Consider the following 72,089-nt stretch of genomic DNA (forward strand, 5'->3'; position numbering starts at 1 on the left):
TGCTCTCAGCCAGACATTCTATTTCCGTTGGTAAATTGTAAAAGATTTTTATAGTTGCATATTTCACCCGTTTCTCTGCCAGTTACGAAATTACGCTTCCCTCTCCCTCTACAGTGGCGACATGTTCGTTTGTAAGTGACAGCCAAAACTGTTGGACAAAACGGCGCCTCCGTACGGCTTCCTACTCATCTTTAAGGTGTCTTGCCTGAAAACCACAACTTCTTCGTCACGTTATCTCTGTAATATAAGTTCGTACTTTGAAGGGCAGTAATACTGGCTGCTAAATAGTTTTGACGTACCTCGTCTATAATACATGATTGTAGCCTTGAAGTGATTATCTACATTTACAACGCCGAAGTAGTCTTCATTCTGTAATTGGATCAGAATTGTAAGTAATATGTATTTTATCCCTAATAGTAGTGTTCCAGTATTTCAGAAAAATTGTCTGGTAATATGCGTTCGGTAAGGATCAGTCGCCAACGTTGCTCGCCCTAAAATTGAGCGTATCAAGCAGAATGAACAGATTCAATCAGTTCATTACACGTAAAAGTAAAACACCAAACTTGCCACGTGGTACTGATCACGGAAGGCATTACGCAAGTTCACACTACTCATATACACTGAAGAGCCAAAGAAAACGGTACACGTGCTTAATATTGTGTAGGGCCCCCGCGAGCACGCATAAATGCCGAAACACGACGAGGTATGGACTCGAATAATGCCTGAATTAGTGCTGGATGGAATTGACGTCATGAATGGCGCAGGGATGTCCATAAATCCGTAAGCGTAAGAAAGGGTGTAGATCTCTTCTGAACAGCACGTTGCAAGGCATCCCAGATACGCTTAATAATGTTCATGTCTGTGGAGTTTGGTGGCCAACGGAAGTGTTTAAGGCTCTAAGCACTATGAAACTTAACATCTGAGGTCATCAGTCCCTTAGACATAGAACTACTTAAACCTAACTAACGAAAGGACATCACACACATCCATGCCCGATGCAGGATTCGAACCTGCGACCGTAGCAGCAGCGCTGTTCCGGATTGAAGTGCCTAGAACCGCTCGGCCAAAGCGGCCGGCGTTTAAACTCAGAAGAGTGTTCCTGAAGCCACTCTATAGCAATTCTGCACATGTGGGGTGTTGCACTGCCCTGCTGGAATCGTCCAAGTCCGTCGGAGTGCACAATGGACATGAATTGATGCAGGTGATCAAACAAGATGCCTACTCACGTGTCACCCGTCAGAGACGAATGTAGACGTATCAGAGGACCAAAATAACTACAACTGCACACTCCCCACACCATTACAGAGCCTCCACCAGCTTGAACAGTCCCCTGCTGACAGGCAAGGTCCATGAATTCATGAGGTTATCTAATTCATGGACCTTCCCTGTCATCAGGGGACTGTCCATCCACTCGATACAATTTGAAACGAGGCAGGTCCGACCAGGCAACATGTTTCCAGTCATCAACAGTCCAATGTGTGTGTTGACGGGCCAAGGCGAGGCGTAACCGACCTAACAGCTGCGCCAGACACTTGTTGTCCTATGTAGGCGTTGCCGACCGCAGCGCCGTATTTTGCCTGTTTACGTATCTTTGTATTTGAATACGCATGCCTATACCAGTTTCTTTGGCGCTACAACGTATTTTCTACTGAAAATGATTTTCTCCCTGAAAAGAAAGGAAAATGAAATTAGACAAGTTGTAGGCTCTGGTACTAAGTAAAGCGAACAGCGCCAGCTATATCCCAGTACAAGATCCACAACACACGTCGGCGCGATCTTAATGAGCAATTCAAATGCGGCGACTTTGGCGATACGACTGTCCAGTGGCACTCCCGTAATGTAACTGAATGCCACCCTTTGCAATGGCGGATCTGTAGTTGCGCGATATGAGAGACGCCATAGGGGCGCATAACTTGAATACTAGGCGGAGGGGTCAAGTCGTGCGCAACTTTGGTGTCTCTAAGCAGCGCGATTAACGACGTGCCGTTGGACAGGGTGGCGTCCAGTTACGTTAAAGCAGTGACACTGAACATGCGGATGATTAGCACCTCGACTTTTTTCACCCAAATCGCCGCTATTGAATCGCACCTTTATGTAGTGGTCTTCTAATGTCGCGACCCGACCATTGTGAGGATATGTACAAATAGCTGCTGATAAACCTTTCGGGACCTTAGGTCGTGGTCCAAAAAACTCAGATGCGCTTCTCCGTTGAGTCATGCCGACTCAGTGTAAATGTTAAATGTACGACGTGTAGGGTGAGTACGTTGAGAATATCTTTCAGCGTGTAAGTTTCTAGCTCTCATTGAATTTCGCTGGCATTCTCCATAAATGAGAAGCATATCGACTTGTCCTTCGTTGGAATACATCACTGACATTCGCTTGATTCGATGATACCAGTCTTACCGTTTCTATTAGTGTTGTATTGCGGAACCGTCGAATGGTGTTTACATGTCAATGGCACGTTTGATGGATATGCCGTATTTGGCGAATATTTACTGTTTTCACCATATACGATAAGTGCCGATGCGATGAGGCATAACAGTCGATCCATGATAAGAAGATTGCGGCACTGCATTGATACCAATGGTAATCACTTCGAACACCTTCCAATGGACGTTCATGCCACCTTTGTGACCTCCGTTGACCTTCAAAGACATTACTGTTACACATCATTGGATTCGTCTCGATAGACGCTCTGAGAAGATGAGTGCCAAACTATAGCATACAATTTTTAAAAAAAATGTTGACCTTCATGTATCTGAGGCGACCCCACCTAGCAACAAAAAGCCAACGTCTCATATCATGGCCCCCGTTGTCCCATGCAACTTTTGTCCCACAAAATTTTCAGCTCCTATCATACTTTCAGAGTTATTCTAGGTGGCAATAGTTGGTGACTCACCCTGTATAAACATATAAACATGATGGCTTGCTCAGATTATTTAAGTTTGAAACTGGTATCTGAGTCTTTAAAGCCTCTGACGACGTCTTCCGCATTAGAAGACGAAATATTAGACACGGAAACATGTCATCGTGTGTGTACCTGGTAGACAGAAGCAGTCTGAAAAGTTTTTATGTGTGTTCCAGCGTAGGTTGTGCTGAGAAGCAAATGTTAAGAAAAAATTTAATACGCTATGTGAACAACTGACGCTAACCGTAACTGGCGGTCAACCTGAATTTGCGCACGCAACTACCTGATTGGCTAACTTAAATGCTAATTCCCTCGGGAAAAGCCAAATTTATCGAATTGTTTTTCTTAGCAATTATTTCTCAGCGCAATCTCCCGTGCAACACCCTTATAAGCTTCCCAGACTGTTTCTGACCACCCAATCGGCAGGAATGCACAATCCCTAAAATAATAAAAGAAACATCACTTTCGACGCAAAGCTACATTTATTTAAAGGGCACATGTGTGTCTTTTCCACCTAAATGAAAACTAGAATTGCTTTTAGCGAAGGCAGAATTGTTTTCACTGCTCTAAACCTTACACTTTCTGGAATACTTTCAATAATGGAAGTGCCACATTTTCTACCGAAATGCTGTAGTGCCGTAATGCTGGTAACCTATACTCACCTGAAGCCTGCTGCAATCAAACCCTGCTCTGCGCATTACGCAAGCGGCTGTGCCGCAGTTGTCATCCTTTAAAGTCTACGTATTTGAGAGGTTTGAGTTTTTGAACAGTGTAAACAAGTCTGGTCACTAATTGTACTTCTAGTTTTCATTTATGTGGAAGAAGCATACTTTTTTTTTTGGTCATCAGTATTCTGACTGGTTTGAAGCGGCCCGCCACGAATTCCTCTCCTGTGCTAACATCTTCATATCAGAGTAGCATTTGCAACCTATGACTATTATTTGTTGGGTGTATTTCAATCTCTGTCTTCCTCTACAGTTTTTGCCTTGTACAGCCCCGTCTAGTACAATGGAAGTCATTCCCCTATGTCTTAACAGATGTCCTATCATCCAATCCCTGCTGCTTATCAGTGTTTTCCACATATTTCTCTCCTCTCCGATTCTGCGCAGAACCTCCTCATTCCTTACCTTATCAGTCCACCTAATTTTTAACATTCGTCTGTAGCACCACATCTCAAATGCTCCGATTCTCTTCTGTTCCGGCTTTCCCACAGCCCATGTTTCACTACCATACAATGCTGTACTCCAAACGTACATTCTCAGAAATTTCTTCCTCAAATTAAGGCTGATATTTGATATTAAAAGACTTCTCTTGGGCAGGAATGCCCTTTTTGCCATTGCTAGTCTGCTTTTGATGTCCTCCTAGCCCCGTCCGTCACTCGTTATTTCACTGCCTAAGTAGCAGAATTCCTTAACTACCTTTACTTCGTGACCATCGATCGCTGTTCTCATTTCTAATACTTCTCATTACCTTCGTCTTCCTTCAATTTAGTCTCAGTCCATATTCTGTACTCATTAGACTGTTCATTCTATTCAGCAGATCATGTAATACTTCTTCATTTTCCCTAAAGCTAAACTCATCGTTATGTAGCGCATTCTCAATTTTCTATTCCATTCTTCTGCATATTATTCTTGTCAGCAACTTGGATGCATGAGCTGTTAAGCTGATTGTGTGATAAGTCTCGCACTTGTCAGCTCTTGCCGTCTTCGGAATTGTGTGGATGATGCTTTTCCGAAAGTCAGATGGTATGTCGCTTCCCTCATATATTCTACACACCAACGTGAATAGTCGTTTTGTTGCCACTCCCCTCAAAGGTTTTCGAAATTCGGATGGAATATTATCTATCCCTTTAGCCTTATTTGATCTTAAGTCCTCCAAAGTTCTTTTAAATTCTGACCAGGTCCCCTATCGCTTCTAAATCGTCTCCTGTTTCTTCTTCTATCACATCAGACAAATTTGATTTTCCTGTATACTGAGTCATTCCTATCGACAATCATTTCTTTTTCGACTTCTTCACATTTTTCATGCAGCCATTTCGTATTAACTTCTCTCCACTTCCTATTTCCTTTTTCCTCAGCGACTTGTATTTCTGTATTCCTGAGTCTCCAAGAACATTTTAGTACTTCCTCCTTTCATCGATCAATTAAAGCATTTCTTCTGTTACCCATGGTTTCTTCTCAGTTGTCTTCTTTCCACCTATGTTTTCCTTCCCAACTTCTGCTAGCACCCTTTTCAGAGATGTCCATTCCTCCTCAATTGTACTGCCTACTGAGATATTCCTTATTGCTGTATCTACAGCCTTAGAGAACTTTAACCGTATCTCGTCATTCCTTAGTACTTCCGTATCCCATTTCTTCGCGTATTGATTTTTCCTGAGTAAAGTCATAAACTTCGGCCTACTCTTCATCACTACTATGTTGTGATCTGAGTCCATATCTGCTCCTCGGTACTCCTTACCATGCAGTATCTGATTTCGGAAGCTCTGTCTGACCATGATGGAATGTAACTGAAATCTTCTTGCATCACCCGGCCTTTTCCAAGTATAGCTCCTTCTCTTGCGGTTACTGAACAGAGTATTCGCTATTTAACAGCTGAAGTTTATTACAGATCTCAATTAATCTTTCTCCTCTCTTATTCATTTATCAAGTCCATAGTCTCCTTCCACTACGACTGCATTCCACTCTCCAATGACTATTAGATTTTCATATCCCTTTACATACTGTATTACCCTTTCAATATCCACATACACTTTCTCTATCTCTTCACCTAAAGCTCTCGACGTCGGCATGTATACCTGGACTATCGTTGTCGGTGTTGGTTTGCTGTCGATTCTGATAAGAATAACCCTATTGCTGAAATGTTCACAGTAACACGCACGCTGCTCTACCTTCCTATTCATAACGAATCCTACTCCCGTTATACCATTTTCTGCTGCTGTTGATACTACCGTATACTCATCTGACCAGAAATCCTTGTCTTCTTTCCACTTCACTTCAGTGACCCCTACTATATCTGGACTGAGACTTTGTTTTTCTCTTTTCAGATTTTCTAGTTTCCCTACCACGTTCAAGCTTCTGAAATTCCATGCCCCGACTCGTAGAACGTTATCCTTCCGTTGATTATTCAATCTTTTTCTCATGGTAACCTCCCCGTTGGCAGTCCCTTCCCGGAAAACCGAATGGGGGACTATTCCGGAATCTTTTGCCAATGGAGAGATCATTATGATAATTCTTCAGTTAAAGGCCCCATGTCCTTTGGATACACGTTACGCTTCTTTAATGCAGTGGTTTCCACTGACTTCTGCATCATCATGCCGATGGTCTTTGTTGATTCTTCCACCTTCAGGGGCAGTTTCCCACCGCTAGGACAAGAGAGTGTCCTGAATCTGTCCACTTCTTCGCCCACTTTGACAAGGCCGTTAACAGAATGAGGATGACTTCTTATGCCGAAAGTTTTCGGCCGCCAATACTGATTATTAATCAAAATTTAAGCTGCGTCGGAATTCGAAGCTGGGGCCGAAGACGTTTTGATTACGCTACCACAAGACCAGGGTTGTATTACTAATATATACCTACCTTCTTAAAAAAAACGTAACTTTGTGTTGAAAGTGATGCTTATTTACACAAATGGATTGTGCATTTGTGCTCATTATGTGGGCCTCTCACATAGATGGCCAATTGCATTTTTCACGTTTTGTTTCGTTTTGTAAATACATGAGGTGCAGGGTTACGTGGGACAGGAAGTATATTTACAGGGTGGAGAAAAATTGTGTCACGAAATTTTAATCCTGTATGGTTGATGCTAATAGGAACCTAAATTCCTGATGTTGTGTAGGTCGACAACGGACCATTTTCAAGCTACGGAAACTTGTCGCTAAGCGCTCCAATTGGCCTGCCCTGTTGGCGTTCGTCAGTTGACGGGCAGCGCTATGGTTGTCGGTTTACACATACAAACGGCCCTCGTGGCGTCACTGCCCCAATGTGATACGCAAACGTATCGAACAGCTCTTGCTGTTTGTCTCTACCTCACGTCCGAGGTATTCACACGTAAGCTTCGCTTCGGAGCACACATGTCACCTGCAATTTAGTCATACACTAAGCATGGTGGCACAGTATTCGTTTGAAGAACAAAGAGATGCGGTTTTTGTTTGTGGACTAGCCGACGGTAATATGCACGAAGCTCGACGGTTGTATGATGAACGGTACCCAGCAAGACGCCACCCAGATCGGCAAACGTTTACAGCAATTCACCGGCGACTTGGCAAAACAGGCTCGTTAGCGGGATATCATGGTGAAGCTGGAAGACCTCGAACACGATGGGGTGCTGCATTTGAAGAGACTGTTCTCGAGCGCTTCGAGGCAGCACCTACAAGTACTCGAACGGATGGACACGACACGGTTGTCACTAATCGGTTAATCTGGGAGGTTTCGAGGGATGACGGCCAGCATCCATTTAGTTTCCACCCTGTCCAAGATCTAAATCCTTTGTTGGACTAAGAACACAGTCTAGGCTCTTGCCGGTGGTTTTTGCGACGTGTTGCACGAGATCCCTACTTACGCGCCATTGTGTTGTTTACCGACGAGTGCATATCCATCGGGATGTCCTTTACAACACTGGAAACATTCGTTACAGGACAAGGGGAAGTCCTCACGTCACGTACGTGCACGGACACCAGGAACGCTCAACATTTGGGCAGGCATTGTGAGTGATCAGCTGATTGGGCCGGTCCGTCTACCTCCTCTATTTACAGGATCAAATTATCTTCACTTTTTGCAAGAAACTCTACCTGGTCTGCTGGAAGATGTTCCCCTCGACAAACGGCCACGCATTTGGTTGCAATATGATGGTTCGCCCGTACATAGCTTCGTTCTCTTCGACGGCTGGTTAACTGGCAGAGGTCATGGCCTACTCGATCACCAGACCTCACGCCACGGGACTTAATTCTGTGGGGATTCTTCAAGGTTCTAGTTCACCCATCCAGACGCGAGCCACATAGACACGAAAAGGAATTAATGGATCGCATTCAACCTGCCGCCAATCACATCAGGGCAATGCCAGGAATCTTTGAAAGAGTTGGGCAAGACACCGTTCGACGTTGCTGTACGTAAACAGTGTCCTAGCTACCAAAAAGGCCCTTTTCATGACCGACACAATTTGTAAAAGACTTTGTATACGCGAACTAACAGCTGTCAACGAGTTTGTTCCCGGTACGTCTTATCCTGAAACTACAATCGATGTGTCGGGCCCTGGCGGATTCGCCCCAAGCCCCCCAGAGTGGAAGGCTGGCGAGCTACCTCCAAGTGTGCGGGCCAACTTGGATACGTCGCGATCTCCGGCAGGTAAAACATTCACGCTCATGCGTTGTCCAGAGTATCCGGCAACAGGGCAATCCCGCTGTCAATCGGAACGAGTGGCGCCAAGTTTCCGTAGTTCAAAAATTGTGCGTTGTCGACCTACACAATGTAAGTAATTTCGGTTCCTGCTGGCATCAGCTATCTAGGGTTAAAATTTCGTGACACAATTTTTCTCCACCCTGTATATGTGTATCACCAAAGATGCAAGTATGTGATCCAAAAGCCTGCATTATGTTGTCTATACATTATGACATCATGGGCTATGAAAAAAGTTTTCTTCAGACTTCAGATTGAAGTAATGAACTCTCATTTCTATTTATATTAAGTATTTTTTTTTTACAATCGTATTGACCTACTAGGATCACGAAAACAAATTCAGTTCCTCTTCTTCCTTTGTTGTTGTTTCCTATTTTTCCAGTATTCCCTCATTTTCGCCCCATGAAGTCTCTTCCTGTCTTCTGTCCATATTGTTCCCGATTTTTTATTTCTTCTGCTTTGAAAGCCTTCCAAATTTAGTATTTTGTTTTGAAAACGGTTTCTTTCTGCTTTTTATGATTGTTTGATGTTGTTTCTTTCAAGATCTTTTCTTACTTCTGTGATCCATGCTATTGTCGATTTCTTCTTCCAGAAATATAGGAGTATTCGTTTTGTTAGTCTATCGTTTCTCTGTCTATGCAATCAAATGCTTTCTTGAAATCTATAAATGACACTAGTATTGGTTTGCTGGTTTACATTCTATGGCGAATTATTGACTTTAAGTTAAACTATCTAGCAATTAATACTCTATTATGTAATATGATTTCTTTATTTCACAAAAGAAGTTAGAGAGAGGTATGTTTGAGTCAAGTGTGTGTGGGTATTGTGTGCTTTAGTAATGATTTATATCGATTACTATATCAGTTTCTAATATATCACTTCTCAGTTAGGAGTTGCCCACCAAAAGTGCCGCAGCGACGGTGACTTTGTCGATCACAAATGGTTCGCTGCGCACCGCTTACGTCGCCGTCTTCTGATGGGTGGCGCCAATAGAGGACGCCACCAGAGTAGCTGTCTTCACTTCGACTCCATGTGCGCAAATGTAAACATCCGGGTGCTTTTCAAGACGCCGCAGCCGAGCTCCGCTCAGATCTCGGAAGATTTTCAGTGAGAATAGAAGGACCTTGCGTGACAAATTGGTAACATCTCGCAAACGATGGAACACTGTAACTGCTAGCAAGTGAACCGTACCATTGAACTGCGAGTGTCGAACAGTTGCAACTAAGGATGTAGAAGTTTTATGTTAATACCTCTAGCTTGTGGGTAGTGCAAGAAATAAGCTCATGTTTTAACCATTTAGTAAGTGTCGAAGTGTCTGTGTGACCTCGTACCACTTCAGTCACAACCAAAGGTCTCAGAGGGTCTTATTAACCTGTAGTGTAATAGTAGGGGAAAACTTTGCAGGTCTTTGAAGCGAATATTGCTGTCAGTTGACAAAAAGTGCATTAAGGGGACACGCCCCTGAACGGGCTGCATTTTTAGCATTATCGTCACCCTCATAGAGCAAATGATCTATAAATGCGAGATAGCTCAAAATTCTTACACACTTTTAGGGTCATTAGTCAAAGCCTTTCCCAAAAAATCATCGAGATATTTATTATATTTTGGTACTGACAACAATATTTATAATAGTATAAGAAACGGAACACTGCGGTACCATTTTCTTTGGAACCACTGACTGCACAGCTTGCAAAAAGAGTCAGAGTACAGACAACATTGACATAAGTGTTTTATGACTCCAATTCTCTTCCCTGATGCTGATCTGTGAAAAAGACAAGTATTTTATTTTACTACAACAAAAATATTTAAAAAGGTAGCCCAAATATCACCGACCTCATCATCTAGTTATAAATTTTTCAGGAAATAGTAGGCAAGGGAGGTAGAGGAGATCATTCTAAATCCGTGTACCAATTTTTGTGAGTTTAACTTCAGTGATTTAGGAGAAAAGTGTACCTGAAAGATGAAAAAAGTTTTCGGTAAATAACAAAAGAAGATTTACAGATTTATGAATTTACCACTACTCTCGTTCAGAACATTCCAGCTGCATACTCCAGTTGTCCTCCTGTTTCCTTATCCTCCATGCGCTTTCTCTTTATTCTTTTCTTTATCTTTGACTCCTTGGTAGCAACTTCTGCAGCTGTCTCTGCTTCGGTTACCCAACGCTTATATAAGCAGTTAGAGCTGAAGCCATATTCCTCCCCGTCTGGATGTTCAATTTGTTCCTAACATTGATCCTTGAAACTGCACCATCTTTGAATGTTGTTATTGCATCCATTACACCAGTCTTCAGCACTGTCAGCGGAACAAATACAGTTAAGGTGCTCTCTCCCATACACAGCTGTTGAAGCTTTTATTTGCATTCTGAGAGAGACCATGCATACATTTCCTAAGTAGATTTTTGTTTGCCAGATCCCTATGTGTAGGCCTAATTGACCTCCATTACAGCAAGTGGTAAGGAATGCTTGTGCGTACATTGTATGCCTGTAGCATTTCTCAACCAGTATTTGCACCACGAATCTTCCTCTAGGACACAAACCATGCTGTGCGGTTTCATCAGTCGACACTCTGTGAAACCATGTTATCCAAACAGCTCGTTTCAAGTTCTCCAAATCTCCTACATTTCTCCTTATTGCTAGTCCATAATATTGAGTCAAAGAATCAATTTCACTTTTTGTAAGGCGACCTGGATCTCCTATGTGATTTCCGAATAACAGCTTTTTTCCACTGAAGTCTTTACATAATTTTCTCAACCGAGTTCCCATTCATTTTTCTATATGCCCAACAGCTTCAAGCTTTTCTATCAGAGTGTCCCCGTATGGTCTGTCATTAACAACAGTAGTGTGTCCTTTACCGTCACCATCCCCAAGGTAGCCTACATATCTCACACCACGACTGACTTCCTATCTTCTAAAAATGTTTAGAACTCCTTTCGTTCCCATGTTTCCACTTGGGCCATCAAAGTTCTTTACACGAACGTTGGTTCCAATAAAGTTACTTGAACAACCCCAGCAGTGCTTTGTTAGACATTCATAATCTAGTATCTTGCCAGTTTCAATAAGTGGGGCAGTTACAGCCCCATTCAGGTAAGTATGACCTCTGTTCTGCCAAGATCCATCAAATGCTGCTACAATGTCTGTATTCTCAGAAAAGGCTACTGCTTCTTCTGCTGCTCCTTTCATTGAATGTTCACTTACACCACATAAAGCATTATGTATTAATTTATTGTATCTGTCAAGCCTCAGTGGAGGTGGAGGCAAATCCATCAGTGCACAGAAAGTCTGGGCAGCTCTCCTCCCCCTTCCAATACACCGCATTGCATAAGCAAGCTGAACATTTACACTGTATGTCGACTGTCAGTTTCTGGCGATGTCATGGTATCACTGTGTATCTTACACGAGTTACAGGCGATCACTAACCTACTTGGAAGACCCTTCCTTGCTGAAATGTCCTCAGAAACGTCAATACTATCTTCACAATTGCAGTACTTACATTTCACGGCACTCTTCAAAAGTCTTGACTGCATATATAGGTCCATAATAACGTTTCTGTCGTTTTTGTTGCCCACAATACTACTAGGTTTGTTATTATTACATTAAGAAAGCGAAAGTTTAAGTCTAGAAACACTGCCTGTAGACACAGTTTCCGCAGGCGACTTTTGAAGCAAGTGATGTGTATTATTCGGATGTGTTTGGAACTTATTGCCGCGAAACTTTCTTTTGGGGCAAAAATTTCTTTACTCTCGGCATTTGTAGCACGGGAAACACACACACAGAAACAAAACTGTGGTGTCACCGCCAGACACCACACTTGCTAGGTGGTAGCTTTAAATCGGCCTCGGTCCATTAGTACATGTCGGACCCGCGTGTCGCCACTGTGTGATCGCAGACCGAGCGCCACCACAAGGCAGGTCTCGAGATACGGACTAGCACTCGCCCCAGTTGTACGGACGACGTAGCTAGCGATGCACACTGACGAAGCCTCGCTCATTTGCAGAGCAGATAGTTAGAATAGCCTTCAGCTAAGTCAATGGCTACGACCTAGCAAGGCGCCATTAGTAACATTGCATGTATCTAAAGAGTCTCACTTGTATCGCCACAAGCTCCAGATGTACCAAAAGGATGGATTAAAGTTAAGTATTCCAGAAGCTACGTACTTTTCTTTATAGCATTCATTACGTATCCTGTTTCAGACCTCACGCCCATCTGCGTGAGCGTAGCGCGTGCCTTTCGGCTTCCTCTCATTGTGTCTAGGCTGTCTTGTCTAGACACAACAAAAACAACACACAATAACTACAAAATCACAGGTGTATGAGATTCCGAAATCATATATTCTCAAATCTTTGTTTGTATTCGAACCATAGCCTTCTAGACATGCCTGTTCTTTGGTTCCGGGAGACAGTGCCATCCAGAAAACACCTGTGTTAACGATACGTAACTAACGACCGAGCATCACATATTCTGACTCCAACTGACAAATGGCCGTGGCCCCTGTGCATCATTACGTTCAACCTCAAATTTAGAACGAACGGAAAATGATAATGCCCATAAACTATACATTTTTTTTAAAATTAGCATGAAATGCTCCTTTCTACAGACCAAGAAAATGTTTTTCAAATTTTTGATCATTTTCATGAGCCTGTTCCCTTATGGAAACACATCTAGCATCTGCAGTGAAAAAAAATACGTCATTGAATATTTTTTTGCAGAATACGATTTACACAGAATATAGTCTTCATCAGTTTACCACATCTTACACTTCGAACGCTCCGTCCATCTGATAATAGTCGTAACGCTAGTCAAACGCATGATTTACGGAGGCTGGTACGATGTCGCCTATAATGCCAATATTTTGGGCCCTTACTTCTTGCCCCCCTACATGTCGTAAAGCCTGTAGCGCGTCTCCAGGCGGGGGTCAGCAAGGGCTCTTCCAAAAGACGTTCCAGAGGCGCGCCATCTGTCGTTAACGTAGAAAGCAGCGGGGGCTGCGAGGGCGCCTCGCGTGGAGATGAAATTGCATGAAAGATATATCACATCGCACGTGGTCTGGCAGATCCCTTTTATTGTTGTCGTACTGCAGTGCTGAAGGTGGCTTACTACAGTCATATATGGGTAACGGTCGTGTTTAAACGGGGAGTAGAGACCAGGGCAACGCTTCGTCGGGAGATAATGTGGCCAGTCTATTCTTTTTTAAAATAAGGCGACTGTTGTATCGTAAAGTGGTATGCTGCTCCATTTTATTTTTGTTCGCACGGTATATTTATAAAACAACTATCAACTGAGCGTCCACGGACGTACCCCACAGCATCTAGATTTGTGCTTAATGTTCATGTCATCATATATCTCGAACTACGTCTCGTATTGTGATATAATAGTCTAGGCGAATTCAGCGACATATGTGGATACTGTGTGCGAAATTTTCTGCGTGTAGAGGTATTAGGGAAGAAGTAATACATTTAAACGTCATGCACGATGTAGTTGTTTCCCATGAATCTAATTGTTTATCAAATCTTATCTCCTGAAATACGCGTTGTACAATGATACAATTCTGCAGTTACATTCAGTGGTACAGATGCACATTGCCTGTAAAATGTGTTGGGAATACAGTTAGTAGGAAAGAAGTAATAAATTATAACGTAGGGCCTCATGCGGTACTTTTACTGCATGAACAGGCGATAACCTTTTCTCCTTTCATCGTTTCGTAGAAGTTGTCAACGAGAAAAATAATTTCATAAAGTTTTAAAATTATTTGTAAAGTTTGTCGCAAGTTGCTAAGTTCTGTCAAGCTCAAATTCTGGATAAAAATATCTGAGAATTCAAGCGTGAAGGGCTGCGTTTCCTTTTCACTCCCATTCTCACCCATTTGATAGGTAGTATGTTCTCAGCCCCACAGCAATTGTTGACTGACGGTAGGGTATATGTGTACCAGGGTTGGTTGGAACCGGTCCAGTGGTTTAGGAGGAGATGTGGAACATACATACACACACACACACACACACACACACACACACACACATCTATTTTTATAACATGTATGGATTCAGAAGTTATCACAGCATGGAGAAGGAATGAAAGGTCTGTTTTGCCGATGACAAAGTACGTCTCTCAGAGACGGTAAAGGCCTTGGAAGAGCAGCTGAACACAATGCATGGTGTCTTGAAAAGAGGTTCTGAGATGAGCGTCAACAAAAGTAAACAAGTGTAATAAACTATACTTTAATTAAATTCGGTGATGTGGTGGAAATTAGATTTCGGAATGAGGCACTAAAAGTACTAGAGGAGTTTCGCTATTTCGACAGCGAAATAACATGATGTCCGAAGTAAGGAAGATGTAAACAGCAACGAAAACATTTGTGAGAAAGAGAAACTTTATAGCATCGAATATCAGCTTACGTGTTAGAAAGCCTTTTCTGAACGTATTTGGCTGGAGTGTAACCTCGTACACCAACGAACCATCGACGATAGGCAGTTCAGACAAGAAATGAATAAATTTAAAAAAAATGGAAATTTGTGGTAAGTACTATTGGACCAAACTGCTGAGGTCATGGGTCCCTAGGCTTACACACTACTTAATCTAACTTAAACTAACTTACGTTAAGGACAACACACACCATGTCCAAGGGAGGACTCGAAACTGCGATGGTGGGAGCCACGCGAACCTTGGCAAGGCCTCCTTAGACCGAACGGCTACCCTGCACGGCTAGATTTTCAAATATGGACTAAAATAGCTTTAATATTTTATATATCACTTACATGTGCAGAAAGCGAAATATTTGCGAATGCTGCGTAAGACACCTCATATCTAACAACGACAACAACAACAGTAGAAAATGGTGGAAACAGCTTATGGCGGTCTCTAGTCTGCGTTCCCTCGTATGGTTCTGGAATCTGTCACTACACTGAGGTACCGCCTAGAAAACATCGTGTGGTCCTAGATACTCTTATCGTTTAGGTACAACACTCTCCCCTCTCTAGTTTTCAATAACAGTTTTTAATCGGATTGGGTGTTTTCCAAAGTAAATCAGAATTTTAGTTTTAATCGTGGATACGGCTTGAAATTTACAGATCGAGCATTTGCCTGATAACCAACGAAAACCTCCCGAAATCAGAACTGAGCGACTGTAATTGTTCTCTTGCAATGTTATCCGTTGTCCCAATTAAAAAGCAGAAAGAAATTTTTTTTGCAGTGTTGCCTAATGCAACAGTCTCGATATCAGGAGACAGAAACTCGGAAAAGCAGGAGAGTAGTAGATAGAAGAGTAGCAGATAACTAGGCTGCCTATTCTCAAGCAACTTCCCCACTACTATACGTTGATGAATGTAATATATCACATCTACCGATTTCCGTCCCATTTGGATAATGTTTTCACTGCTGTACGATATATGTCCCCCCCCCCTCCCCCCACATGAACCATGGACCTTGCCGTTGGTGGCGATGCTTGAGTGCGTCAGAGACACAGATAACCTTACGGTAGGTGCAACCACAACGGAGGGGTATCTGTTGAGAGGCCAGAAAAACGTGTGGTTCCTGAAGAGGGGCAGCAGCCTTTTCAGTAGTTGCAGGGGCAACAGTCTGGATGATTGACTGATCTGGCCTTGTAACACTAACCAAAACGGCCTTGCTGTGCTGGTACTGCGAACGGCTGAAAGCAAGGGGGAAACTATAGCCGTAATTTTTCCCGAGGACATGCAGCTTCACTGTATGATTAAATGATGATGGCGTCCTCTTCGATAAAATATTCCATAGGTAAAACCATTCGGATCTCCGGGCGGGGACTACTCAAGAGGACGTCGTCATCAGGAGAAAGAAAACTGGAGTTCTAGGGATCGGAGCGCGGAATGTCAGATCCCTTAATCGGGCAGGTAGGTTAGAAAATTTAAAAAGGGAAATGGATAGGTTAAAGTTAGATATAGTGGAGATTAATGAAGTTCGGTGGCAGGGGGCACAAGACTTTTGGTCGGGTGAATACAGGGTTATTAATACAAAATCAAATAGGGGTAATGCACGAGTAGGTTTAATAATGAATAGGAAAATAGGAATGCGGGTAAGCTACTACGAACAGCATAGTGAACGCATTATTGTGGCCAAGAAAAATACGAAGCCCACGTCTACCACAGTAGTACAAGTTTATACGCCAACTAGCTCCGCAGATGACGAAGAGATTGATGAAATGTATGATGACATAAAAGAAATTATTCAGATAGTGAAGGGAGACGAAAATTTAATAGTCATGGGTGACTGGAAATCCACAGTAGGAAAAGGGAGAGAAGTAAACGTAGTAAATGAATATGGATTGGGGGTAAGGAATGAAAGAGGAAGCCGCCTGGTAGAATTTTGCACAGAGCATAACTTAATCATAGCTAACACTTGATTCAAGAATCATGAAAGAAGGTTGTATACATGGAAGAAACCTGGAGTACTAGAAGGTATCAGATAAATTATATAATGGTAAGACAGAGATTTAGCAACCAGGTTTTAAATTGTAAGACATTTACAGAGGCAGATGTGGACTCTGACCACAATCAATTGGTTATGAACTGTACATTAAAACTGAAGAAACTGCAAAAAGGTGCGAATTTAAGGAGATGGACCTGGATAAACTGAAAGAACCAGAGGTTGTACAGAGCTTCAGGGAGAGCATAATGGAAAGATTGACAGGAATGGGGGAAAGAAATACAGTAGAAGAAGAATGGGTAGCTTTGAGGGATGAAGTAGTGAAGGCAGCACTCCGGAATTCGATAATAGGAAAACGAAGAGAAGGAAACATAGTAGGTGAATATGAATTGGGGGTAAGAAATGAAAGAGGAAGCCGCCTGGTAGAATTCTGCACAGAGCATAACTTAATCATAGCTAACACTTGGTTCAAGAAACATGAAAGAAGGATGTATACATGGAAGAAGCCTGGAGATACATCGCCCTTGTATAGACCCTCTATATACTCCTTCCACCTTTCTGCTTTCCCTTCTTTGCTTAGAACTGGGTTTCCATCTGAGCTCTTGATATTCATACAAGTGGTTCTCTTTTCTCCAAAGGTCTCTTTACTTTTACTGTAGGCAGTATCTATCTTACCCGTAGTGAGATAAGCCTCTAAATCCTTACATCTTTCCCCCATTACTGTCATTCGTTCCCTTATGCTCTCCTTTGTCCAGGTCCCATCTCCTTAATTTTTCTTCAGTTTTAATTTACAGTTCATAACCAATAGATGATGGTCAGAGTCCACATCTGCCCCCGGAAATATCTTACAAAGTAGATAAAAACACGAGGGCTAGTAGAAATCCTTGGGTAACAGAAGAAATATTGAATTTAATTGATGAAAGGAGAAAATCTAAAAATGCAGTAAATGAAGCAGGCAAAAAGGAATACAAACGTCTCAAAAATGAGATCGACAAGGAGTGCAAAATGGCTAAGCAGGGATGGCTAGAGGACAATTATAGGGATGTAGAGGCTTATCTCACTAGGGGTAAGATAGGTACTGCCTGCAGGAAAATTAAAGAGACCTTTGGAGAAAAGAGAACCACTTGTATGAATATCAAGAGCTCAGATGGAAACCCAGTTCTAAGCAAAGAAGGGAGAGCAGAAAGGTGGAAGGAGTATATAGAGGGTCTATATAAGGGCGATGTACGTGAGGACAATATTATGGAAATGGAAGAGGATGTAGATGAAGATGAAATGAGAGATATGATAACTGCGTGAAGAATTTGACAGAGCACTGAAAGACATGAGTCGAAACAAGGCCCCGGGAGTAGACAACATTCCATTAGAGCTACTGACAGCCTTGGGAGAGCCAGTCCTGACAGAACTCTATCATCTGAGCAAGATGTATGAGACAGGCGAAATGACCTCAGACTTCAAGAAGAATATAGTAATTCCAATTCCAAAGAAAGCACGTGTTGACAGACGTGAAAATTCTCGAACTATCAGTTTAATGAGTCACAGCTGCAAAATACAACCGCGAATTCTTTACAGACGAATGGAAAAACTGGTAGAAGCTGACCTCGGGGAAGATCGGTTTGGATTCCGTAGAAATGTTGGAACACGTGAGGCAATATTAACCCTACGACTTATCTTAGAAAATAGATTAAGGAAAGGCAAACCTACGTTTCTAGCATTTGTAGACTTAGAGAAAGCGTTTGACAATGTTGACTGGAATACTCTCTTTCAAATCCTGAAGGTGGCAGGGGTAAAAGATAGGGAGCGGAAGGCTATTTACAATTTGTACAGAAGCCAGATGGCAGTTATAAGAGTCGAGAGGCATGAAAAGGAAGCAGTGGTTGGGAAGGGAGTGGGACAGGTTTATAGCCTATCCCAGATGTTATTCAATCTGTATATTGAGCAAGCAGTAAAGGAAACAAAAGAAATTTCGGAGTAGGAATGGAGAAGAAAAAAAAACTTTGAGGTTCACCAATGACATTGTAATTCTGTCAGAGACAACAAAGGACCTGGAAGAGCAGTTGAACGGAATGGAAAGTGTCTTGAAAGGAGGACATAAGATGAACATCAACAAAAACCAAACGAGGATAATGGAATGTAGTCGAATTAAATCGGGTGATGCTGAGGGAATTAGATTAGGAAACGAGACGCTTAAAGTGGTAAATGAGTTTTGCTGTTTGGGGAGCAAAATAACTGATGATGGTCGAAGTAGAGAGGATATAAAATGTAGACTGGCAATGGCAAGGAAAGCGGTTCTGAGGAAGAGAAATTTGTTAACATCAAATATAGATTTAAGTGTCAGGATGTCGTTTCTGAAAGTATTAGTATGGAGTGTGGCCATGTATGGAAGTGAAACGTGGACGATAAATAGTTTAGACAAGAAGAGAATAGAAGCTTTCGAAATGTGGTGCTACAGAAGGATGCTGAAGATTAGATGGGTAGATCACATAACTAATGAGGAGGTATTGAATAGAATTGTGGAGAAGAGAAATTTGTGGCATAACTTGACTAGAAGAAGGGATCGGTTGGTAGGACATGTTCTGAGGCATCAAGCGATCACCAATTTAGTATTGGAGGGCAGCGTGGAGGGTAAATATCGTAGAGGGAGACCAAGAGATGAATACACTAAGCAGATTAAGAAGGATGTAGGTTGCAGTAGGTACTGGGAGATGAAGAAGCTTGCACAGGATAGAGTAGCATGGAAATTTGCATGAAACCAGTTTCTAGACTGAAGACCACAACAACAAGCCAAGTGCAAAATGTTCGATATATTTTAAAACACTACTGCAATGCTGAGAAATCTTCAGTCACATATCACGGACAAATTCACTTAACTTTTCGCTGGAAGTCCGATATGGCATGCGTCGGGTACAGCAGGCAGCAATAAGGCAGCGGACGACCGTAGACAGCCGTGTCCGGAACTAGCAGCACGCAACCCAAGGAAGCAACAAGTCTCCTCACAGGCGACAGGAAAGGCTCTCCTCCAAGCTGCCTCATACACGTAGTCGGTTCCCTCTCCACCAAAAGCGCTCTCCGGCCTCAGGTAATATCGAATTCCCCCCGTGGTTCTTCGGGAGAGTCTCCCGTTAACTCCTCCGGCAAAGATAAGGCAGCCAAGACTCAGCACGCGTCACAAGCAAACATAAGAGCGCGAAGGCGAGGTACTTCCAAATAAGCTGGCGTGCCAGCAAAACGCCACGGCTGAGTCAGTACTGACGGGCCCAGGCGAGGCGTAAAGCTTTGTGTCGTGAAGTCATCAAGGTTACATGAGAGGGCCTTCTGCTCTGAAAACCGATATCGATGTTGTTTCGTTGAATGGTTCGCATGCTGACACTTGTTGATGGCCGAGCACTGAAATCTGCAGCATTTTGCTGTCACGTTGAACGATTCTCTTCAGTCGACGTTGGTCCCAATCATGCAGGGTCCTTTTCCGGCCGCAGCGATGTCAGGGATTTTATGTTTTACAGGATTCCTGATATTCACGGTGCACTCATGAAATGGTCATACCGAAAAATTGCCACTTCATCTCTACCACGGAAATGCTGCGTTCCATCGCTCGTGTGCTAACTATAACACGACGTTCAAACTCACTTAAATCTTGATAACTGCCATTGTAGCAGCAGTAACCGACCTAACAATTGCTAAAAAAATGGCTCTGAGCACTATGAGACTTAACGTCTGAGGTCATCAGTCTCCTAGACTTAGAGCTACTTAAACCTATCTAACCTAAGGACATCACACGCATCCATGCCCGAGGCAGGATTCGAACCTGCGACCGTAGCAGCAGCACGGTTCCTGATTGAAGCGCCTAGAACCGCTCGGTCACAGATGCCGGTCACCTGACAACTGCGCCAGACACTAGTTATCTTATATATAGGCGTTGCCTGCCACAGCGCCGTATTCTGCATTTTAAATGTCACTGTGTTTGAATACTCATGCCTATACCAGTTTCTTTGGCGCTTCAGCGTAGGTTCGATGGCTTCCATTGCAAAATATACACTTTTTAATTACACCGGGCGAAATACGGTGATGTGCGTAGAAGAATGCTGTGTGAAGAGGTATGGCACTGCACTTTGGTACACTTAAGACTGGGTAATATGTATTACGTTTGCTGGAGCATATCTGTTTTATACAGGATGTTACAAAAAGATACGGCCAAACTTTCAGGAAACATTCCTCACACACAAATAAAGAACAGATGTTATGTGGACATGTGTGCGGAAACGCTTAATTTCCATGTTAGAGCTCATTTTAGTTTCGTCAGTATGTACTGTACTTCCTCGATTCACCACCAGTTGGCCCAATTGAAGGAAGGTAATGTTGACTTCGGTGCTTGTGTTTACATGTGACTCATTGCTCTACAGTACTAGCATCAAGCACATCAGTACGTAGTATCAACAGGTTAGTGTTCATCACGAGCGTGGTTTTGCAGTCAGTGCAATGTTTACAAATGCGGAGTTGGCAGATGCCCATTTGATGTATGGGTTAGCACGGGGCAATAGCCGAGGTGCGGTACGTTTGTACCGAGACAGATTTCCAGAACGAAGGTGTCCCGACAGGAAGACGTTCGAAGCAATTGATCGGCGTCTTAGGGAGCACGGAACATTCCAGCCTATGACTCGCGACTGGGGAAGACCTAGAACGACGAGGACACCTGCAATGGACGAGGCAATTCTTCGTGCAATTGACGATAACCCTAATGTCAGCGTCAGAGAAGTTGCTACTGTACAAGGTAATGTTGACCACGTCACTGTATGGGGAGTGCTACGGGAGAACCAGTTGTTTCCGTACCATGTACAGCGTGTGCAGGCACTATCAGCAGCTGACTGGCCTCCACGGGTACACTTCTGCGAATGGTTCATCCAACAATTTGGTAATCCTCCTTTCAGTGCAAATGTTCTCTTTACGGATGAGGCTTCATTCCAACGTGATCAAATTGTAAATTTTCACAATCAACGTGTGTGGGCTGACGAGAATCCGCACGCAATTGTGCAATCACGTCATCAACACAGGTTTTCTGTGAACGTTTGGGCAGGCATTGTTGGTGATGTCTTGATTGGGCCCCATGTTCTTCCACCTACGCTCAATGGAACACGTTATCATGATTTCATACGGGATACTCTACCTGTGATACTAGAACATGTGCCTTTACAAGTACGACACAACATGTGGTCCATGCACGATGGAGCTCCTGCACATTTCAGTCGAAGTGTTCGTACGCTTCTCAACAACAGATTCGGTGACCGATGGATTGGTAGAGGCGGACCAATTCCATGGCCTCCACGCTCTCCTGACCTCAACCCTCTTGACTTTCATTTATGGGGGCATTTGAAAGCTCTTGTCTACGCAACCCCGGTACCAAATGTAGAGACTCTTCGTGCTCGTATTGTGGACGGCTGTGATACAATACGACATTCTCCAGGGCTGCATCAGCGCATCAGGGATTCCATGCGACGGGGGGTGGATGCATGTATGCTCGCTAACGGAGGACATTTTGAACATTCCCTGTAGCAAAGTGTTTGAAGTCACGCTGGTACGTTCTGTTGCTGTGTGTTTCCATTCCATGATTAATGTGATTTGAAGAGAAGTAATAAAATGATCTCTAACATGGAAAGTAAGCGTTTCCGGACACATGTCCACGTAACATATTTTCTTTCTTTGTGTGTGAGGAATGTTTCCTGAAGGTTTGGCCGTACCTTTTTGTAACACCCTGATTATCAGCCTCTTCAGAAAGACGTGCTCTACAAAATGTAAATTTCTGAATAATTGTCTTTTTTTAATTTTTGATGTCCTATCTTCAAATCTTGAGTGAGATGGGGGGAGAGGGACGAAGGGGGACTCCAATATCAAGTTCTTGCTCCAGTTTGGAAATGTCACAGAACCGGCTATGATGTTGTGGTAAATACCATGCGCCTTCTTTAGGCTTCCTGTGGACATCTTTGCGTGCTGACGAGCGCGTGAGAACGCCCTCGAGCAAGGTCCCGCAGCGGAGCGGCTCGCCCTGCGGCAGCCCGGGCCCTCGGGCTGGCGGCTGCCACTGCCGGACTGCTCCCTGGCCCTCACAGCGGATTATTGCCCGCCGCCAGGCCGGCCGCTCCATTCATTTGGGGCGTTATATTGGGCCGCACCCTCCGCCGAGAGTCGGCAATGATGTGACGAGAGCGCGTATTTATTGCGATATAAACAGGACGGCCGGGCGGCTGCTGCTGCGGCTGGCTCGGCGTGTTATTAGATTTGCCGCGGCGCCCCCTGCGCCGCTGCTACTGCCATGGCCGGGGCCCTCCCGCCGCCTTCCAGATGGCCGCGGCCGGCGGATGACAGCCCCTCAGCCCTCAGTCTGCCGGCCGCAGCGCCGCTTTACTGTGGCGCACCTCTTTCTCCTCCGCTCCAGCTGCGCGGGACAGCGAGCCCAAATGTTCCTTCTCCCCCCGTCCCTCCCCACCTCATCTGCCGCCGAGCTCTGCAGGGGGAGGCAGAGCTGTACACATGTCAAGGATTCTCCAGGATGGAAGAAAAGGCCCCGTGGACAAACGTGACAAAGACACTCTGCAACTCCTCTTCTGTGGGGTTTTTTCCCATCCAGGAAAATTCTCTCACAGTCATTCGGAGATCCGTATTGTAGGAACAGGTATGTGTCTCTGGAGGAGCGTATTCCACCCCCTCCCCTCCACTTCCCAAAACACACACACACACACACACACACGCATAACCTACATGTTTCAGTATGAGCAACATCTTTACACCTTGTACATCCAAGTTCTTTGACCATAGCCTACATGTTTGTGTGTAAACACAGTGTATGTCACGAGTGCACGACACAGTAGTGAAATATACAGCTAAATTTTATAAAACTGAAACATTGACGCAAAAATTATAACAAATGTGCAACTGAATGCAAAAACTTTCACCACAGGATGATCATAATAATGATGCTTCATCTTTATGGAAGTACATATACATTTTCGATAAATGCAAGCCTTTCCACCTACAGTTGTTCCACTTGTATCTGTTTAGTCACCAGCAGGTAACTTTCTTTGTATTTATACAGTGATCTCCTGCAATATAAACATATACATGAATGTATGAACACCTGAAACAGGTCGTGTGAAAAATGGCTCTGAACACTATGGGACTTAACTTCTGAGGTCATCAGTCCCCTAGAACTTAGAACTACTTAAACCTAACTAACCTAAGGACTTGACACACATCCATGCCCGAGGCAGGATTCGAACCTGCGACCGGACTGAAGCGCCTAGAACCGCCGCTCGGCCACCTCGGCTGGCACTGAGATACTAATTAAATGGAGGACATTCCTGTTGTGAATTCCTCAACCCAGAGACTTTCCTCTTATCGCCTCCAAGTGCTGATGCAAGTATCTCTAACTTTAGTCTTTGCAGGCATGTAATTTTAAAACCTCTGTTTATCTCAGAGGTTGAAAATGCCGCTGAGTTGCGGATGTTCCTCCGACAGGGTTCTCTGTTTATCTGTTTCTAATATGTGTCTAGGCAATTATACCCCACCCTATGCCTGACTGCGCTAACCGAAACAGACTCTTCTGCCATAGTATAAGGACACACAGTAGTCTAAGATGAAAATAAAATGCTACTTACTTCCTTGTCAGAATATGTCTGCAGTACTTCCTTCGTTATTCATTCCAAGAAAGGAAAGCTTTTCACATGGTATCCGTATTTACTTAGATAAAAGTACACGGAAAACCTGCCTAACAACGACTGACGTAGTTGGATAGTTATGGTGTCAATGGTAATGGTTATGGTAATGGTAAGATGCTTCACTTGGTGACAAATGCCTTGAATTACGGGAAGGGTATCAGTGAAGGGCTTCAAAACTCAAATGACGTAATCGCTTATCGCAGTGCATACTGCTAACAACATTACTGGTTTACTGCGATTAACCGTTCAAGTTAAGATGCTTCAGTTCGCTGTTAGTGTGCATGGTGTATTTATAGCCTTACAGTTAGTGAGCGAAGATTTCAAACAGTTTATTTTCGTAAAAGTTAAGGGAAGAAATGAGAGCACACGGATCTCAGGAAATTCCTCATCAGCATGCAAACATGTCCACCAAAAGCTTCAAGGCGCCCGGTATTTATTGTAAAATTTTTTGTAAATGGCGCTTAGAGTCAAATCACACTGTAAGACATAAAAAAAGATGCACCACGAAAACATTATCCGAATAGGACGGAAACCGATAGATGTGATATACATGTACAGTCAAAGGATTTACTAAATTTTACAAAAACAGAACGATTTATTCAAGGGAAGGAGCTTCACAAAGCCAAGAAGTCATTAGCCAGTTGGTCTACCTTTGGCTCTTGTGTAAGCAGTTATTCGGTTTGGGCTTGATGAAGAGGTACTGACTGTCCTCCTGAGGGATATCGTCCCAAATAATGTCCAGTTAGCGCGTTACATCGTCAAAATCCCTAACTGGCTGCAGGGCCCTGCCAAATATGCTGCAAACGTTCTAAATTGGGGGAGATCCGGCGACATTGCTGGCCAAGGTATCGTTTGCAAGCACCAAGACAAGCAGTAGAGACTCTCACTGGGTGCAGACTGGCGTTATCTTGCTCAAATTGAAGCCGAGGATGGTTCCCCATCAAAGGCAACAAAACGAGGCTTAGAATATCATCGACATACCGCTACGCTGGATCTGTTGCGTGGAATAAACAGCCCAATGAATACAGAGCATGAATTGAGAGTTAATCGAAGAAAGACGGAAGTAACGAGAAGCAGCAGAAATGATAAAAGCGAGAAACATAACATCAGAATTAATGGTCACGAAGTAAATGAATTTAAGGAATTCTGTTACCTAGGCAGCAAAATAACCCACGACGGTCGGAGCAAGGAAGCAGACTAAGAATGGCAAAAAGGGAATTTCTGGCCAAGAGAAGTATGCTAATATCACAGACAGGCTTCAAATCGAGGAAGAAATTTCTCAGAATGTACGTTTGGAGCGCAGAAATGTATGGCAATGAAACATGGACTGTGGTAAAACAGGAAATGTAGACAATCTAAGGATTTGAGATGTGGTGCTAGAGGAGAATGTTGAAAATTAGATGGACTGATGAGGTAGGGAATGAGGAGTTTCTCTACAGAATCGGCGAGGAAAACACTGACAACAAAAATAGTCAGGGTGTTAGGGCATCTGCTAAGACTTAACGGAATAGTTTGCATGATACTAGAGGAAGCTGTCGAGGGTAAAGAGGTAGAGATAGTTTGGAATACAATCAGCAAAAAATTGAGGAGGTATTTTGGAATTGCCACTCTGGGACGAAAACGTTCGGACATGAAAGGATTTCGTGACGAGTCGCAACAAAGCAGTCATAATAAGACTGATGACTAAGAAAAAAGAAAAGAGACTCTATGCTGTAAGAATGCTCCAGATTGCGGATTACAACCAAGACTATCACTCTTGCTTGCTAGGTCTCATTACTGAAGACAATTCTACTCAGGTTAAAGAGATTCCAGGCCGAATGTTCCCAACACCAGTGCAAACGAGCTTGTCTGGGTACAGAGGTCAATGGTAGTCCTTGCACATGATGCCGTGAACTCAGCCTCCTTTCAATAGGTCGCAAATTAATGGTTCTTGTGGTCACTGCAGAACCAGTTGGACATCGGATCAAAGATAATGATGAATTCGTTGTTCTGAGTGCCTCTCTGACTATAGTTCGGTCCTCGCGTTCTGTCTTCTATGCGGGTCAACCACTCCGTTCTTGACGTTGTGTTCGTCAATGGTTCACCCATTCCTGCCAACATCGTCAAATGGTGGAATCGTAGCTATTCAGGCGTCGAACGATTCGCCGGTTACTCCTGCCGTCCGCTTTCAGCCCAACTATACGTCCTCTCCTAAACGCTGACATCTGCATTTGTTCTAGACGCACCCGTCTGTGGGTATGTGGTATTACTTCGACGATTACATGATCGAGACCCATTCACATAGAACTTGACAGTAAGAGCCTACTTATCAGTACAAAGTTGTACCCGCTCTGGCGTGAACACACGCAATGAGTCCTTGGGAAGGGTGTCGTAAGGCCGTTCTATCCTCTCCTGGGGCAAGCTGGCCCACAACTGTTGTAATCTTGCGAGGAAAAAAATGTCCTTGACAGCCTGGATACAGCCACTGGGACGGAGCTGACATCTGAACTGGTTCCAGACATATTCTACCGAGGACAGGTCTAGGGATCTTGCTGGCCACGACAGTATCTCAGCATCACCCAGACAGTCAGTAGAGATACGTGCCTAATGTGGATGAGCATTCTCCTGTTGAATAATGGCACTGTGATACTGCTACATGTGAAGTAACACATTACGACGCAGCATGGCAGCGATACACCATTGTGCAATCAGAGTTCCATAAGTCACTGACAGCCGTGACCTGACATCACACCCGATGGCTCCTTACACTATGACGCCATGAGTTACATCTCTGTTCCCCCCTCTCCCACCCCCTCCCCACCACCAAACTTTGGAAGATTGGAACCTCTTCCCAGCTGACCACCTTGCTAGCTGACGATGGTCATCTGGGTTAGTGCAGAACCGCGATCCATTGCTGAACACACTCTTTCCAGTCACGGCTAGACTCTGACCAATAGTGGGATGAAAGAGAATGTCAGAATTTTGCTGAGAGGCCATTGTTTGCTTTTGGATGACAAATGCTGATGTAATGAGGATACAACGTGCTTAGTGCACAATACAGCGACCCCCCACCGGGGTATTTATATGTGGTTGACCAGAACATTGATCATGTGAATGCCTGTCTTCACTCCGCATGTGGTCCAACCTCAGGTCATTGTCACTTGCGAATGCCCCACAAATCTGGATATTGTACGATTCGTCGGTTGGCCTGCTGGAGACTCACAAATGGGCATCTTTAAAATTTTTGTCAGGTGCTGATAACGCTATCTCACATAAGTGCACGAAATCACTGTGTCTTTCACAGTAATCACTCAGTATATGACGCTTTTTACGCCCCTTATTAACTTGTCGTAGCAACACTACAGCACTCTTGTTGCTGTTGTACCTGGCCCAAGACCTGTTGCTCTAATACCCGCCGATCGTGTTTACGTGTACAAAGTTTCATTGGCATCCGATCGCATCTTCGGGGTGCTTAACTTTCTTGTCGGGCAGTTTATTTAAGTTTCCACAGTTTTAGACAAATTCTGTGTTTCGCAAATGTATCAGGATGGAAGATAACAGTAAATGGAAAAAAGACTGGTTTTCAAGTCCGTGATGAACCGTCTGGGCATGGCTTCTTATGATCGACGTGCACAGTTCATATCTCAAATTTATTGCTTTAAAGTTTGTTGGTGGTTCCATTTTGCACAGCAAGTATATTAATATTCGTTTTATAACTTAAAACATGTTTTACTTTCTGGAATCTCACGCTACAAATAAAAAAAATTACATGTTTGAGTTTCTACAACATATTTGTCGGTATCGTTTGAAACATCCTGTTGGTAGTGTAATGCTTTGGGTGCTTTCTACTAAAATGTCTGTTACTGAATGGTTGAAGATTATGCACAAGTAGGGAAAAGTTAGGTGACATTGAAGAACAGCTGAGCGGAACAATACCTTCAAAAAAGTTTATTAAAAGAATATCAGCAAAAGTAAAACAATGGTAATGGAATGTAGCCTAACTAAAACAGGCAATGCAGGCGAAATTAGATTAGAAAATGTAGCACTAAAAGTAGATGATGAACTTTCTTATTTTGGTAGCGAAATGACTGACGGTGGCCGCAGTAGACAGGATATAAAATGCGGACTGACAATAGCAAGAAAAGTATTTATCTAAAAAAGGAATTCGTTAACTACTCTTCGAACTGTTGGGAAGTGACCCGCTGTGTAGCCGGCACGGTAACTCAGCGTCTTCGGTCAGAGGGTTAGCTACCCTCTGTAATAAAAATGAAACTGAGTTAATGGCTCAACAACGAACTGAAACGGGTGTCTTGCGACGTCCGCCCCGAGCAGATACAACGAACAAAATGAGATTAATAAAAAAAAAGTTGTGTAGGGGTAGCGTCTCTAATTTACAAACAAAGCGTCTTCGATCCTGGGCTCACATCCCGCCGCTGCTTACATTTTTATTAATAATCAGCATTGGCGGCCGAAGACTTTCGGCATAAGAAGTCACCCCCTCATTCTGCCAACGGCCTTGTCGAAGAGGGTAGAGGAGCGCACAGAGGTTCAGGGCACTCTCTTGTCATAGCGGTGGGAAACTGCCCCTGAAGGCGGAAGAATCAACAAAGATCAACGGCAAGAGGATGCAGAAGGCAATGGAAACCACTGCATTAAAGACACATAACGTGCATCCACAGTACATGTGGCCTGTAATTGAAGAAGTACCATGATGATCTCTCCATTGGCAAAAGATTCCGGAATAGTCCCCCATTCGGATCTCCGGGAAGGGACTGCCAAGGGGGAAGTTACCACGAAAAAAAGATTGAATAATCAACGGAAGGATAACGTTCTACGAGTCGAGGCATGGAATTTCAAAAGCTTGAACGTGGTAGGGAAACCAGAAAATCTGAAAAGAGTAAGGCAAAGACTCAGTCCAGATGAGTATACGGTAATATCAACAGCAGCGGAAAGTGGTATAACGGGAGTAGGATTCGTTATGAATACGAAAGTAGGGCAGAGAGTACGTTACTCTCAACAGTTCAGCGACACGGTTCTTTTTATCAGAAGCGACAGCAAACCGACACCGACAACGATAGTTCAGGTATACATGCCGACGTCACAAGCTGAAGATGAAGAGATAGAGAAAGTGTATGAGGATATTGAAAGGGTAATACAGTATGTAAAGGGATATGAAAATCTAATAGTCATGGGAGACTGGAATATAGTAGTAGGGGAAGGAGTAGAAAAAAAGGTTAGAGGAGAAAATGGGCTTAGGACATGGAATGAGAGAGGAGAAAGACTAATTGTGTTCTGTAACAAGTTTCAGCTAGTAATAGCGCATTCCCTGTTCAAGAATCACAAGAGGAGGAGGTATACTTGGAAAAGGCCGAGTGACACGGAAAGATTTCAGTTAGATTACATCATGATCGGATAGAAATTCCGAATACTGGATTGTAAGACAGATATAGACTCCGATCACAACATAGTAGTGATGGGGAGTAGGCTGAAGTGTAAGACATTATTCAAGAAGAATCAATACGCAAAGAGGTGGGATACGGAAGTACTAAGGAATGACGAGATACGGTTGATGTTCTCCAAGGCTATAGATACAACTATAAGGAATAGCTAAGTGGGCTGTACAGTTGAAGAGGAATGGACTTCTCTGGAAAGGGTGGTAGCAGAAGTCGGGAACGAAAACATAGGTACAAAGAAGGTAACTGCGAAGAAACCATGGGTAACAGAAGAAATTCTTCAATTGATCGGTGAAAGGAGGAAGTACAAAAATGTTCCGGGAGACTCAGGAATACAGAAATACAAGTCGCCGAGGGATGAATTAAATATGAATTGCAGGGAGCCAAGACGAAGTAGCCGCAGGAAAAATATGAAGATATAGAAAGAGAAATGATTGGTGGAAGGACAGACTTAGCATACAGGAAAATCAGAACAACCTTCGGTGACATTAAAAGCAAGGGTGATTACGTTAAGAGTGCAACGGGAATTCCACTGTTAAATGCAGAGGAGAGAGAGGATAGGCGGGAAGAATACATTGAAAGCCTCTATGAGGGGGAAGATTTGTCTGATGTTATAGAAGAAGAAACAGGAGTCGATTTAGAAGAGATAGAGGACCCGGTATTAGAATCAGAATTTAACAGAGATTTGTAGAACTTAAGGTCAAATAAAGCAGAAGGGATAGATAAGATTCCATCAAAATTTCTAAAATCATTCGGTGAAATGGCAACAAATCGACTATTGACGTTGGTGTGTAGAATGTATGACTCTGGCGATATACCATCTGACTTTCAGGAAAGCATCATTCAGACAGTTCCGAAGACGGCAAAAGCTCACGCGTCCAAGTTGCTGACAAGAGTAATATACAGAAGAATGGAAGAGAAAATTGAGGATGCGCTAGATGACGATCAGTTTGGCTGTAGGAAATGTAAAGGCACGAGAGAGGCAATTCTGATGTTGTGGTTAATAATGGAAGCTAGACTAAAGAAAAATCAATACAAGTTCATAGGATTTGTCGAATTGGAAGAAGCCTTCGACAATGTACAATGGTGCAATGTGTTGGAAATTCTGAGAAAAGTTGAGGTAAGCTATAGGGAGAGACGGGTCACATACAATATGTGTAAGAGCCAAGAGGGATTAATAAGAGTGGACGACCAAGAACGAAGTGCTCGTATTAAAAAGGGTGTAAGACAAGGATGCAGCCTTTCGCCCCTACTGTTCAATCTGTACATCGGAAAGGCAATGATAGAAATAAAAGAAATATTCAGGAGTGGAATTAAAATCCAAGGTGCAAGGATATCAATGATACGATTCGCTGATGCCATTGCTGTCCTGAGCGAAAGTAAAGAAAAATTACATGATCTGCTGAATGGAATGGACGGTCTAATAAGTACAGAGTACTGACAGAGTAAATCTAAGAAAGACGGAAGTAATGAGAAGCAGCAGAAATGAGAACAGTGAGAAACTATACATCAGGATTCTTGATCATGAAGTAGATCAAGTTAAGGAATTCTGCTACCTAGGCAGCATAATAATCTATGACAAACGGAAAAAGACATAAAAATCAGACAAGCTCTAGGAGAAAGCGCATTCCTGGCCAAGAGAAGTCTACTAGCACCAAGCATAGAACTTAATTTGAGGAAGAAGTAGTATAAATGTGAACAGCGAGATATTTAACATCAGGTTTGATGGTCACGAAGTAGATGAGGCTATGGATTTCTGCTACCTAATCAGTAAAATAACAAATGACGGATGGTGCAAGGAGGACATCAAAAGCAGACTAGCAATGGCAAAAAGAGCGTTCCTGGTCTACTAATATCAAATATCAGCTTTAATTTAAAGAAGAAATTCCTGACAATGTACGTCTGGAGTGCAGCATTGTATGGTAGTGAAACATGGACTGTGGGTAAACCGGAACAGAAGAGAGTCGAGGCATTTGAAATTTGGTGCTAGAGACGAATGTTGAAAATTAGGTGGAATGATAAGGTATGGAATGAGTAGGTTCTGCTCAGAATCGGAGAGGAAAGGAATATGTGGAAAACACTGCTAAGGAGAAGGAACAGGATGATAGGACATCTGTTAAGACATGAAGGACTGACTTCCATGGTACTAAGGGGAGCTGTAGAGGGCAAAAACTGCAGAGTAAGACAGAGTTTGGAATACATCCAGAAAGTAACTGAGGACGTTGGTTGGCACAGGAAAAAATCTCATGGAGGGCCGCATCAAACCAGTCAGAAGACTGGTGAAATAATAATAATAATAATAATAATAATAAAAGGAAGTTAGGAAGTTCCTTCTGAAGGCATTTCCTGGGGTGTAACCTCGTACGGAAGTGAAATGTGGGCAATAAGCAGTTAAGACAATAAGAGAATAGAAAGTTTTGAAATGTGGTGCTACAGAAGAATTCTGAGGATTAACTGGGTAGATCGAATAGCTAATGAGGAGCTACTGACTGGAATGAAGGAAAAAATAAATTTATGGCTTAACTTGAGTAAAAGAAGGCAGTGGTTTATAGGTCTATCCTGAGGCAATTTGGAAATGAAGGGTAGTGTGGAGGCTAAAAATTGTAGAAGAAAACCAATGGATGAATACAGGTACAAACTGGTGTAGGTTGTCGTAACTATGCAGAGTTTAAGAGGCTTGCACAGAATAGCCTAACGTGGAGAGTTCCATCAAACCAGATGTAATGAAGACCACAACAACAAACAGTAACATGAGTGACATAAACCGAGCTCGTTCTTTCAACAGCATACAATGTATATGAAGAAAATGGATGCTTTATGAAATTACAAATTGTGTCAATTATCCAGAACCACTCATGAGACTGTGGAGGTATATAAAGCTTAGTTTTGATAATTATTGCTAGTTTACCTGAAGAACTCTTGTCCAATTTTACTATTCTGCTCATTTTTCCTTTAGAGTACCTTCAATTGTTGCCTTTCAACTGCCCTAAAAACCGAAAACTCACCTTCTCCTCCTAGAGGTACACTGTTTATTTGTAGGGACTTAATAGGGGTGACGTTAGCGATGAGAGCAAGTTGAAGAGTGTGGGGTAGGGTAGGGGGGGGGAGGTGAAGTAGTTAATCCACTGTTGGGTAGCTGTTGGTTTACTAAGCTCACTTCACTAAGTTTCGGTTTTTGTACATAAGATCAACACGGACTGCATAGGACTCAAGTGAATATTTTTATATGAATGGTGACAGAGTAAAATTTTGTGTAGCACTACTATCTGCTTCATCGGTACCATATTTTCTTCTGCTAGCACACTCACTGTTCTTTGGCTCAAGGTACCCGCAAGAACAGCCAGTATCAACACATGAACGATGGATTGCTCTCATCACGCATTCGAACAGATTTCACAGTCATGCCTGCCGAGGGTAAGGTGGCAGCTGCTTGACTTTCCTGTAATGTTCAAATGTGTGTGAAATCTTGTGGCAGTTAACTGCCAAGGTCATCACTCCCTACTTAACCTAAATTATCCTAAGGACAAACACACACACCCATGCCCGAGGGAGGACTCGAACCTCCGCCGGGACCAGCTGCACAGTCCATGACTTTCCTGTGATGATTGCCCGAAACTGTTGAGGTTTGCTAAGAACCAAGGTGTCTAGTTATAGTTTTCCGATTGTTGTCTTAATGTTAACGTTTGTAACACATTTGTCCATGATAAACGTCTTCATTTCAGATGAAGACAATATAGAAATTATTTATCCGTGCCTCTTCTTACTATGGGTTAGTTTCTCGTTTCCTTACCTGAAAGTACATTTGAGCTAGATGTGAAGTAACTAAGTATACTAAGCCTATCCTCGATATCGATGGAGTGCCTCGCAGGACAGGAAAGCGAAAACGTGGTACTAACTCCAGACAGGTATTCCTGTCATTTTATTCGAGCCCAGGCTTGCATTACTGCGTGACAGCAATTCTCTAAATACAACTTTCGGTCGCATTTCTAATCTGAACTGATCTGCATTACTCTATTTGCATAAGCACGAAGCTCTTATCGATACGTTCCTGAGAATTGTGTCGTGTCACATAGCTCCTTCTTTATCGAATAGAACGTAGAAATCAATCTCCAATGAATTGACAGAAACTTACGTGGGTCTGTTTTGCAGGGGGGATAGGGGTACATGTTGAGAAGGCGCATGTGGACACAAACTTTGGTTGATATCAGGGCACATTTTTTGATGGCCAATTAAAGTCTTGGTTAGGAATGTTGTAGTCAATCTGAGAGGCTGCAGTAATGGGTGATCCGTTTCAGTGTAACGTGCACGTCTGCGCTTGGTGTCATGGTGCCACGGATATTCCCAAATACGAATACAGTATAAACTTATGCCATCAACGATAAATGTATGGTGGAAATGTGAATATTTTTAACTGTAGATATTTTTGGAGAGTTCGCATGGTATCATAATCTTTGAATTTACGACGTAGCACTCTTTAATATGGTATTTCATTTAATGTAATCATTCCACTAAAGACACATAATGTATATCCACAGACTACGTGGCCTGTAATTGAAAAAAGTGAGATGACGATCTTTCCTTTGGCAAAAGATTCCGGACTGGACACCCATTCGGATCTCTGGGAGGAAACTGCCAAGGGGGAGGTGAATATGAGAATGAGGTTGAATAACGATGGAAAGGGTAACGTTCTACGAGTTGGGGCGTGGAATGTCAGAAGTTTGAATATGGTAGGGAAGTTGGAAAATCTGAAAAGACATGTCTGAAAGAAAAGACACCACGCATTCATATAACTGATTCACCTCGATGAGCAATGACTCCACAGCCTTAAAAGCGGATGCACAATATCGTCCGACCTCCAGCGAGAATCTAAAATTAGCGAACGTGAAGCACGTGGACGGACACTGCAGATGCGGGTAGATGGCGCTGGGTGGGAATATGGGTTGGCCGAGGGTGTTCCGAGACAGTGCATGCATTTGCGATGAACACTGTGTCCGGATGGTGCAGTGGCTGATGCAACTGCCCAGTAATTAGGAAATCCCAAGTTCGAGTTCCGGTCTGGCACACATTTTCATTCATCGCCGCCGATTCCGTCATGTTGCAATTGATATCTTCAATTCATTCCCTTTCCTTTCCTTTCTCCCCGTCCATCTTCGATTTACATAACATCTATCACAGCTACAGATTCCGTGTGACTCTTGTTCTTTCGGACGTGTCCAAAAGAACAGACACCACACATTCATATAGTCGAAGAACAACTGCTGGATCTGTTTAATGGAACGAGCAGTCTAAAGAGTACATTAAATGGATTGAGAATAAATCGAAGAACTACGAAGGTAATGAGATGTAGCAAAAATGGGAAAAGAGAGAAACTTATCAGGATTGGTGATCACGAAGTAGATGGAATTAAGGATTTCTCGTACCTAGGCAAGAAAATAAACCGCGATGAACGGAGCAAGGAGGACATAAAAAACAGACTGGCACTGGCAAAAAGGGGATTTATGGCCGAGAGAAGTCTTCTAGTATCAGACATAGGTCTTAATGTGAGGAAGAAATTTCTGAGAACGTACTTTTGAAGCACAGCACTGTGTTGTAGTGAGACATGGAATGTGGGAAAACCAGAACTGAAGAGAACCGAAGCATTTGAAATGTGGTGCTACAGAAGAACGTTGAAAATTAGGTGGATTGATAAGGCAAGGAATGAGGCGGTTCCCGCAGACTCGGCGAAGAAAGGAATATACGGAAAACACTGACAAGCAGAAAAGTCGGGATGATAGGACATCTGTTAAGACTCAGGGAATAATTTCCATGGTACTAAAGGGAGCTTTAGAGGGTAAAAACTGTAGTGGAAGACAGATATTGGAATAAGTTGCAACACATAACTGAGGACACAAAAAAATAATCAGTTACTACTTTCTAACACTCCTCAGATAGTGCCTCACTCGTTCTTACCGGTATCCAGTGTCCGTTTTCTTTCATTCCTTAGCTATCGCACGGTGTATGCCTAGGCGCCAGTCATTTCGTCTGTTTCACGGTCAGTGGAGAAGTTAGTAAATCCTTGCAGTCCGCGATACGACATCGTAAATTTCAAAAGACGTGGCGAACGGCTTAGATCTCATACAGCGGAAACATAATTCACAATCGGGTGCCACAAAATGCTTTGTTGTCCCACTGTTCGTGCTTCGGGTACGAGTGCAATGATGTTAAAGAAAACAGTCTCGCATTGTGTACACTGTGCGGAAAGGCGTGACCTTCCTGTGTTTTTCTTATTTTCTTGGAATGTCTATGCTTCAGGCAGGTCTTTCAGATCTTCGCTTTATATCGGTCATAAATTTCAACGACTTCGTCTGTATTGAGCGAGTAAGTGTTCTGCAGGCGACTGGTATTTGTGGTTCGCGTTTAGTGCGATCGTTCTTGGCGGTCGCCGCGTTATTCAGTGTCAGCGGTTGCTTGTCCTGCGCGGAGCCATTAATCGTTGAACGATTTCGTAATGTTATAGCCTTCAGCCATCTTCTCACCGGACGTGAAAGCACAAGTGGACGACGAGCAGGTGGCGTTACAGCACGGAATTCCACGTTCCACCATAATGCGGAGCGTGAAATAAAGAATCTGGTATTTCGGATTTTGTCCTTCTGAAGGGGAATGTGGCCAGTGAGATGCTAGACTGTTTTACGACACAAGAATAACATAGCAACCGTCGTATCGTTTGGCGTTAAATATTGTATTTGGTAGGTTTTCTTTCTCATAGAATACGTAGTATAATTATAAGTTGTTTCAGAGCATCAACCACTTGAGGATATTTCGAAAACGCGTCGCTTTATCTACGATTTGTTACGGTAAAACGACAGGAAACTACATATCGGTAGGTGAAGCCGTCCTACAGTTGATGTGTTTGGAGTCATAATTTTTGTGTTAGGAAAGCATATAACCTCCCAATTTCTGTATGAAACTTAGCGCAAATTTGCCTCACATTCTATAAAGAGTCTACGTATAACCAAACCTACGTACCCACAAACTGTTATCCAACTTAAACTCGTATGCTAACCTTTGACTAAAAAAATCTAATTTGAATTGAACTGTAACTGGTCTGAATATAACTTGTCTTGACACTAAATGCGCAATTGAAGTAAAAAAAAGTATATGTCGTGCTAGTCAAAATTTTCATTTAAATTGCGTCTTGTCATCGTTGTTGCAGATTTCTCGAAAGCCAACAGCATACAGCAAGCGGGCAATGGCTAAGCTAGATTTCTATTTCCAAATAAAATTTCTAGAATATATTCGACCTGGTGCGTACGACATGGTGCAATGTGGTAAAGCGTAACGATAAACCTTCTTTGAGCAGTGGGATGGAAACAGTAATTATTCTTATAAAATGATATTCCAAGACAGCGATTTGAATGAAGTATGTATTCAAGAAGACAGAGTAAAACTCCGTCTCACCTTCAGACGTAAAACTGCTCTGAACGATACTATGCTGAACAAAGTGAAGAATGATTTGAAACGGGTACAGTTTAACAGAGGTCTATATAAATCAAACAGCTTAGTCAGTTGATATCTTAAATATGACTCAGGGAAGTGGGGTAGTCTTTCTCTTAGCTCTTAGCGAATTAACTAGCTGACAATAATGATCCTAAACAAATTACTTGCGCAGTGCTGCATTCTTACCTCAAACTTCTCTTCAGAATTTATATTCCCTTCGCTTTCCTGTATATACCTTATATTCATCCTTGCTGTCGTTTATAATAAATCCTTCCTTATCTAACAGATGCATTCACAACAGCTAGGAATGTGTCAGACTGCGCAGAGGCAAAGACTGTGCCACGACAAGACCAAAGATTGTTTAACAGTAAAGTAACTTACTCTCTCTGACGTTCACAACGGCAACACAAAAAATCAAAATGACATCTCCACTTTTACATATCCTTCACCTTTCCTCAGCAGAATTTTCTACGAGGGTCATATCATATAGGGGTGGGGCGAGGACAAAATCCTAACCGTTATGGATAGGAACATACAAAACTTTTTACAAATGCAAAGAGAAACACAGCTTTGCAAGAATATTAGTTAATGAACGATCAGTGAAATATATTTACAAAATTCAAGAACATGTGAATGAAGTAATCAATAAAATTCCCAACAGGTAGGTTATCATGTCTCATGACGTGTATGAGAACGTTCAGCACAGGGCTATTTTGCATGTTTATATGCCTCATTCTGTATTTTAGTAGGTAGTATTGGTGATCTATACTGTTTTTAGCGCACAGGAAGTAGGTTAGAGTGTCTATATCACACAAGGCCTACATTTCCGAAGCACATAATATGTGGCAATAGTAATTTGCACGACCAAAATAGGTAGAAAAGTGTCACAAACGACCGAAGTTTCTCTAACTCGTTGGAATTATGTCACTGTTGTGATAAGTTATGTGGAAGTAGACTCAGTGAGACGAAGTTCTCAACTGACAACCCCACACATGCACAAACAGTAAAATAGATGGTAGTATCTGCTTGAAGCAGACTAGAGCCATTGATTGACTCCAAAACCATTTTGTAGTATCGAAGGGTTCCTTATTAAATTCAGTTACAGCTTATAATGGTCAAGTATGCCAACATCTGACAGACAATATCTCAGTATACAATCAGTAGACTATTTCTTCTGCCCTGGCAAGTCTCAGTCATGTGTGGAAAATGGTCAATCAGTTGCAATTTGTTATATTTACAATATAAAATTACTTATATTAAGACAGGAGTAGTAAGACTTTACATAGTTGTTCATATGGCATGCACACGTAGTGTAATGGTGACAACAGATTTATATGTCTATAAAAAGTAAGAAAAAATGGCATCATGGTTTTACAATAATGAATTACAGGAACATCAGACAAGTAAATCATATGAAACAGTGTACAGTAATATGCATGGTAAGAAACAATTATTAGATGTGTACAGAAAGACCTACAGAAAAATCTAAATATATTCAAATAAATATGTTTGTATGGACATCAGTGAAATACACAAAAGTATAGTGAGTAAGACAGAAAGAGATAAATAATAATAGTGATCACACACAAGAGATAAGCACATGAGGATAGTGGTCATACACACACACACACACACACACACACACACACACACACACACACACACAGATAAGGAAACACAAATACACAATTAGTAAAAACATGGGTTAGAGAGTAAGCAAGTTTCACATCAAAGAACACTTTATGCAGTCAGTCAAACGTTAGTTTATTATTATCCCTCATATGGTCAATAATTAGCATGACACTTCATCTTCAGTTTGTGCACCTCTTAACCATTTTATCCATAATTTCATCAAACTTCCAACAACTACCACAGTTTGTCTCTTAGCTTCTTTTTGTCATATATTTCACACATTCTAATAATGTCATACTATAGAGCTCAGTTTCCTTACCTAACCAATTGTTATCTTTGCCCTACCGAACCATTTTTCATATTCGTCCTACATAATCATTTCTCATATTTTCCCTACCTAATCATTTTTCACATTTGCCGCACCTAAACATTTCTCACCTCAAATTGTTCTTTGTAACCATTTTGTTGCTCATGGCTGCAGTCATGGACGGTGCAGCTGGTCCCAGCGGAGGTTCAAGTCCTCCCTCGGGCATGGGTGTGTGTGTTTGTCCTTAGGATGATTTAGGTTAATTAGTGTGTAAGCTTAGGGACTGATGACCTTAGCAGTTAAGTCCCATACGATTTCACACACATTTGAACATTTTTTGTTGTTGCTCTTGTATATGTTGTACAACTTCCTTTCTTGCGTTTTTCTCTTTGCTTCCCCCCTATACATCTTTCATGACTTCCTAAACATATTTCATGACTACAATAGTACACTTAACATAATTATTATACTAATGGTTCTATATCCTGTAGTACCAATTTATACAGGATGTATGCATTATAAAGAAACTCGTTAAATAACATAAGTGTAAGAGGCAAACTCAATTTGAAAATTCCTTAAGCTAAAGCAGTGCATATCATTAAGTGACATCATATGTAAATACAGGAAGACAGGCTGTTATGTCATACATTTTGTCGAAAAATGTATACACAAGAATCCTGTTCTATGCCATGGTACAAAGAATAAAGCTGAAAAGAAAAAAAATCACTATCACTAGTATCTCACATACTTCCTGCACATTGTCTGTCCATGTGGCATCTTGAAAGTGATGAATTTCATCTTCACTTCCAAAATTTAAAATTTCGCGAACACCTAGACTGATAGACAATATTGTTTCATATGTATGTAAGTTTTACATGTTAGACAAAGAAAAGGCAGATTAGTTCTACAGAATTCAGTAGGAGCTAAACTTTGGGTGCATGTAGCTATAAACAAATCAGAAAAAAGTCACTCATCACTCTAAACAAAACAAAAAAAAGATGCTACCACAAAAGTAAGTCACAAAAACTTCAGCGAGGTACCAAGGTACCATATGCTAAAAGCGTGTGTCACAAAAAGGTTGAATGATTTGCATCAGATAATCATTAACGCTACACAAAGAAATCACTTTATTGTCTCAAATCACATTACCCTCATTCATTAATTTTATCTAGCCACATCTTTTCAAAAATTTTATCTCTTACTCTTGTAAACACGAAGTGCATCTATATGGCATAAAAACTGACTATAACAAGAAACAGGGTCCCTTTTCCCTAAGCATTACTCAGCATCGTAATCACTGTCTCACTCTACTGCACTATACATCACAAATCCCATAATCATCTTCTCGTGTAACTAATCAACATAAATCTCATTATCCTACTGCAACATTAATCATATTTTCTATCTTTGCCCAATATATACACTTCAAATAACAGTTCTCTGCTCTGTTTTCGTCCACTTATTTCCGTACAGACACCTCATAGCAATAACTGTAAATATTTCACTTCAGCAAACACAGCTACACTACTACACTACCTTACAATACACCCTGAAAAACTTCTTACGTCAAAATACCTGTTACTCTTCTTTCATGACAGCACTATTACTACCCTAACAGTCCATATATCTCATCAAAAATGGTGAAAAAGTTACACGTCTCTGTATTATCATCAGTGTGTACAGCCATATATATATTTCTCAGGTTTACGACAAATTGCTGATAATCCATATATCCTCCCACAACTGGTTTAAAAAATACTGTCAATGTTTATTTTATTAGAAATTATATATTCTTATTTGGATTCTAGATGAAATTTCGAAGTTGGTAGCAGTTTGTTCTGTGTACGTGTCCTGTCAGGAAACTGCTCGATTTGTAGCGATATAAACGAAGTTCGTTGCGCGACGATTGTCGTCCGATTGTCGTCAAACGTTGCCTGCCACGAGACGGGAATCGCTCTTGCATTCGGTGTCATGGCACTGTTTATCGCTAACTGTTGCTGTGCGCTGTATTGTTCAAAAAATGGTTCAAATGGCTCTGAGCACTACGGGACTAAGCATCTATGGTCATCAGTCCCCTAGAACTTAGAACTACTTAAACCTAACTAACCTAAGGACATCACACAACACCCAGTCATCACGAGGCAGAGAAAATCCCTGACCCCCGCCAGGAATCGAACCCGGGAACCCGGGCGCGGGAAGCGAGAACGCTACTGCACGACCACGAGCTGCGGACCGCTCTATTGTAAGAAATATTTTAGAAACAGGTGGCACGTAGTTCTATCATCTGGGTACTACTTTAGTTAACAGAATTATTGTATATGTTGTCTGATAATCGAAATGTGATGAAGTCCCTTCTTCTTGTGTATACGAATAGGCAGTCTACACAACACTGTTGTGTACAGTTCTGCGAATACTGTAAGTTCCCTTGTAAGAAAGAAAGAATTTTTGACTAAGACGCTAGCTTTTAGAAGATAAAGGTTGAGATTTAACCAGAATTCTCTATCCAACCAGTAGCTTTTTGATGCTTACCTGTCCTTGTTGAGATTTATTTCTTCTTCCTGCAGCCTTCTTGATGTTGTTCAGCGCTATATCTACCACTTCCTTATGAAGTAATTTTTTCGAAGCTGGAAATGGTATTAACTTTCTGACACCGCACACACGTACACAGGATCAGCCACGCCCGGTGAATCAGCGGGATGTAGACAACACGCCAGGGCCATCGACCAACTCTGGAAGCCGAGGGCAAACAAAGAGGCATATAATTCGTGCAGACTGAACATAAAATGAGTAAATTCCTGACTCCTGACACAAGAATACCAAGTACAAAGCCCGCCTGCTCCAGACAGAGACCAAAATCTAGGTGTTACAATGACTGCATGATTAAAACAAAGGTTAATCGGTTAATCGTTTAAAAGGAATGACCACTTACACAGGAAATAATTTGATTAAACAGCCAATTGTTAACAAGACCCCTCCCTAAAATAACAATTCAATTATGTAAGTTTAAAAGTAAGAAGATGCGCTTAAGCACTAGTACCAAACACGAAATCACATTAGTAATAAAAATGCAACAGTAAAACAATAAATTCTTCCTTTTAAATGAAGTGCTGGATCGCAGCAAGACCTTCGAAAGTGAGCACAGGAAACGAGCCAACATTCATCGGGCCACTGCCTTTTTGCTTGTGTGGCGGAACCGGTTTATAGTATTTCGTGACTTCAATTACTTATAAATGATATTTCAGGTAGATAAAAAAAATATAAATCCAGTTCCAGAATGAGATTTTTCACTCTGCAGCGGAGTGTGCGCTGATATGAAACTTCCTGGCAGATTAAAACTGTGTGCCGGACCGAGACTGGTAGAGCACTTGGCCGCGAAAGGCAAAGGTCCCGAGTTCGAGTCTCGGTCCGGCACACAGTTTTAACCTGCCAGGAAGTTTCGTATCAGCGCACACTCCGCTGCAGAGTGAAGATCTCATTCTGGAAACATCCCCCAGGCTGTGGCTAAGCCATGTCTCCGCAATATCCTTTCTTTCAGGAGTGCTAGTTCTGCAAGGTTCGCAGGAGAGCTTCTGTAAAGTTTGGAAGGTGGGAGACGAGGTACTGGCAGAAGTAAAGCTGTGAGGACGGAGCGTGAGTCGTGCTTGGGTAGTTCAGTTGGTAGAGCACTTGGCCGCGAAAGGCAAAGGTGCCGAGTTCGAGTCTCGGTCCGGCACACAGTTTTAATCTGCCAGGAAGTTTCATAAATTCAGTTACCTATTGTCACTGTTACAATTCGTTTGATCTCAAAAATGATTATCCCGTCTAATGTTTGTCACTCTGCCCTTGACGTCGTGTAGAAATGTTGTCTGTAAAGTCGTGTGAGTGGCACTAAATTGCATATCACTTATCAGATTTTACACAACCGTTACTTAAGATGGAAGCACATTTCTCTAGCAAAAGGAACGTTTAGTCACGAAATACTACCCGCCCTCAACACTGACGTATGTCTCCTATTAAAATATTTCATGTAAATCGTCCGAAATAATTAGGCTTCATACATCAGCAAATAAGAAATCGATATTACATAACGTGCTGTGAGCACTATTCTTAAAGATTCAATCTGAGTTGAATTCTGTCTTTTAAAGTAGATTTGGAACCACCGGTGCACATTTACTTCCATTCATTTCTATCTAACGACATATATGTTTGTTAAAATTCTCGATTCAAAACTGCCGCGGATATATTTTTGCTAAGATGGCGGCAGACAGGTGATAGTCAATTTGTCTATTGTTATTCTCGATTCCTTTTATATCAAGTTAACATATTTAGGTAAAAGTCTTTAAGCTTCTTGTTCTCTATTCTTTAGCATTTAAAATTATTCTCAATGAAAATGTTTCATATTTTTTATACCAGCTACTAGTAAACCCCGCTGTAAGTTACTAGCGCTCCTATTTGCGGAGCTGAAAATTAACACTTAAAAACTTAATTAGATTGGATTACAATTGAAATAAATACAAATCCACGTCTAGACAATAGCAACTCTACGTTTTCACGTCCGAAGCGCAGGAGCACAGGAACAACAACTGAACCTCAGTTATCACAGACAACAAAAAGATAATAACTGTCGTTGTCTATGAATGTAGTTCTCTGATAATAGTTTTAATTCACACAGAAATTAAATTATTACAGAAATAATGAAGTAATTATCGTAATTTTTACACGAGACAGTCTTTATACGTAGAATCGATAATATTTGTTGAAGTTTGTACACTTAGTTCATTTTAACATCTTGTGGCTAGAACATCGTGTCGTGGATATTACACTTGTCACCACCATGCCAAATGTTACAATACATATACAAGTCAGGCAAGCAGGAACTTGTCGCCTAAAAGGTGAGGCTCGATATTGGACCTGTGGTAACTAGTATATGCTCTAGAACGTATTACAACCAAATTAATTTCACACTCAAGCAATAATGCCAAGATCACCGAAACACCGGACAAATTGCAATAAAAGGAAAACAGTTTAAATACACTCTGATATATCATGCCTAAGGGGATTTCAAACGGAGAGGGGGAAGACGAATTTAGTAGCTTGAGTACGTAGTGACGGAGAACAGTGTGCAAACCAGCCTAACGGGAGCAACTCCTCCATCGGAGCACAGTTGCCAAAACCCACAAAGAGACGTACCTTACCCAAAAATAAGGTACGGTGTGCGGTTACGAGGGAAAATCAACGTGATGACGACGCCCGCACCAGCAGACGGTCGCTCCCACATGCAGGTCAATCGGGAACAACAGGTTGGGGGCCAACACCCCATACCAACACAGCCTCATGCAAGTAGCCGCCGCCGGCCGCGGTGGTCTAGTGGTTCTAGGCGCGCAGTCCGGAACCGCGGGACTGCTACGGTCGCAGGTTCGAATCCTGCCTCGGGCATGGATGTGTGTGATGTCCTTAGGTTAGTTAGGTTTAAGTAGTTCTAAGTTAAGTTCTAGGGGACTGATGACCACAGAAGTTAAGTCCCATAGTGCTCAGAGCCATTTGAACCATAGCCAAGTAGCCGCCCACTTGGAAGAGAGACCGCCGAACGGGTCCTGTAATTTCAAGCTCACCCTTCGTCACCCATTCCTCTCCCTCGCTGCCCCACCGTCCGTCAACAATCTGCCTCCAGCTTCCTCAAACCAAAGAGCCAACTACTGGACGACCGAAGCGTCACCCAGCGGCGTGACAGGAAAACGAATCGCTCCAGTAAGCAACGATATAACAGCTCGAAAAACGAGCCGACACCGCTCAATTCGTACTCCGGCGTTATTGAAAATCAAAAAGGCTTAATATTCTTTTAGAAAATCTACTCCTAATGTTACTTCAGTGGACAAGAAATTAATGGAAAACTTGCAGACTTACACAAAAAGTCTAAATAGGTTTGATGCCCCACGTTAACCCTTTTTCCACAAATCGTTCCTTGTATTTTAGTCTTACGTAAAGGTTATGTGGGATAGTTTGTCGTTGTCATACATTTGTGGAATTCGGTGTCACTGACCATCGAAATAAGGTTACCAGAATCAAGGACAGCGGAAGGAATAGTGTTTTCTACTGAAATGTTTATTATTGGATGTACTACAGAGTTCTATTTGTCATTAGTCTTGCACCAGGCGAGCGGTCTACCCGACGGGAGGCCCTCGTCACACGACATTTCATTTTTTCCACTGAAATGTCTTCAAAACGCACAAAATTCAAATTTCCGGCACCGGCATTTTTTGTACGATCCACAGCATTGCTTGCTGCAGCAGTCGCGAGTCGCTGTCCCGTAATGTTTCCTCGTCGTTGATTATCTCATGGATTTGGTGATCTGACTTCCAATTGTATATATCTGTCGCGCTAAACTTACCCTTCCAGAATTTTGCCAATGTGAATTGTGATGTTGATTACTGTGGCTGTGTTGGTTGCTATCTGTATAACTGTTGTTAAGCCATGTGTTTTGCTGCTTTTATCTACCTGAATTGTGGCGATGAGAATTAGCGTTATCTGAGTTTGAATGTCGTCTGCGAGTATTTTGTTCGTAATGATGATTATGATTACATTGTTCTCACTACTGTAATTTCTATGATGGCTATTATAACACTCATAGTTATGGCACGGAAGTTACTTCTATCACGATAGTTATTATTCAGCTGCGAGAATTGTACGTCATATGGACGATGTCGGTTTTCCCGTCTGAAATTGTTTCTGTGGTTGTTTTGTTAAGCGAGCTCTCATTGTTTTTGTTTTCATGCGGTACAAAAGCATCATGCGTGTCATAGTTTCTGTTGTGACAGTTATTGTGTTTTCCCTTTAAGCTATTCTCACTATTCAATTCCAGTTCCTGGAGCAATGTTTGAAATGCTTCTAAATCATTTTCACGTTGCCAGCGAAAATTACGTGTCCCTGATGTGTAGGTAGCTTTGCTAAACAAATACGAATTAGTTCTGACGGACTGTATGGCTTGATAAGTACTGATTTCAGGGTACCATGTCTTCAAAGTATTTTTCTGGGCTGGAGAATTCACACTGTTCAAGTTTCGTAACATTATAATGCTATGTTTTACCCGAACTTGTGCGGCCTGCGACCATCAGGCTGACAAAAATGCTCTGTAGAAATCATTTAGGCTTTGGAAATCTGTCAATATTGAACGCATTTTTGCTGCAGGTTCATTTTCCACGCAACCACAGAGAAATTCTAATTTGTTCTTAAATTACCAGTTTGGTGGTAAAGAATATAGGAAGTGATCAATCCGAGCTTGGGGGTGAATTTTGTTACTGTAAATCCTGACATCTTTGAATTTACTTACTGTCAAAAAGGTTTTCTTGTGGAAGTTACCATTTTTGTGTGAATCAGACTGTTCTTTATCGCACCACGTCACCGATTCTTTGTCTATCAAGATGTGTAGTACTGTTCTCATGGGAAATCACCTAAATACCGTAGATTTGCTTGGTCATCTACGTTTTCTGAACATGAATGTAAAAGGTCCAATTCGTACTTTTCGTCTTCGCGGTTAAGCTTTCTTTCCATAGGCTCGACTTTTACATTCATAGTGTTGCAATACGTGTATTTTCCCGATTAATTTTCCTCTGGTTGTCTTTAAAATTTGTTGATGACTGGTATTCTGCTGTGTCTTAAAACTGTACTGGCTCTGTGTCATTTGAATATCCATCTGCACTAGCTGACAAATTTGCCATTTCCCATGTCAGGTCATCAACATTTCCTTTAATTATGCTTAACTCTCCTTTCTGTTCTTCAGAATTTAATGTCAAAGTTTCCACTTGTTCACTAATTTTTTTACCATTATATTTAGCTGTTCGTTCTGGTCTTTTATCTGTGTAACTATCGCACTCGAAAACACAATGTTGATTTTAGCTAACAATTCTTCATTGTCATTACGCTAGTTTATTTCTACGTTTTCGTGTTCTGTTTCAGAGTCACTTAATCTAATTGCAAAACTGCTAATTATTGGTGGAAGTTTACTTTTAATGTCTTCCCTAAGTGATTTACTATTTTCTTCCTATGATTTCCTGTTCTCTTCCTGTGATTTGTCGAGTTTCTTACTCATTTCGGCTTATGTTTCTTTAATCATCCGGCGATTCTAGGAAATCTGACGGATCTGGACAGTGTGGCTCAATACAATTGTTCACTGAAGGTGATGTGGTTTGCGACCGCTCATAAGACATTGACGCAAAACCTGATTCTGATGTGCGGGAGAGCAACCGCTACTATGACGAAGAATATGAAAGTCTCTGTCAAGGTACGACGTTTACCTGACACGTCGTTCATCGAAAGTTTATTACGTTTATCCACATCTCTGCCCACGTTTATTACATTCCTGTGGCTATGTTTTAATGCAGAGTACAGCAAGATTTTGTTACGGGAGGCTAGCGAGTAGAAGGATCACAAGGCGGACTCAGGAAGGCGCGCCAGATGGACACACGCACTGGAGCTGTGTGCCACGAAGCGAGTCTTGTATTATCCATATTTACTGTTTAAATATTAATATACAGCTTCAACGATTCTGATCACCTTGCTTCCAAAGAGATCTTGTTAACAATAATTTCAATATCAGCCAATTCATAAAGAATTACTAATTACGAAATTTAGTCGCTGTCAGCTCTTATTGACGGAAAAGCTGGATCTATCACAAACGCGCCCAGAGAGGACAGACGCTAAACTGCTGAGATAGGCCACTACCAGTCTATGATCGGTTTACGAGGAGGTAAGTCACGAAACCATGTATGAAATCTGATCTCACGTAATGACGGATAGTTCGTTGAGGAATTGCCTTGGATGACGTACTTGCGCGATGTTGTATTAATCCAAGTCAGTCTACGATAGGTTTTCGATGTATCAACAAGCGAACTAATGTGTCAAGTGCAACTCCGCTTAAATAGAGAATTAATTGTAAAAGTTTCCTCGGGAGACATATTTGGGTGGTCTCATGTTGATACTAAGATCGTGTGAAGTCTTTTTGTGAATTTTGCGGCGATCGAGTAATAATGATTAATGACCGGGACTCTTGTTATGAATATTAATGAGAGACTGACTCTAGAAATAGTTTTTACTAATTTTGCGATCAGTGAAATAAAACAAGATTAGTTATCATTCTAACATTTTACAATTGTTATTATGCTTAGTGCTTAATCTTAGCCACTCGTCACATTATTATGCACTGTTTATGACACAGGCTCTAGAGCTCGCTACCGACGAAGAAGAAACCAAGAGGGACATTGGCTACGGGACATCTTTAGAATGCTAGGGAAAGTGACCGCGGCCATTTCTTGCTAAAATACACCGTGCTCGTTAATCTGGGAACATCTTTAAGGTGGGAAGTTTCATTTACTGTAACCCACCGTGTAGCTAGTGTGTGTGTGTGTGGGGGTGTGGGGGGGGGGGAGGGGGGGGGCGGGGGGGGGGGGGCGGCAAATCCGCATTTTCTGTGAAACTACATTTTACCGATGACCATAGTATTCGTTACAATGTCTTGGATAGCATGTTGTTGGTTAAAACCCTCCAGGAATCCTAAACCACATGACATACTGCTTCCATCATCATCTGCCAAATACGGCCTTGTCACCTTACAATCACATCTATGATCTATCCAAATCTTTCTGAATGATGCCGTCAACGTCGTCTTTAGTGTTGTCCTATGCCTACGATATGATGCTCGTAGAAGCTCGCAGATTTAGCCCAACTTCTCTCACTTACCGGATGTTTATTACTGTTTTATTCAATTAGGTCGACGAATTTTCCTTCCTCCCTGAAAGCGTTCGAACCAGTCATAAACAAATTTCCCCCTCAAAGGTTTTGTTTGGCGCACTTGCACAAGCATCAGGTGGATCTCCAGTATATCGTCGCCTTTTGCAGTTTGTCTTACAAATTTGTGTTTTAATGTTTGCTGCGGCATTCCATTGTAACATGTCTTTATGTGCACTGCACTGAACTGGTTGCATAAAATCAATCTACTTCAGAGCATGTTTTCTTTTCTTCTTGACGTTACTTGGAAGTCCACGCCTTTATCTCTGCACACGTGCATGCACACATTTTTAACAGACATTGTCCATTTGATATTCGTTCTTAAATCTAAGATATGAGATACATGTTGTATTTTCGTATGAAGACTTATATTAGTAATAACAGTTATCACGAAATGTGGTCTCACGAAGCGTACACTTCGTCGAGCAAAGGTTTTGCGACGATCCATTTTCCAGTTAGTCGCTTTTCCTCCCTTGAATGGACGCCTTTATCGGGTATTTACGTTCTGCGAAAACTACTTCTGTGGAATGAAAGCCAACGGGATCAAAAAAGGTACAATTAGCGTGATTTCGGACGTTGCCAATTTGTGGCAGTCGCTTTCGGTGAAATGTTTCTCACGCTGCATTGGCCACAAGACCAGAACCGGAGTGATAAAACCCATAGTGCGGCTCCGAGAACTGGATGACTTAGATTTAGAGAGAAAACAGGATTCACAGGAAATGTGCCATCTGTCTACTTCCGCTGAATTTTGAAGAAGTAAGGAAATTATTTGCAACTATTAACAAAGGAGTTATGTGTTATTAAATCTCTCATACTTTAGTGAACAGCAGATATCAGCACATACCCTCAGATATTTTATTAAATGCTGTAATTCCTTTTTTCTTCTTAAAGTAGACTGACTTACGGTACTGAGAAGGGGCAGGTTATAGCGAAGTTTAAGTACATGAAGCCTGCCTTTTCTATCAGACCACAAAAAACTATCTGATGCCCATTACAGCTCAATTACAGAATATTCCAATCCCCACGTGAGTTAACGAGGTGTAGTGGAATATTTTCGTCAAATGAAAGCAATATTGTAAGCGGTAAAAGCGTTCCATCAAGGTGGAAATTTTTAATTCTTTGATCGATAAAAGATTTAAAAGTACTTATGTCTTGCGAGGAAGAGAAAGGAACAGCTATACTATTTTGTTTGTTGGTGTCTGTACACAGGTGCGTGTATGCTGTAACGTGAACGTTCCGTCTACCGAGCAGTGAAAGTTGTGTGCTTATGTAAACGCTATTTGATGAAGAGTCGACAAATCAAAATGAAATAGTGTAACTGTACTCCAATTAACTTTTACTGAAATAATTAGAAAACATAAAACTGTGTTCGAAATAAGCTATCATATGAAACTGAGTGTGGTGTGGTGCAGTGAACAGCGCTACAATACGACGTTACAGTACGTGTCTTGCAGTTCAAACACAAAACTAAAACCGTAAAAATCCAGCACAGATTAACAACCTGAACTGCGAAAGAATTAAACCCCCAAATGGTTCTATGAAAATGCTCTGAAATTTACCCACCCAATCTAAGTAAAATTCCCAACATTAAATGAAACACACGTGCACATGTAGCACTTCACTGTAAGAGTAGGAATGTCTGACAAAAGAAATGGGGTATGGACAAGCTTTGACTGAACTGACCCTGACAACGATTTTGAAATGCTGTGCTTGACAATTGATGATCTTACTATGTCCTAAAAGTATTTTTAAACTAGCCCCAAAAAACGTTACTGACTTACCTTCTGGCAACGGAAATTCGATACTGTACTAAAGTGGTGAATGTTAAAATGGAGCGCAGCAGCGAACCAAGTAAAGGAAAACCTTGCCCAAGTGCAGTGTACGGGAAAGCAAGTATGCTAGGCACATCGTACCTTAAGGTTTGAGCAATTGTGTTCCGCTAAGTGCAATACGGTGACACACCATTACAAAGTAAAACTTTAGTAACAGGTAGGTGGAGAAAAACTGATTTTATTGAATGGTATGGAAGATACTCGCATTTAAAAACTGTATTATGAAACTGACTTATGTCTGTTACAACAATCTTTACAAAGTTCACGTCTTCTATAAGAATGTAATTGTGACATGTAATTCATTAATCAAATGGTAAAGGAGTAGTGAACCTATAATTGATGTGAGCCGACTAGTTTTAGTTAATCTCATCTCGAAAATGAATCTAGCCGACCCGACTCTTTACAAAACCAAATTTCCAAAATTAAACATTCTCTGCGTTTGGATCTCTGTGTGCTACTAGTTACTCCCACAGGGCTCACCAACATGGTGAACAGCAGATCCTCTCATTCAGTTATCTCAAGAGCTACACAGGCAACGACGATACTACTGACAACCAAAGATAGCATTGCTTGTACACAGAACCTCTGTGGCGTAACATACCGACTATTAAAGACTTTTGTCTGAAAAAGGGTACAGGTGTGAAGTATGACTCATCGAGTAAAAAGGGAACTCACATCACTCTCATCGAATAGCAAATATAATCTAGAAACCTCATAGCCTAAGCCGGCCGGAGTGGCCGAGCGGTTGTAGGCGCTACAGTCTGGAACCGCGCGACCGCTACTGTCGCAGGTTCGACTCCTGCCTCGGGCGTGGATATGTGTGATGTCCTTAGGTTAGTTAGGTTTAAGTAGTTCTAAGTTCTAGAGGACTGATGACCTCGGAAGTTAAGTCCCATAATGCTCAGAGCCATTTGAACCTCATGGCCTAACATATTGAGTATTAAAGTCTTCTGTCTGGGAAAGTATCCGGTGTACATATATGAAGTAAGACTCATCGAATGAAAACTGAATTCATGTCAAGCTCATCGAATACCAAGAATAAGCTCGAGACCTTACACAGCATTGTGGGTGGATCACGAATTAATGTTTTCTGACGAAATTATTAATATCAATTAATCTTCAATAATCGGTTACAGAAAAGTGTAGCAGCATGGGTCACTAGAGAATGCACTTGGCGATCAAGGATACAGCCGACAGTGTGCTTGAGTAAAGGAAAGAGGGAAACCATCTTGTGGCACTGATCATTGTGCCATCATTACCGCTTTTATAGTACAGTATATGCAGTGTCTGTGTTACGCGATGTACTATGCGATGTGTGAAGGACCAGACCGGAACAGTAACAATGAAAGTCTCTTCCTGTGCGGAAGGTAGAAATTGTGCAACAACTTGACCTAGACACACATGGAAGTTTGGGACGGTCCTGAAGCCGTGCTCGGCTAGCCTAAGTGGTTAAGGCGACCTCTCACGATAAGCGCGAAACCCGACTTCGAGTCCCGGTCCGGCACAAAGTGTCATTCTCACTAATCCATTGTGCAACTGAAGTCGCAATTTCGAATACATTCAATGCATTTCTTTCCGTTTTTGACGTCAGTTCGTTTGTTAACATAATAACCACTTTTTGTGTTGGGAGGGATGCATACCAACGATTTTAATCACCAGGTGACACGGTGTGGTTCAAATAATTTCGTGATTGACAGATAACACCAAAAGGGAGGTGTGGAGGGTTGGTTGTGTTGACAGCAAATAGGCTCCATGACGCTTGGTCGCTTGCGCTTTGTGTGTGCACTACAAATGGAATGATCTATGTATTTACAGATTATTGACTTAGGCGTTTCCTTCGGTAGAGAGATGCATAGATAGAGTGAGAGAGAGAGAGAGAGAGAGAGAGAGAGAGAGAGAGAGCAGTACTGCTGGAGTAAAATAACATTATTATTAAAAGTTACCGTGCCGGTAAAGCGTTACCGACATCCACTCTTGACAAGGCTTTGCATGTACGAACAAAACGGTTAACTTTGCGACGACGCGGAGTTGATACATGGCTAGAACTGGCATCTGTCGCCGGGACGTCAGTCGCACGCTCATTTTACTCTAAGTATAGGGATGGAAGCAGTAGGAACAGCAGTCACCGTGCGACATCGTAGCTTAGACTCTACATACCTTTTGCTGATTCATTTTTGCTTTCTGGTTTGTTCAACATTCCATCGTTGAGCTTCTGTAATTAATCTATGATTAATTCGATACTGTATAAAATATGTACTATTTTCTTTGTAGAAAGTTTGATGTCCTGGTTTAATCCTATGTAATGTATTGTCTTTATTAGTTAAACACTTTGCCTCACTTGGAGGGAAACAAAAATTATTATATGTAACTGAAAATTTGTTCAAACAATTTTATGTTGAACTGTCAATATGTGCAAATTATATGTGTTGTTCAAAATGTCTTGTTACTCTATATTTGTTGATCCTCACTTGGTGTTCTTAGTTCGTTATATGTATAAAAGGTGTAGCGATTCCCCTCGGGAACGGAATCATGCAGCGCGCTCAAAATGTGGTTGGCATGAAGGAAGGAGGTGGGACAACGAGTTCGTCTGGGACGAGCAACCTAGCAGCCAACTGCTCATGTAAAAGTTGTTTATTGTGTTGGTGCCGAGAAAGGCTCTTCGTGTCGTTTTCGGATGAATGGATAAATAGCTGGAACTATTCTGGAATTGGTATCTAAAATCGTGACCAAGAAATGACAGAGTCCAGCATTTCTACCTGCAAATCCACCTACCAACATGCACTCGCCACAAGAATCGTAGAAATGTAAAGTGAAGGATGATTTATTTGTTTTCAGTTATAAGGTAAACAAAAAGACTATTTATGAAAACTTATCTTGATTTATCCTCTGTCACATATCCACTTAGGATCCTTCCCATGCTAAAGTGATTACCGAGTGTCCTTATGGAAAAAATATTAAAGCCCAGTGTTTTACTAATTAATGCCCCTTGAATATAGTAAAAAGAAAGTTAAAGTTAATGTGGCAAAAGAGTGTGCTAAAGTAAATGATGTTTGTTGAAAGTAATCATGCAATCAGAACTGCTTTCCAAAGACTAAAATAAATAATTGAATATAAAGCAGTAGAGTAGTTCAAACAGGCGTTATAACAATTTGCTGTTACTTTTAAAAAAATTAAAAATTCTTAAAACTGAGGCTTATAAAGTTTTTCTTGGTTAATGATCATAGGGCTGCCTGTTCTAAATTGCAAAAGGTGAGTAAGTATCTTACAAATATGTCAATTATGTGTCTCACTGCAGTAAAAGTTGAGAACTGCAATTGTGGAAAGTTATATACTCGTACTTGCTAAGCGCTTATTTCTCTTCTGTATTGAAAGTGTGTATTAATAGTGTAACGGGGTCCACAGTTTGTTCATGGTGCTAATGATAGATAACAATTAACAGAAAGACCACTATCTATGAAAACAGTAACTTCCTTTATTCAAAGAACGGTGAGAAATAGTTTTTATTCCCATGACAGAAAAGTAATTGGTAAAAGAAAGACTAAACCTATGCCCAATTTATAATTTTGCAGTGAACTTTATTCACATCTCATGTCAGATAGGAATGTGTTTGAAAAGTGATACTAAATCTATGTCCAATTTATGATTCTAAAGCGCACTTTAAGAGTAATATTATTGAAACCATTCAGTTTGACCAATCCTTGAAGGCAAAAGTGTATGTTATTATCTGTCGTACTTATGCAAATAGCCTTGTTCTTCCAAAACTGTTAGCACTTTCTTTAACGTCAACATCTGCCAGTAACAGAGTTCATTGCACTTTCGTGTGATAAAGTATAAGCTGTGTCTGTTCATTAAAGTTACTCATATCTATTTTCCTGAACAAGAATGTTAATCGTTCTCATGCCTAATTAGACTGGCGACCGTTTTCATATTCTATGAGCAGTGTGGATAGGTGAAGTATTGTTTGTTACTGTTTAAAATATTTACGTAATTCTGACTTTCACTTCCCATAAGCCACCTCTGTTAGGTACATCACGGTCAACACAACAGAATTCCTTTCAGAGGGTAACACTGCACTGTTGCTTTATACCATAATTGGTTAACAAAATAGTTTTAGAAAGTAAATAAAGAGCAGTGGTGGAGTTCTAACCGCAGTACAAACATAGGCATCACAATTAATCTTTTAAATGCAAACGCGGCCACACCATTAATATAGCCATCGTCAAGTAAGGTATTACCTAATTACCAGAAAAAAAATCGCTCATAAAAATTTTGTCACAGTTTAACGAAGTAACTCGTTGTTGAATTTTTTTTTCTGCGGTACTTACGTATACTCATGCTTCAAATAACAAAACATTGTTACGTTTGGTGTGGTACTGACTTACATTCTCTTCGCATGAGTAGCATTTCTACTTTCTGCTCGGTGTTGTACATTGCACCTACACAAACAAACCCTCACCTGGAGAGCCGTGCGGTCTGGCGCGTCTTGTCACGCTTCGCGCGGCTCCCCCCTGAAGGAGGATCGAGTCCTCCCTCGGGCCTCGGTGTCTGTGTTGTCCTTAGTTAGTTTGATTTACATTAAGTAGTGCGTAAGCCTAGGGTCCGAAGACGTCAGCCGTTTGTTCCCATAGTCCTTACCACAAATTTCCAAATTTTTTACCTGGAGACTGAATGAGAGATGAGGCCTTTCTTTTGTGTGTGTTTCAGTTTGTTTACCGTCAATTCAAGCAGGTGGACGTGTTACGTTACCCCGGCTAACTGCACTGTGTACTGGGACAGGAGAGTGAAAGTCAGTTTTGGTTTATCTTTTTAATGTCATCACGTTTACGTGAATGGTACACTTTGATACGTTTTTGGACCGATCTTGAGCAGCGAAAGTGTATTAATGAATAAGTAATATTGGATGCTATTTAAAAAAGACGTACGCCTGTTCATATCTTCAAGAAAAGGCATGATGCTTGTTAACGTAGCTAAAGAAGATTTGTTTGATATTTTTTTTTTGTTTTGCTTCTGAACAAAGAGTTATTTGGGGTCGTCAGTATATAACTGCGAGTCAAATGGAAACGAGATAGATAAAAAAAACACGACAAGTGCCAGCAGGACTCGTGCTTCGAGGGTTCCGTACAAAAATTTCGTAATGCATACAGGTGATAATACTAATTTCGTATGGCTTAACAGCCTGGTGCAGGTCTTTCTATCTGATACCACTTCAGCGACTTCCAAACTTCACGGTCGGTACACCACAAGGACCCTCGCCCATTAACCCCCTACTCGCAGATTTCTGACTCTCGTGGGAGTTCGCACTGAAACTTTATCATCAGACAACCATTACACCCATAGAATTGTAGACATGAGTAATGTCCGTTATGCCTGATGCATCCGACAAACCGGAGACCACTCGTATGTATAACATCTTACAACGATGAGGGCTATGTTGAAACGAAAGCCGAAAGATGCATGGACCAACTGAGATTCGATCTTGAGACCTCTCTGTCCCTCGCACGCGGTTAACAACTTTTATCCGATATTGCGCTCTGCATTTAGTCTGGGCGGACACTTCTTCAAGTTCATCGTTGAATACTTCAAAAGATCTTTTCTTATTACAGAAGACACCGAACATGCTGAGCTACCATGCCGGCGCCACTGAACCAACACGCCCGACATGGGTGTGTGTTGTTCAACCGTAGCTTTTGCTGAATGAGTTCGTGAGTGTCAAAATTCGTGACGAAAATGGCCGCATATTTTGATTGCACTGACTAGGAAGCTTAAATTTCTTACACCGCCGAGGGACTGTAGACCTTAGTATTTGACATAAATTTAAACATGACACTTCTACCCGTTCCTAAGCCAAAGAGGTGTTAACAAACGGATATATTTATAACTCAACAATTTTCGGATTTCATCCTTTACTTCTCATGAAATTTTACGTGACTTAACTGATAGCATCTTTTGACTGCATTGAATTAGATGTTTCAGTTTTCATACCGCCAAGGGACCGTAGACTTTAGCATGTGACAAAAATGTTCAAATGTGTGTGAAATATTATGGGACTTAGCTACGAAGGTCATCAGTCCTTAAGCTTACACACTAATTAACCTAAATTATCCTAAGGATAAACACACGCACCCATGCCCGAGGGAGGACTCGAACCTCCGCCGGGACCAGCCGCACAGTCCATGACTGCAGCGCCCTAGACCGCTCGGCTAATCCCGCGCGGCTTACCTTTAGCCATTCCTGAGAAAAAGTGGTCTGGACAGTTGGACAGACAGTCAGACAGACAGAGAGACAGAGACGGACCACGAAGTGATTCTATAACGACTCCGTTTTTACCAACTGATGTACATAGCCCTATAAAGTAAGTAAATTGCTTACCGTTGTAAAAGTACTCGCTGTAACTGTTAACACATTTATCCCACTTGCAACGTTACCAGACGGATTTTCCGTTGAGAAGTAGCTTCTCCAATCAGAATTCCATGCGAACAAACCAGTTGTTCCTTTATCTACTGTTGCTCGCATCTTTGGTAATTGGACTATCCACGGCTCTGTTAAAAAACAATAGCTCGATGTAGTCATAGAGCATCTAACTCGTTGCAAATAATAATCTGTAACTGTGATCTTGCAGTCAGACAGTCTGCGAATTGGGTAGAACTGTGAATAATTAAACAAAAATACTAAATAAAAGATAAATGAATAATTAACAAAGGGCTTGTGTTCTAAGGTAAGTAATTGACGTAGACGACACGAGAAAATTACGTTGAATAATTTTTCTTCAAGAAAATAAATATCAACTGAACAGAAATGGGTCAAATGATGACCATTTATAGCACAGACAGAAGTGTAAACTGAAACATGCAGTAAAGTTCTAAGAGCTGCAAGTAGCCATATCTAAGGGTGTCTTATACCCCAGCATTACCGGTGTACTGTCTGTCCTCCGGCTGAGCGAGCAACTGCTGTCCACATTCGATATCCAGCGATGCTGACCGTCTTTGTTCTTGGGCAGGGCCGTACCATTCACATTGCAGGACCCGACGCAGCGTGCCTTTCGGCCGCCGGATACTGTTCAGCTGCACAACAAGTTCACCTCAACTCAAGCCAATTCTAGTCTGCCGAACAACTCGCCTACGTGCGTGTAACGATACAGACTGTAACACATTTATCCCACTTGAGTTGTCTGACGGATATTCCGTTGAGCAGTAGGGTCTCTAACTAGCATTCCATGCGAGTAAACGAGTTGTTTCCTTAGCTTATGCTGCTCGCACCTTTGGTAATTGGACTATCCACGGTTCTCTTTAAAGAGTATAGCTCGATGTAGTCATAGGGTCGAAAATTTTTGAGGTTGCCAATGGAACGATGATTGTACCCAAGCATGCATCTCCGCATCCGAAACAAATTGACGCCCACGAATTCGTTTCCGCCGGCCTGAGTGGCCGAGCGGTTCTTGGCGCTCCACTCTGGAACCGCCTGACCGCTACGGTCGCAGGTTCGAATCCTGCCTCGGGCATGGATGTGCATGATGTCCTTAGGTTAGTTATGTTTAAGTAGCTCTAGGTTCTAGGGGACTGATGACCTCAGAAGTTAAGTACCACAGTGCTCAGAGCCATTTGAACAATACGTTTCCTCAAAAAATATGGAAATCGCATGGGAGAGGCCACTACTGTATGGAGGATGTGTAAAGGCTTCCCAGGCCGACATGTTGCCATGATTTTCGAGTACGCTGCAGAAGTTTCGATGGTAAACCTGTAATCGCCCCCCTCCTGCCTTTTTCCATCTCTTGTCCACATTAAACAACGCCCAGTCCAAGCAATTAATAAGGAAAGTCTTTTATGAAGATTTAAGAGGAGCAAAGATTACAATAAACTTTCAAGTTTACTTAGCTCGTCTTGCTGAGGTCGCTTCAGTTCTTCTTATCTAGGGGTCTGATTCTTGAAGCTGAAAATCTAACATCAGGTCCTCACGGTTGGTTTGAACTAAATAAAATGGAAGATTGTTGTTGCGGAATTTTTACGTAAATATATTTTCCGCAGAAACTTCCTGACAGATTAAAACTGTGTGCCGGACCGAGACTCGAAATCTGGACCTTTGCATTTCGCGGGAAAGTGCTCTACCAACTGAGATATACAAGCACAACTCACGACCCGTCCTCACAGCTTCAGTTCTGCCAGTACCTCGTCTCCTGCCAGGAAGTTTCATATCAGCGCACACTCCGCTGCAGAGTGAAATCTCATATTTTCCACTGATTTTCTCACATTTTAGCATGTCATAAAGTATTTTGATTTTCCACATTAACAAAGCTGAAATTACGTTGTTCGTACCTATTATATAAAAGTATGTCCGATCACATCAGAGGCAAGCTTAAGACTCTCACACTCTGCGGAAATAACAATATTCCTAAGGAATACAATTTTTCTTGACAAATGAATTCCTACTAGTTTTCGTTACATTCTTAATTTCGATTATTATTTCAGAAATTAATCGCGAAATAAACGTAGTAAACAGTACAGTAATTGTTAATAGAAATTTAAGTGTACAAATAATTCGTAATTTCAAATGATTCTAAAAGAAAATTGAAATGTACATTCAGAACTAGTACTGATCGATTATAACATCGAAACTAAAATATTTTATAAAGTAATTCCTTTTCATAAATTTTAGCTTCAGATATAACATACTGTGTATAAAATAATATGAAAGTTTTCAGAATAGCAACTGAGATAATACTGACCTGTCCAAAATTCGAAAAATAATACTGGTATCGACAACTACTATTGAGGCCGGCCGGAGTGGCCGTGCGGTTCTAGGCGCTACAGTCTGGAGCCGAGCGACCGCTACGGTCGCATGTTCGAATCCTGCCTCGGGCATGGATGTGTGTGATGTCCTTAGGTTAGTTAGATTTAATTAGTTCTAAGTTCTAGGCGACTGATGACCTCAGAAGTTAAGTCGCATGGTGCTCAGATCCATTTGAACCATTTGAACTACTATTGAGGAAAAGTAATGCTAGAGGAGTATGTCCCGTTGCAAGCCTTTCGCATCCTCCAACAGTCCAAATCTCTTCACATGCAATTTCCATCTTTCTGGAGCCTTGAAGAAAGACATTCTACATGAAATTTCCTGGCAGATTAAAACTGTGTGCTGGACCGAGACTCGAACTCGAGACCTTTGCCTTTCGCGGGCTAGTACTCTACCACCTGAGCTACCCAAGCACGATTCACGCCATCTCCTCACAGGTTTAGTTCTGCCGGTACCTCGTCTCCAACCTTCCAAACTTTAAAGAAACTCTCCTGCTAGTCTCGGTCCGGCACGCAGTTTTAATCTCCCAGGAAGTTTCATATCAGCACACACTGCGCTGCAGAGTGAAAATCTCATTCTGGAGACATTCTACATCTACATCTACATGGTTACTCTTCAATTCATACTTAAGTTCCTGGCAGAGGGTTCATTGAACCATTTTCATACTACTTCTCTATCATTTCACTCTCGAATGGCGGTTGGGAAAAAGGAACACCTAAATATTTCCGTTCGAGCTCTGATTTCTCTTATTTTATTATGATGATCATTTCTCTCTGCGTAGGTAGGTGTCAATAAAATATTTTCGCATTCGGAAGAGAAAGTTGGTGACCGAAAGTTCGTAAATAGATCTCACCGCAAAGAAAACCGCCTTTGTTTCAGTGACTGCCACCCCAACTCGCGTATCAAATCAGTGACACTCCCACCCCAATCGCATGATAACACGAAACGAGCTGCCCTTCTTTGCACTTTTTCGATGTCCTCTATCAATCCTACCTGGTAAGGATCCCACACCGCGCAACAATATTCCAGTAGAGGACGGACAAGTGTAACGTAGGCTGTCTCTTTAGTGGGTTTGTGCTGTGTACGTAGTTCCGCGTAGTCAGCGCATACACAACTTTCCCAATAGAGCGCGCCCCGCTAAGCACAACAGCGCAGGCGCAGCGCTCGTCCGCCTCCGCACTACGAGACGGCGCTGTCTTAGAGACGGACCAAATTCTGCTTTAGCCGATCCGCGTATAATACGTAACGCAGCCAATGAGATTGCTGCTAACGTAGAACCTTTTCTCCTCGCAGATCACACTCGCGCAGTGATACCTGAACGCGCGAGGTATTATAACGAGTGTACAGACGTCCGATTAGTCAGTCTGCATTAGTCTGCATCAGTCTGCATTAGTCTGTAGTCAAGTTTCAGTCTGCGCCTAATAAGATTATCATATTCTTGTACATAGCCATGAAGAGAAATGTATAGACACTTTGTCAAGTATCAGAGATATGTGAGAATAAGATTAACGTTCCAAGACCAAAGGAACTTCAGATTGTCAATTGTAAATAGCATCCAGAACCAAGTTAAGTTATTTTTATGCTTGTTATTATTTTAATAAATGTGTTTGAAAATTAATCAAGTTCTGTTTAAAGTTGGTCACCGTCAATCTGCTACTCTAAGCGTGCAAGTGCCATTTCTATCGTCTGACCTAACGGCAGAAGATAAACACACCACAATAAGACCACGAGACATATTGCTGACACTCGCCTACTTCGCTAGAATGACAATTCAAATAATCTGATGGTGTGTGTACCGAAGGTCTTACAGTACGCACACCACAGTTTGTCGCATCTTCTAAGTGTTCTGCCAACAAAGCGCAGTCTTTATTTCACCTTTCCCTCAATATTATCTGTGTGGTCTTTCCAATTTAAGTTGCTCGTAATTGTAATTCCAAGGTATTTAGTCTAATTGACAGCTCTTAGATTTGTGCGATTTAACGTATACCCAAAATTTATCGGATTACTTTTAGTACCCATGAGAATGACCTCGCACTTTTCTTTGTTTAGTGCTAGTTGCCACTTTTCGCACCATACAGAAATAAGTGGCGACCGACTTGCTTGAGACGGAGTGCTGAAGACCTAGGAATAATCATTGTTCCGTAGGCTACCGCGAACATTTCACGATGGCGACACCGACAGTCTTGTCACACAGGGGGAGAAATCTATTAACATGACGATTACTTTTGAAATAGTAAACAGTTAACTTACTTTTATTTCACCTATCTCGTTTTCAAATTCTAAAGGTGGCAGGGGTAAAATACAGGGAGTGAAAGGCTATTTACAATTTGTACAGAAAGCAGATGGCAGTTATAGGAGTCGAGGGACATGAAAGGGAAGCAGTGGTTGGGAAGGGAGTGATACAGGGTTGTAGCCTCTCCCCGATGTTATTCAATCTGTATATTGAGCAAGCACTAAAGAAAACAAAAGAAAAATTCGGAGTAGGGATTAAAATCCATGGAGAAGAAATAAAAACTTTGAGGTTCGCCGATAACATTGTAATTCTGTCCGAGACAGCAAAGGACTTGGAAGAGCAGTTGAACGGAATGGACAGTGTCTTGAAAGGAGGATATAAGTTGAACATCAACAAAAGCAAAACGAGGATAATGGAATGTGATCGAATTAAGTGGGGTTATGCTGAGGGAATTAGATTAGGAAATGAGACACTTAAAGTAGTAAAGGAGTTTTGCTATTTGGGGAGCAAAATAACTGATGATGGTCGAAGTAGAGAAGATATAAAAGGTTGACTGGCAATGGCAGCGAAAGCGTTTCTGAAGAAGAGAAATTTGTTAACATCGAGTATAGATTTAAGTGTCAGGAAGTCGTTTCTGAAAGTATTTGTATTCAGTGTAGCCATGTATGGAAGTGAAACATGGACGATAAATAGTTTGGACAAGAAGAGAATAGAAGCTTTCGAAATGTGGTGCTACAGAAGAATGCTGAAGATTAGATGGGTAGATCACATAACTAATGAGGAGGTATTGAATAGAATTGGGGAGTAGAGGCGTTTGTGGCACAACTTGACAAGAAGAAGGGACCGATTGGTAGGACATGTTCTGAGGCATCAAGGGATCACCAATTTAGTATTGGAGGGCAGCGTGGAGGGTAAACATCGTAGAGGGAGACCAAGAGATAAATACACTAAGCAGATTCGGAAGGATGTAGGCTGCAGTAAGTACTGGGAGTTGAAGAAGCTTGCACAGGATAGAGTAGCATGGAGAGCTGCATCAAACCAGTCTCAGTACTGAAGACCACAACAACAACAATCTCGTTTTCACTTGATTGTACCTCATAAACGGAAGAACATGTATAATTATTTTTGATTTAGTAGAATCATGGTTTGACGTTGTTGTTTTTGTTGAGCTTCTGTTGTGTTTTCCCGTGCTTTGGGTAAACCTACAATATTTTGTGAGCTTCAAGTTTCGCTCCTGCAGGTTGGTAGCCGGCGCTGCTCTGCAGAGGTCAAGAAGGGCGGATAACGACGCCGCAGCTTGGAGGACTCCTTGCCCGGCAACGACGCAGCGCAGACGCTGATGCCGACGCCGACGCAGGCCCGACGCCACGACGCTCTCTGGGGCGGCACGCGGCGCCTACGTAGCCGGTATGTGGCGCCGCTGCCGCCGCCGCCTAAACCTCGTTAAAAGCCCGCTCCGCCTCGGCCTGTGTGATGGCGGCGTGGAGATCGGGGGGGGGGGGGGGGGGGGGGGGGGCGGCGCTCTCTTCCGGACCAGGCCGTCTAGCCCGCTCACCTTCCTCATTACTCCGTGGTCCTGGAAAACAAGCGGTCGCTCTGCGTTCATTTGTCGAGTCCAAAGGCAGCGAACCTAAAGCTGACGACCTCTGTAGAGCCTAGATGTTTGTGATCCGTTATAGCTTTCGTGTATTGAATACTCTCACTCGTAGCATAATTTGTGCTATCGGTTGTGCTGTGTCTGCAGTGTGTATCGTAATTATAAATATAAGGGGTATCAAAAAGATTCATCTGCTTAAAAAAATCATTACTGTTACATTACTGGCCATTAAAATTGCTACACCATGAAGATGACGCGCTACAGACGCGAAATTTAACCGACAGGAAGAAGATGCTGTGATATGCAAATGATTAGCTTTTCAGAGCATTCACACAAGGTTGGCGCCGGTGGCGACACATACAACGTACTGTCATGAGGAAAGTTTACAACTGATTTATCATACACAAACAGCAGTTTACCGGCGTTGCCTCGTAAAACGTTGTTGTGATGCCTTGTGTAAGGAGGAGAAATGCGTACCATCACGTTTCCGACTTTGATAAAGGTCGAATTGTAGCTTATCGCCATTGCGGTTTATCGTATCGCGACACTGCTGCTCGCGTTGGTCGAGATCCAATGACTGTTAGCAGAATATGGAATCGGTGGGTTCAGGAGGGTAATACGGAACGCCGTGGTGGATCCCACCAGCCTCGTATCACTAGCAGTCGAGATGACAGGCATCTTATCCGCATGGCTGTAAAGGATCGTGCAGCCACGTCTCGATCTCTGAGTCAACAGATGGGGACGTTTGCAAGACAACAATCATCTGCACGAACAGTTCGACGACGTTTGCAACAGCGTGGACTATCAGCTCGGAGACCATGGCTGCGGTTACCCATGATGCTGCTTCACAGACAGGGGCGCCTGCAATGGTGTACTCAACGACGAACCTGGGTGCACAACTAGCAAATCGTAATTTTTTCGGATGAATTCAGGTTCTGTTTGCAGTATCATGATTGTCGCATCTGTGTTTGGCGACATCGCGGTGAACGCACATTGGAAGCGTGTACTCGCCATCGCCATACGGGCGTATCACCCGGCGTGATGGTTTGGGGTGCCATTTGTTACACGTCTCGGTCACCTATTGTTCGCATTGACGGCACTTTGAGCAGTGGACGTTACATTTCAGATGTGTTACGACCCGTGGCTCTACCCTTCGTTCGATCCCTGCGAAACCCTACATTTTACGAGGATAATGTACGACCGCATGTTGCAGGTCCTGTACGGGTCTGTCTGGATAGAAAAAATGTTCGACTGCTGCTCTGGCCAGCACTTTCTCCAGATCTCTCACCAATTGAAAACGTCTGATGAATGGTGGCCTAGCAACTGGCTCGTGACAATACGCCAGTCACTACTCTTGGTGAACTGTGGTATCGTGTTAAAGCTGCACGGGCAGCTGTACCTGTACACGCCGTCCAAGCTCTGTTTGACTCAATGCCCAGGCGTATCAAGGCCGTTATTACGGACAGAGGTGGTTGTTCTGGGCTATTGATTTTCAGGATCTATGCACCGAAATTGCTTGAAAATGTAATCACTTGCCAGTTCTAGTATAATATATTTGTCCAATGAATACCCGTTTATCATCTGCATTTCTTCTTGGTGTAGCAATTGTAATGGCCAGTAGGATATGTTATTCGAGATATGTGCGTAAGCAATATACTGTTGGAAAGAGCACACTCTAGAGTTTTACATGGTTCCCGCTAGATAGCAGAAGTGTGCGTCCACTTCTGTTCTAGTAACAATGGTGTCGGGACAACAGAAAGCATATTGTGTTCTATGTTTTGCGCAGTGCTTGTGACTAATAACTCTTCAGTGTGGCTTTTGTAATGGGTATGATGTGTATCCTCGCGCAGCACAGACCATTAGAATTCCGAGAAACAGGTTGTTTGTGTAAAGGCAAATCGCCTGGCCGTCCCCGACTGTCTGACACAGATGTCGAACGCAGACGCCATTGTTTCACAAGGAGTCCTCAGAAATGCGTTCGCCGTACAGCTCGGGAGCTCAACATGGCCCCGATGTCCGTCCAGCACGTGTTGCGCCGACGTTTATACACGAAACCATACAAAATTGAGCTACTGTGAGATCTTCGTGAAGGTGCCAAGCAACAAAGTGTGGAGTTATGTAATTTCGTTCTTGTCAAGATGAGGGTGACAGTTTTCTTCCACGCTTACTATTTAGTGACGAGGCAACATTCAATTTAAATGGAAAGGCGAACCGTCGCAATGTGAGAATATGGGGTGCGGAATATGAAGTTGTACAACATGAGAGGGACTGTCCAATACTTAATGTGTTTTGTGCAGTTTCAAGGGAAAAGGTGTATGGTCTGTTTTTCTTTGCCGAGAACAGTTACAGGAAGTACCTATCTTTATATGTTTGAGAACCTTCTTTTCCCACAGTTCGAACGACTTTATTTAGCAACAGGTTGGGACACCGCCACAATGACACCTAGAAGTGAGGGGAATTTTTAAATCAAAGGATTACTGAACGATGGAGCAAATGATTGAGCCTTATATTACTGGCCTCCAAGGACACCGGAGTTGACTGTACATGACTATTTCTTGAGGGGGTTTATAAAAGACTCTGTTTATGTGCCTCCATCACCAACTACAAAGAATGAACTGAGACGTCGAATAACAGAATCTGTGACTCAAGACATGCTCGCTGCAGTGCGTTTGAATACTGCATTGACATATGCTGTGCATCTCAAAGGGGGAATACTGAATGCCTGTGAAACGGTATAAAAAAAAAAAGTTTTGAGTTTCCTGTTCATCAGAAAACAAAAGTCATTGTGTATGTTTATTAGTTTCAGAAGTATTGACGTGTCAAATCGGATGGTTCTTCTTGACACACCCTGTACTTTCTGTAGGAGATGTTGGGCATCTTTTACGAATTTTAACAATCGTATCATACAATACAGAGCGGTAGCAATATATTTTTTTATTTTTTTACTTTTGACTGTCGATTTCGGTCAGTTTCAGACCATTCAAGTCTCATCTGTGTCAAAGGATAACAGACTATTCATAAGGTGTGCAGCTGTTGCATCATAAAAGATTATTCATATCTACATTATACATGCATTATGAACAGAATGTGCATTATGAGTACAGAATATGGTTTGGGAGTAAATGGAAGAAAGACGAAAGTAATGAGAAGTAGTAGAAATAAGAACAGTGAGAAACATTACATCAGGTTTGATGGTCACGAAGTAGATGAAGTTAAGGAGTTCTGCTACATAGGCAGCAAAATAACCAATGAAGGACGGAGTAAGGAGGACATCAAAAGCGGACTAGCAATGCCACAAAGGGCATTCGTGGTCAAGAGAAGTCTACTAGTATCAAACGTAGGCCTTAATCTGCGGAAGCATTTTCTAAGAATGTACGTCTGGAGCACAGCATTGCATGGTAGTGAAACATGGACTGTGGGGAAACCGAAACATAAGAGAATGGAAGCTCTTGAGATGTGGTGCTACAGACGAATGTTGAAAATTAGGTGGACTGATAAGGTACGGAATGAGGAGGTTCTGCGCAGAATCCGAGAGGAAATGAATTTGTAGAAAACGCTGATAAGGAGAAGAGACAGGATGATAGGACATCTGTTAAGACATGAGAGAATGACTTCCACGGTACTAGAGGGAGCTGTAGAAGGCAAAAACTATAGAGGATGAGAGAGGCTGGAATACATTCAGCAAATAATTGAGCATGTAGGTTGCAAGTGCTACTCTGAGATGAAGAGGTTGGCACAGGAAAGGATCTCATGGAGGGCCACAACAAACCAGTCAGAATACTGATGACCCAAAACAAAAATAGAAGAAAATGAACAGAATGCCACATAATTATACACAATCAGAAGTACCTGGACACAGAGTAATGGACACTAATATGTGGTGTCTCTATCCTCCGTCTTTATGATAGCTTAAACTCCTCTGGGGACACTTCCAGTGAGGTGTCTGAATGTCTGTCGTCGAATGGCAGCCACTTCTCCCTCAAGAGCCGAAACCAGATTAGGTAGTCATGCTGGAAGCTGGGGTCTAACTCATCCTGAAGTTGCTCCATTGTGTTCAGGTACGGACTCTAGACTTGTGGAGGAATGGCAGTCACTTCTTCCTAGAGAGCGTAACTCTGAGTTGGTAGTAATGTTGGACGCTGGGGTCTAACTCATCCTGACGTTTTTCCACTGGGTTCAGGTACGGACTCTGGGCAGCCCAGTCCATTTCAGGAATATCACCGTCCACAAACCATTGCCTCACAGATACTGCTTTATGACAGGGTGCCTTGTCATGCTAATCGTCGTCTTAGAAATATTTCTATTTTGTACTCAGTACACAATGCTGTAAAATGTGTTTGTATCCTTCCTCATTTACCGTTTCTTTAAGTGCAATAATGGTCCCACACTCTAACCACTAAAAACACACCTTTTCCATAACACCACTTCCTCCGTTCTTCAGTGTTGGCACGGTCCGCGATGACAGCTAATGTTCTTCAGGCAGTCGCTGAAATCCATCCATCGGATTCATAAGTTACAACGTGATTCAGCACTCCAAAAGCCGGCCGCGGTGGACGAGCTGTTATAGGCGCTTCAGTCCGGAACCACGCGGCTGCTACGGTCGCAGGTTCGAATCCTGCCTCGGGCATGGATGTGTGTGGTGTCCTTAGGTTAGTTAGGTTTAAGTAGTTCCAAGTCTAGGGGACTAATGACCTCAGATGTTAAGTCTCATAGTGCTTACAGCCATTTGAACCATTTTTGAACCACTCCAAATAATTAGTTTCCAGTCATCCACTGTCCAGTGCCGTCGCTCTTTACTCCACCTCAAGGGCCGCTTAGCATTGATTACAGAAATGTATGGTTTAGAAGCTGATCGCTCATTCTACCCCATTCTTTTTAACTCCCTACTCACAATTAGTGTGTTAGCTGGTCTGCGGGTAGCACTTAGAAACCGACTGATTTCTTCCGCTGACTTAATGTGATTTTATTACAACCACCATCTGCAATGCTAGACTATCTATCAGTAAATGAAGTCTGCCTAATTTCGTTCTAGCTGTTATCATTCCTTCACGGTTCTGCTTCACACTCACATAACCAACAGTGGACTTCAGCAGCTATCGAACGGTTGAAATGTTCCCCCATGTATTTGCTGCTCAAGTGACATCCAGTGACTACTGTACGTCCCAACTCTACTGACAACACAATACTCCCCGCCACCTTGAACACTGGTGGATTCGACTCTCGCGTCTTCTAGTGGTCGATTTCGCATTACTTTTGAAAAGATAGTGTAGATAGTGTATAAAACTTAGAAAACTTGTTCAACTGCGTATGCAACAACCACGAGGGTCGTTCAATAAGTAACGCCACACTTTTTTTTAAAAAAAGTCATTAATATACACAGACAAATGTCCTTGTTGGTGCTACACATTTGATGTTTGTTTTATGCGCCGGTGAAGTTTCGAACCGTTCTGGCAGATGGCAGAGCCGTATTACACCGTCAAAATGGCGTCTACATACGACCCACGTTACAATAAGCGTGCTGTTATTGAATTATTGTATGAAGAAGAAGAAACCGTGGTGGACATCTGTAAAAGTGCGTGTGCAGCGTATGGTGATGCTGCAGTTAATAGGAGAACAGTTGGGCGAGGGACAAAGAAAGTTACAGCCTCAGGAAATGCAGAAGCAGAGCTACATGATCAACCACGCACATCTTTGACATCATTGCCTCATCCCCCTACAGTCCAGACCTGGCCCCCTCGAACTTCCATCTCTTTGGGCTGCTTAAAGATTTTCTACGGGGAACACACTTCAAGATGAAGAAAGTTTCAGTGATGCAGTGAAAACATGGCTACGCCCACAGTGGAAGAGCTTTTACCTGCAGGGAATACATGCTCTTCCACAACATTGGCATACGGCCATGCGATGGAGACTACGCAGAAAAATAGGACGTGGACACGAAACGTTGATGTATATTATCACCAAATTCTGACACAAATATGTTCTGAGAAAAAAATGTGAGGCATAAATGTTCTATGACTCTACAATGTTTGTTGTACCCAATGTATTTTTTACGTAAAAATAAAAGTGCCAGAAACAACCGTCAGTACCTGCTACTGCAGCTATTATCTAAAGGTCTAAGCTAGAGTCACAAAGACATTTCAAACTGTTAAACTTAAAAATTCCTCGCTGTCTATTTACGGCATGGGACAATACACAGAAACAAAAATTTCACTACAAATTAAACAATCAGGGTACAAAGTTGTCAATATGTTTACATAAGATAAATTTTAAATCAGAGTGAAGATTTGTTACTGTCGATTTTTTTTAACAACGGACGACCGAGGAAACATCTTCAACAGGTGCGACTGTACGTTAAACTATGGCTTACAAAGTGCTGAATCGGTGTTCTACTTCTTGCTTAAGTACGATATGGTTGAAGATGGAGTCTAGTTAGATGACTTGATCGTTTGCAGCCATGTTACCTGTCTTCACAGCTTGCACAGTGTGCCACATTCAGCACAGTAATTAAATATGTCGAACCCCAGGTTCTATGCAGGCACGACATCGTCGTGCAAAGTTCCAATAAAACCAATGTTATTGTAGTGAGACTATTTTTACAAGCGAAAATCATATTTCTCGACAGGTGCAACGTGAGCTGGGGTTTCATTATGATGCAAACATTTACGTCACAAGGATCAAGGGAGATAGCTCCCGAGAATGTGAAACATAGTCCTCTCAGAAATACAGCGTGCATTGGTAGAGTTAAACGAAAACGAAACAGATATGAGCCTATTAGCCAGTCATTGACTACTCCACCCACAAGTTCACTGCAAATCTGTGTTCATGAGTCTAGGCAACTGCACCGGCTCTTTTATCAACAGTATGTAAACGCACTGGTCAAAAAATTAATCACGTCGAGGAGAGACTGTGTTAATAATGTATAATACCGCCTCTAGTAATTAATATACAGTCGTCTTCTCAACCACCTGACAACAAATAAATATGTTATCCAAGTCACAATTCGCTTTTCTGAGGGTTTCCGGTAGTGAGAAGGCTACCTACACGTACAGTGAGAATGTACTTAATTCATTAGAGAATAAATTAGAGGCTACTGGTATATTTTGTGATCATTTGATTGAGTAAATCACAATTTCGTTTTAAGTAAATTAGAATATTACGGTCTAACAGGAAATGCTGCAAAATGGTTCAAATCCTATACCTCTGACAGAAAACCTAAGATGTCAATAGGACAAAGACACATATTAAGCTATCAGGCATCGTACAACGGTGAACCAGTACTGTGTGGTGTCCCCCAAGGTTCCGTTTTAGGGCCCTTACTTATTCTTATGTATATCAATGGTCTTTCATCAGTAAAATTATCAGATGTAAAGTTTGTTTTGTCTGCAGATCATACAAACGTTGCAGTGAACAGTAAATCAAGTGAGCAGTGAGATCCCCCTACTACACCCAGAGGACAGGATAGATAGTTTGATTTGTGGTAAGGGGTCAAAATAAGTCGCTGCCAGTTGCACTAGAACATATTACTTTATTCATTTCAAAAAAAATTACAAGAGTAAAGAAAACATTAAAAACAGAGCAAGCCAAACATTAATTTTAGAACTTAATTCCCGGCTAAATGCGCCATTCAATCTCATGCCTCAAGGGCAAAAAAACTTTAATTTTAAACCGGCTGAAGGCCAATCACTTAAGACTCAAAAACAAAAATTTGTATTTTAAAACATTTCTCTAAATTAGGCTGAAGGCCCAAACAATCTCACGCCTTAAGGGCAAAACAACTCTAATTTCAAGTCGGCTAGAAGCCATACAAAAACAAACAACAAGGACAAATAAGAAAAGACAGCACATCAAACGGCGCTCAGAAGTTTCCAAGGGTCGGCCTGGAATTCAAACACTAGCGGTCCCTTAGGTGAGTCAGGCAGTCGGCCCAAAAATTCTCAATCTGACGGCAACCCAACCGACAGTCAACGGACCGAGCGACAGTATAACTTCTGCTCCACCCGAGCAGTACACAACAGGAAGTTCAATGGAACAACACAGAAGGTATCGGCGCCCACAACGAATTACACATTCAGCTATCAAACTACACGCCATGCTGGACAGCAACAGCACGACGAGGAAAATACACTGCCTGAATTTACGTCAACGGCCAGGGTAGGTAACCGGAACGTCAATGGCCACAAGGCAAAAGATTCTGCTCGTGCACTTCAATTCAAAATAATCAAGTTAAGTTAAACTCCACAGGAGGGCGGCTAGAATTTCGCCAACTTGAAAACACACGTTGTTGCTCACAGGGATGTCCCAACAGCCCACAACGAAATTCAAACGACACAGTGTGATGAGTTGGGGCTGGCTGTTAGATTAAGTAAAGACTCAACTTTCGTGTCCGGGATCGGTGAGCCACGGACCGCGTTGCAATGGGAACAGCACCTCACACTCCAACAGCGCGTGGACGCCGCCAGTGAGCCCGGCGAGACACGCGCCATAGAGACTTCCTCGCTGCTCCACGCCAACCAACCAACTGCCAGCCACGGAAACGGTGAAAGGACCAGATATACGTCTGCCGATGAGACGACCAACCGAACGACCAACCAACGGTCGTTTCGCTCCAATCTCCCTCTGTTGGACAGTTCATGTGTGTCGTCA

The sequence above is a fragment of the Schistocerca americana genome, chromosome 5 (genome assembly GCF_021461395.2).
Source record: "Schistocerca americana isolate TAMUIC-IGC-003095 chromosome 5, iqSchAmer2.1, whole genome shotgun sequence".
In the NCBI taxonomy this organism is placed as follows: domain Eukaryota; kingdom Metazoa; phylum Arthropoda; class Insecta; order Orthoptera; family Acrididae; genus Schistocerca; species Schistocerca americana.